Raw genomic sequence first — 72,089 nt, 5'->3', positions numbered from 1 at the left:
CGGTTACAGTTATAAAAGTTACAGTTACAAAAAAAAGTGTAAAAAAAAAAAAAAAAAAAAAAAAAAACACAAACAAAAATATGAAATAAAAAAAAAATAGTTGTCGTTTTTATTGTTCTCTCTGGCTCTATTCTCTCTCTCTATTGTTCTGCTCTTTTACTGTATTCTATTCTGCAATGTTTTATTGTTATTATGTTTTATCATGTTTGCATTTCAGGTATGCAATTTTTTATACTTTACCGTTTACTGTGCTTTATTGTTAACCATTTTTTTGTCTTCAGGTACGCCATTCACGACTTTGAGTGGTTATACCAGAATGATGCCTGCAGGTTTAGGTATCATCTTGGTATCATTCTTTTCAGCCAGCGGTCGGCTTTCATGTAAAAGCAATCCTAGCAGCTAATTAGCCTCTAGACTGCTTTTACAAGCAGTGGGAGGGAATGCCCCCCCCCACCGTCTTCCGTGTTTTTCTCTGGCTCTCCTGTCTCAACAGGGAACCTGAGAATGCAGCCGGTGATTCAGCCAGCTGACCATAGAGCTGATCAGAGACCAGAGTGGCTCCAAATATCTCTATGGCCTAAGAAACCGGAAGCTACGAGCATTTTATGACTTAGATTTCGCCGGATGTAAACAGCGCCATTGGGAAATTGGGGAAGCATTTTATCACACTGATCTTGGTGTGGTCAGATGCTTTGAGGGCAGAGGAGAAATCTAGGGTCTAATAGACCCCAATTTTTTCAAAAAAGAGTACCTGTCACTACCTATTGCTATCATAGGGGATATTTACATTCCCTGAGATAACAATAAAAATGATTTAAAAAAAATGAAAGGAACAGTTTAAAAATAAGATAAAAAAGCAAAAAAATAATAAAGAAAAAAAAAAAAAAAAAAAAAAGCACCCCTGTCCCCCCTGCTCTTGCGCTAAGGCGAACGCAAGCGTCGGTCTGGCGTCAAATGTAAACAGCAATTGCACCATGCATGTGAGGCATCACCGCAAAGGTCAGATCAAGGGCAGTAATTTTAGCAATAGACCTCCTCTGTAAATCTAAAGTGGTAACCTGTAAAGGCTTTTAAAGGCTTTTAAAAATGTATTAATTTCCCATGTACCCGGCCTAAGATCATCTTTTTTATTTCATCAAACATTTGGGCAATATAGTGTGCTTTAGTGCATTAAAATTTAAAAAAGTGTGTTTTTTCCCCAAAAAATGCGTTTGAAAAATCGCTGCGCAAATACTGTGTGAAAAAAAAAAATGAAACACCCACCATTTTAATCTGTAGGGCATTTGCTTTAAAAAAATATATAATGTTTGGGGGTTCAAAGTAATTTTCTTGCAAAAAAAAATAATTTTTTCATGTAATCAAAAAGTGTCAGAAAGGGCTTTGTCTTCAAGTGGTTAGAAGAGTGGGTGATGTGTGACATAAGCTTCTAAATGTTGTGCATAAAATGCCAGGACAGTTCAAAAACCCCCCAAATGACCCCATTTTGGAAAGTAGACACCAAAAGCTATTTGCTGAGAGGCATGTCGAGTCCATGGAATATTTTATATTGTGACACAAGTTGCGGGAAAGAGACAAATTTTTTTTTTTTTTTTGCACAAAGTTGTCACTAAATGATATATTGCTCAAACATGCCATGGGAATATGTGAAATTACACCCCAAAATACATTCTGTTGCTTCTCCTGAGTATGGGGATACCACATGTGTGGGACTTTTTGGGAGCCTAGCCGCGCACGGGACCCCGAAATCCAAGCACTGCCTTCAGGCTTTCTAAGGGCGTAAATTTTTGATTTCACTCTTCACTGCCTATCACAGTTTCGGAGGCCATGGAATGCCCAGGTGGCAAAAAACCCCCCTAAATGACCCCATTTTGGAAAGTAGACACCCCAAGCTATTTGCTGAGAGGTATAGTGAGTATTTTGCAGACCTCACTTTTTATCACAAAGTTTTGAAAATTGAAAAAAGAAAAAAAAAACATTTTTTTTCTTGTCTTTCTTCATTTTCAAAAACAAATGAGAGCTGCAAAATACTCACCATGCCTCTCAGCAAATAGCTTGGGGTGTCTACTTTCCAAAATGGGGTCATTTGGGGGGGGGGGTTTGTGCCACCTGGGCATTCCATGGCCTCCGAAACTGTGATAGGCAGTGAAGAGTGAAATCAAAAATTTACATCCTTAGAAATCCTGAAGGCGGTGATTGGTTTTCGGGGCCCCGTACGTGGCTAGGCTCCTAAAAAGTCCCACATGTGTGGTATCCCCATACTCAGGAGAAGCAGCTAAATGTATTTTGGGGTGCAATTCCACATATGCCCATGGCCTGTGTGAGAAATATATCATTTAGTGACAACTTTTTGTATTTTTTTTTTTTTTTTTCAATATTCAATCACTTGGGACAAAAAAATGAATATTCAATGGGCTCAACATGCCTCTCAGCAATTTCCTTGGGGTGTCTACTTTCCAAAATGGGGTCATTTGGGGGGGTTTTGTACTGCCCTGCCATTTTAGCACCTCAAGAAACGACATAGGCAATCATAAATTAAAGGCTGTGTAAATTCCAGAAAATGTACCCTAGTTTGTAGGCACTATAACTTTTGCGCAAACCAATAAATATACACTTATTGACTTTTTTTTTACCAAAGACATGTGGCCGAATACATTTTGGCCTAAATGTATGACTAAAATTGAGTTTATTAGATTTTTTTTAGAACAAAAAGAAAATATCATTTTTTTTCAAAATTTTCGGTCTTTTTCCATGTATAGCGCAAAAAATAAAAACAGCAGAGGTGATCAAATACCATCAAAAGAAAGCTCTATTTGTGGGAAGAAAAGGACGCAAATTTCGTTTGGGTACAGCATTGCATGACCGCGCAATTAGCAGTTAAAGCGACGCAGTGCCAAATTGTAAAAAGTGCTCTGGTCAGAAAGGGGGTAAATCCTTCCGGGGGTGAAGTGGTTATTTTCCATGTACATGGAGAGAGCAGGAGTTCTGACTGCGAAAAACTCCAGATGTCAAAAAAATTCAGTCCCTTACATTCAGGCATGCCAGAGGCATTCCCTAGGCTTGAACCCAGTAGGGTTATAGGACACTGGGAGAAGATCATAAAATCCCTATAATTTTTTAGTAAGAACTTGTGTTCATAGGAGTATTATGGCTTGAAGATGCAGCATCAGAACCTATCTGACCTGTTTACTCGACCCGATAGGTTTAGGCTCGGTATGTATCCTTTATGTCATCCCCTTGGACGAACTGGATGTAGCTAGCCAAAATGAGTCTTTTACTCCTACTATAGACTTAATCCCATGTAGTAGGGATTTACTTAATTTAACACTCATTGGCACCCACTGGCGTTTGGAGTGGATTATGGTCTCAGACACCTAATAGTTATTGAATAGCTACTATCAGTTCTTACCGGGCTCCTTTCTGCTTAATTTTAATGCATCTACCTGCAGGAGTATAAGGAGCCTGGGGATATAGAACACTTCATATCTGACATGTCAGTATTCAGATGGAAGGAAAACCAGAATTTTGGTATGCTTTGGGTACATACCTGTCCAGTCCTCTGAGCCCAAGGATTAAGCTTCCATTAATCTATTATCCTTAAAAGGGTTTTTCCTTTTGATCATGGCTATGGCAAATAAATAAAAGGGGACCTGCAAGGCTTGTCTGTCAGGGAGCCTTTTCTAAATCATTCTCCTGAACAGACTAGTGGTTTAAAAGCAGATTCTCTTTGCCCAAAGTAGTTCCTTGTTTCACAGAAAAAGTCTCTGATTAGTCTTTTTAGTGGTCCTAGGAATCAGTTACAGGCATGATAGACCACGATTGCTAGAAGGTTGAGACAGTCAATCCTTCTAACTTACTAACTTACAAAATACACAGGCTCTCAGATTCCATCTTTAAGAGCCTATTCCAGATTCTAGATCCTGCGTCCAAAGAGAAGGCAGGGACATTGGTGGAGCAGACCTGCAGATCAGCTACATGATCCAGCTAGGATACCTTCATCATTCATAATGGAGTGGAGGTAAAACTTCAAAACCTGGCATTTGGCAGAAAGGCCTTGCAGGCAGGGGTCCCACCCTAAGGTAGGCCTGTGGTTACTTTATTATCCTTTCAGGTGTGCCGTCCTGGAAGGTGATAGGAGAAAATCTATGTTAGACTTACCGTTAACAGTATTTCTACAAACCTTCCAGGATGACAAATTTGTTGAAAATTGCCCTTGTGAACCGGTTCCAGGAGTACTTTATTACAAACTGAGGAGCAAGGGCAAGGGTGGGGACTTATGACAAGCTGTCAAATGATTGGTTTTGTTCTATGTTTGTTTTTTGTTTTTTTATTTAGGTGACTATAAAGTGGTAATTATTTATATTCATTCTTTAATCATACTATACTATTATGCAGGTCTCAGCATATTTAGCATGATGGCTTGGTGGTCTGCTCAGATGTATCCACAGCACTCAAGGTATGAGTTCAAATCTCCGTGAACCTACCGTCCACCAGCTGTATTTATTTTTTCAGTGCACAAGCAAATTAAAATAAACAAAGATGTAAACTGCCCATTAACTAGTGGTGATGTTTGAAATTCCACACCATAATATTAATAATTACTTGCATACCATTCCATGCATTTGAAGAGTTAATATAATAGAATAAGCCAAACTAAAGTGCATTGGCTATATGACATTCGCCTATTTTCAGCATATGCTGCTTTGGTTAATTGGCTAATAGTAATTCGCCTTTTTTTTTTTCACCAATGCAATCTTTTAGTATCCCTCTGGGGGATTTGAACCCATGGAGTTATCCAAGGCCTGAGTTTTTCAAGGTAGAAGTGCTGACCACTAGCCTATTGGGCTTAGCACAATCATTCATAGAAAATACATTTACTACTGTTTGATGTTTCTTCTCCCGTGAAGAGAGAGAAATGCCCCAAAAGGGATACTATGGGCAGAAAACCAACACAGGATCAAAGTATGGTAAAAAGAAAAACAGATAAAAAAATATATAAATTGTATTCAATATACAAAAATAGTACAAAAATGACAAATACCATTACTAAAAGCATTGAATAGCACATGAAGAACAGGAGTATTGCACAGTATTACACGCTGCAGCAAAAAACACTTCTGAAAACTGGGAAACAGAGACCAGAAATGGCTGCATAAGGACCCAACATGTTTCGGAGAGCATAAAAAGATAAATTTCCTTTCATGACACTATACTTCCTTCTTCAGGGATTCAAATAAAGCGGGCTGTTGTGTTTCTAACAGAAAAAGAAAAAATATATATGCATATGATAGGTATTGATACCATACTTGTAATTAGGGATGAGCTTCGAGTTCGAGTCGAACTCATGTTCGACTCAAACATCGGCTGTTCGCCAGTTCGCCGAATAGCGAACAATTTGGGGTGTTCGCGGCAAATTCGAAAGCTGCAGAACACCCTTTAAAAGTCTATGGGGGAAATCAAAAGTGCTAATTTTAAAGGCTTATATGCATTGTATTTTCATAAAAAGTGTTTGGGGACCTGGGTCCTGCCCCAGGGGACATGGATCAATGCAAAAAAAAGTTTTAAAAACGGCCGTTTTTTCGGGAGCAGTGATTTTATAATGCTTAAAATAAAACAATAAAAGTGTAATATTCCTTTAAATTTCGTACCTGGGGGGTGTCTATAGTATGCCTGTAAAGGGGCGCATGTTTCCCGAGTTTAGAACAGTCTGACAGCAAAATGACATTTCAAAGGAAAAAAAGTCATTTAAAACTACTCGCGGCTATTAATGAATTGCCGGTCCGACAATACACAACCCCGAACCAAAATTAAAAAAAAATTAAATAAAAAAATATATGATGTGGGGGTCCTCCTAAATTCCATACCAGGCCCTTCAGGTCTGGTATGGATATTAAGGTGAACCATGGCCAAAATGTCAAAAAAAAAATTGGCGTGGGGTCCCCCCAAAAATCCATACCAGACCCTTATCTGAGCACGCAACCTGGCAGGCCGCAGGAAAAGAGGGGGGACGAGAGAGCGCCCCCCCCCTGAACCGTACCAGGCCACATGCCCTCAACATTGGGAGGGTGCTTTGGGGTAGCCCCCCAAAACCCCTTGTCCCCATGTTGATGGGGACAAGGGCCTCACCCCCACAACCCTTGCCTGGTGGTTGTGGGGGTCTGCGGGCGGGGGGCTTATCGGAATCTGGAAGCCCCCTTTAACAAGGGGACCCCCAGATCCCAGCCCTCCCCCTGTGTGAAATGGTAAGGGGGTACAAAAGTACCCCTACCATTTCACAAAAAACTGTCAAAAATGTTAAAAATGACAAGAGACAGTTTTTGACAATTCCTTTATTTAAATGCTTCTTCTTTCTTCTATCTTCTTTCTTCTATCTTCCTTCAGTTTCTTCCTCCATCTTCTTCTTCTGGTTCTTCTTCCAGTGTTCACGTCCCGCATCTCCTCCGCGGCGTCTTCTTCTCTTCATCTTCTTCTCCGGGCCGCTCCACAAAGCTACCTGAAGACAATTGCTGTTCTTCTGATCCTATTAATACCACAGGCAGGCAGCTGCAGTATTTACAGTTAGTGTAGTGCGTCCTCTGCACAGTGTGCACCTAAAGCTACCTGAAGAAAATTGGTGGTGTTCTTCTGATCCTATTAGTACCACAGGCAGGCAGCTGCAGTATTTACAGTTAGTGTACTGCGTCCTCTGCACAGTGTGCACCTAAAGCTAACTGAAGACCATTGCTGTTGTTCTGATCCTATTAATACCACAGGCAGGCAGCTACAGTATTTACAGTTAGTGTACTGTGTCCTCTGCACAGTGTGCACCTAAAGCTACCTGAAGAAAATTGGTGGTGTTCTCCTGATCCTATTAGTACCACAGGCAGACAGCTGCAGTATTTACAGTTAATGTAGTGCGTCCTCTGCACAGTGTGTATCTAAAGCTACCTGAAGACAATTGCTGTTGTTCTGATCCTATTAATACCACAGGCAGGCAGCTGCAGTATTTACAGTTAGTGTAGTTCGTCCTCTGCACAGTGTGCACCTAAAGCTACCTGAAGACAATTGCTGTTGTTCTGATCCTATTAGTACCACAAGCAGGCAGCTACAGTATTTACAGTTAGTGTACTGTGTCCTCTGCACAGTGTGCACCTAAAGCTACCTGAAGAAAATTGGTGGTGTTCTTCTGATCCTTGTAGTACCACAGGCAGGCAGCTGCAGTATTTACAGTTAGTGTACTGCGTCCTCTGCACAGTGTGCACCTAAAGCTACCTGAAGACAATTTCTGTTGTTGATCCTATTAATACTAGAGGCAGGCAGCTACAGTATTTACAGTTAGTGTACTGTGTCCTCTGCACAGTGTGCACCTAAAGCTACCTGAAGAAAATTGGTGGTGTTCTTCTGATCCTATTAGTATCACAGGCAGGCAGCTGCAGTATATACAGTTAGTGTACTGCATCCTCTGCACAGTGTGCACCTAAAGCTACCTAAAGACAATTGCTGTTGTTCTGATCCTATTATTACCACAGGCAGGCAGATACAGTATTTACAGTTAGTGTACTGTGTCCTCTGCACAGTGTGCACCTAAAGCTACCTGAAAAAAATTGCTGTTGTTCTGATCCTATTAGTACCACAGGCAGGCAGCTGTAGTATTTACAGTTAGTGTAGTGCATCCTCTGCACAGTGTGAACCTAAAGCTACCCAAAGACAATTGCTGTTGTTCTGATCCTATTAATACCACAGGCAGCTGCGGTATTTACAGTTAGTGTAGTGCGTCCTCTGCACAGTGTGCACCTAAAGCAACCTGAAGAAAATTGGTGGTATTCTTCTGATCCTATTAGTACCACAGGCAGGCAGCTGCAGTATTTACAGTTAGTGTAGTGCGTCCTCTGCACAGTGTGCACCTAAAGCTACCTGAAGACAATTGCTGTTGTTCTGATCCTATTAATACCACAGGCAGGCAGCTGCAGTATTTACAGTTATGCCCTGTACACAGGATCAGACATTGATCGGACATTCCGACAACAAAATCCATGCATTTTTTCCGACAGATGTTGGCTCAAACTTGTTTTGCATACACACGGTTGCACAAAGTTGTCGGAATTTCCGAACGCCAAGAACGCAGTCACGTACACCACGTACAACGAGACTATAAAAGGGAAGTTCAGTACTAAGCGCTGCACCCTTTGGGCTCCTTTTGCTAATCTTGTGTTCACCACGTACAACGAGACTATAAAAGGGAAGTTCAGTACTAAGCGCGGCACCCTTTGGGCTCCTTTTGCTAATCTTGTGTTAGTAAAAGTTTGGTGAGAGACGATTCACGCTCTTTCAGACTTGTGGTTTTCAGATCGTATTTCCGCTGTTCAGTTTGTGCTTGTGGGTTTGTATCTGGTCTTCAGTGCGTGCAGCGAGTTCCCATTGACTTGTCATTGTGTTCTTGTTCGTTCGTTACTGATTTTCAGGTCACTCTTCACAGGCCTTGCTGTTCTTCAGTGCGTTCTGTTACTTCTTTCTGAGCAGCCGACCGTTTTCTAGCCATGTTGCGTGTACATACTCATTGTAGAGTTCATGCTGTGCGGGGGCTTGGTGTTGGGGTCCTTACTTTGACACAAGCCCAGTCCATGAACAGGGTGGGGAGGAGTTCATGGACCAAGAATTGGTTGCTCCAGCGTGACTAGTTCTGTCACATGCCTTTGCTCCGTGAGATCCGTGAGAATAATCCTGACGATTTCAGGAACTTCCTCAGGATGACAGACCCCGTATTTCACTGTTTGTTGGCTTTGCTGACCCCATATATCAGCAGGCAAGATACCTGCATGAGGCAAGCCATCACTCCGGAGCAGGGGCTAGTCGCCACCCTGCGTTACTTGGCGACGGGGAGAAGCCTGCAGGACCTCAATTTCTCAACAGGCATCTCCCCCCAGGCTCTGGGGCTCATTATCCCAGAGACCTGTTCTGCCATCATCCAGGTCCTGCAGAAGGATTATATTAAGGTAAGATTTTTATCCTTTAACATCACATTTTATTGTATAGAATGTTTGCTAATTTATTGTATTTCTTTCCTCATTCCCTAATTACCATGATTGTAATATGCTGTGAATGTCCCCTTTGTCCTCATGCATGCTGGATTTTTATGTAATTTTTTTTGTCCTACATACATTTGCCTTCACTTTCCTCCCCAGCATGCTCTCCTGGGCCTATATCCACCTCATCTACTCAATTAACAATGTATTTTGTCAGCTCCATAGTAGTGCTTTACCCTAAATACTCCCTAAAATGTTGAAAATTGTGATGTGTGTTTGAAATTCAGGCAGAGTGCCAGAGTTTTTTTTTTTTTTCGGTCCCAAAATCATTTGGAACCCTCCCTCCCCCGAACAGCTAACTCAGCTGATACCAATCCTCTATCTGCTGACTTTGCCAAACCCATACACACTATACCCACCTCTTTTGTGGTCAGATGTATGGATGAATTCCCCAAAGCATGTAGTGCAAGGGCCTGCCTGAATACTTTCAAATGGTACTGGTTAAAGTTTTTGTATCCTATTATTCAATCCAGAAAGATACTAAGAAATGACACATAGACCAATTTTTCCCGATTACCACTAAACAGGTAAGCGCTAACTCTGACAATAGACCACTTTCTTATCCTATAACGAATACACCTTTAGTAGTTGAACAGAATTTTCCAACCAAGAAAGATAAATTGGAAGTAATTAATTTATCATCATATCCCCTGAATACTGTTGAACGGGAGCTCCTGCAGCTCGGCCTCAGTTTCTGTCCCAACTCACTACCAAATAAGTTTAACATCATTAAAGACCTGTATTTGTTTGCAAGAAAGCTGACTCTAAAATTCATGTATGATAGTGACAGACGGGGTAAACAAGCACAAATCGCCCACCAGGAAATCTGGAAAGATTTCTCAGTGGCCGAATTTAGAGCCCTAAAAAATTTGGTGCTACTCCTGGAGGAAAATTAATCTGTCTCAACTACCCAAGATAATCTTGAATCGGATGTAATTCGTGGCCAACGAATACAAACGACTCTATTTCTAGAAGACATCAAGTCACTAGGAGAGGCAATAAAGAAAAAATCTACCAACTTTCCGTCTTGACATATTAATTCTAAAATATGGACTTTCTTGGTCCAAACCATTAAAGACATTGTATCTATGCCACTAAGGAAGATAGCAAACCCCAATCTAAATGAGGCTCATCAAGCAGCCCTAATTAATTTAAGCAATAATACTGATGTGGTGATCAAGCCATAAGATAAGGGCAGCAATGTGGTTTTGATGGATACATTATCATACAGGAACAGGTGTTGGGACATCTTAAAAAAAACGACTCTGGTACGAACCGATTACTGCTAATATCCTAACCAAATTTGATCAACAGTATGATGATCTATTACAATCCGCCCTTGCCAACGGCCTGATCACGCAAGGGATTTTTAAAGGTATTCAAGTGGCTCACCCGAAAGTACCCACTTTTTACTCTCTGCCCAAAATCCATAAACAACCTACAAAAACACCCGGACGTCCAATCGTCTCAAGTATAGGCTCAAAAACGGAAAGAGCGAGCATTTTTGTAGATCAATATCTATGACCCCATGTCACCACTTTACCCTCCTATATAAAAGATACCCCAGATCTGTTAAAAAATCTGGAGGGCCTAACTGTCACCTATGGATGCCTTTTGGTAACTATTGATGTGGAAACCTTGTACTCATCTATTCCACATGAATTAGGTCTAAACACAGTTGCCAGATTTTTGAATGAAAGAGGACCCACGTTTTCGGACCTCAATGGCTTTGTTTTGCGACTTTTGTCACATATTCTTTCTAAAAACGTCTTTTCTTTCGATGGCTCCCACTTCCTCCAGGTACAGGGGGTCGCTATGGGCACATGTTGTGCACCCTCCTATGCGAACCTGTACCTGGGGGGGTGGGAGCAGGACCTTTTTGCCAATGATAGACACTCAAATCTTTTTGCCTATGTGCTGCGGTGGTTCCGCTACATAGATGACATCTTGTTACTGTGGGCGGGACCACCAGCAGCACTAGAGGAATTTATGGTCGTTCTAAGTCAGAATGACTACAACCTGAAATTCACCATGCACTTCAGCCCTTCTATAATTACATATCTAGACATTACTATCAAAATTAATCAGGAGGGCCAAATCAATACATCACTGTTTCGAAAACCCACAGCGGGGAACACAATACTACATGCGCGGAGTGTGCACCCATGCCCTCTAGTCCAGAGTATTCCGTTTAGTCAGTACATATGTTTAAAACGCAACTGCTCAACAGATGCTGACTTTAAATATGAAGCAGACCTGCTTTATCAGCGTCTCTTAGCGAGAGGATACACCAAAACCACTCTCAAAAAAGCTTTTAAAAAAGCTATAACCAAATCAAGAAACGCCCTGCTGTTTCCGGAACCAAAACAAACTAATTTAGAGGTAGTTAGGTTCATCACAACCTATTCTGACCAACACCAAACCATACGTTCAACTATCCAAAAACATTGGCACATTCTAACTACTGATCCCACCATCAGTAAATATATAGGATCCCGCCCCGAGATTACTTTTCGGCGAGCAAGATCCATAAAAGACCGTCTAGTACGAAGTCACTATTGCAAAGCCACTGATGCAACAGAATCCCCTGTGGGCTTTAAATGTGGCAAATGCGACTTTTGCGATTTGCTACTGACAGGTCCTTCGGTTCCTCTCCCAAATGGTCACACACACGTCCTACGGCACCACATCACATGTCAAACTCAAGGAGTTATTTACATCATCTTTTGTCCATGTGGAGCCTTCTATGTGGGCAAAACCATTAGGCCCTTCTGGAGAAGAATTAAAGACCACGTATACTATGCTACAGATGGTCTTTTAAACACTACATTGGGTTATCACGTAGCCTTCAAGCATATGTATGACCCCGTGATGTTTAAATTTGCAGCTCTTGACTTTGTGTACGCAGACCCCCGTGGGGGCGATTTTGATAAAAGAGTACTCCAGCATGAAATGCAATGGATACATAAGTTACGAGCCACGGTCTATCCAGGCATGAATGACATGATCAATTTCAAACCCTTTCTTTAATACGGTCATCCTATGTTGTACCATGCGATTTGCTTCATTTGCAGCTCTTGTGTATCCCTCCTCAATTGCTTCCCTATTTCCCCCCCATCCCCCCCTTTTCCCCTTTCTGTTCCTTTAGATAAGGTAACATATGTTAAACAGACTTGGTCCGTATTTGCATCATTTGTAAGATGATTTGAATGGAGATATCGATATATATACCTATATAATGTCATGTATGCATAATGAGCATTAATCATAAACTGAATGTGATTTGGAGAATTCACGCATGGTCTACACATTGTTCTAATATATATGTGTATCATTTTGTTCATATACTGTGTTATATGCATCTTTGTTCTGTTTTTATGATGTATCATGCGCTATCCACCTGTGAGCGATATTGATGGAATATCTGAAGCTGAGTACCTGCTGTTCATCTACTTTGAAGTATGCAGCTCCTCAGATATGTATGTCTGGGGTAGCATACTGATCACAGTATTTTTAAAGAGATTTTTTACTGTCTAGCACCTGCTGACCTTTGCTAATTAAAGCTGAGACAACAATGATTGCGCGGAGATTCATGCGTTTTCTAGATAGCAATGGGGTAGCATACTGATCACGGTATTTTTAAAGAGATTTTTTACTGTCTGCACCTACTGACCTTTGCTAATCATAGCTGAGACAACAGTGATTGCGCAGAGTTCTGGAGATTCATGCGTTTTCTAGATAGCAATGTCACTGCAACACTGGCAATCCGCCTATTTCCATACAGATCGAAAGTCTAGTAATGGACAGAGGCACTATTTCCTACAATGCTCACAATGTACTAAGAGCCGGCGTATGTGCGAGGTCTTCTCGCTCGGACGCTGTACTCGTTCGGCTCTCTTCACAGATAGGATGTTTTTTTTTTTTTTTTTTTTTTGGCATATCTTCCTGCATATGTGCAGAAAGCTCTGTTGCTGTTGGCCTACAATCCCCATAATTCAATCTGCTATCCTGGAATCACATGATGCTAGTTCTCAGGATCAGCTGTGACTGATCAAGGATATAAATATCTGTCAGCTGCTGCAGGTCCTGTGTGCAGTGTATTGCTGTCTCCCAGGGGCATGCTGGATTATTTGTATCCTGAATGTAAGTACTTAGCTATATACTATCACTTGGCCCTTGCTGCACCAAATGCCCTATATGCTATTATCATTGCTGCAGTAAAAAAATTTCTACATGATATTACCGTTTTTATATTTAGCTTAATCTGTCATTATATACTTATAGATTCAGCGATGGGATTGTATTGAGCCTTCAGCATTGTTGATACTAAATCCAGGATCTAAGTGGTGCATCCGGTGCTGGCCCTCCTCCCTCTAATGGCTGCTCCCTTAATTAGGAATATTGTTTACATGCCCCTGCTGAGACATTTAGCTATATCTAATATAGTAATATAGTATAGTCTCATTCTTTAATAAACCTATAAAGTTTTCTCTGCCCAAATGCATATTCTCGCTGATTGACGCTGGTTGCATTTGCTTTCATTTCAGCTTTCTTACTGCTGATTGAACTTTCTCATGCTACCGTGACTTGCATGATTTTGCATTCCAATTAAAGGTACCGGCTTGGTGTTCTTTCCTATGCTCGCAGTTGCTTAGCGCATGATTTTTATTGTTAACAGTTTGTTTATGTGTTAGTTGTGTGTGTCTAATGACATTATATCTCATTTTAGATAGATAGACATATTCCCTTCTCTGTCTCATCTGTGAACCTTGGCCGTGTCCTGAGGAAGTCTAACGGTGAAACGCGTAGACATACAAGGGCTCACTGCACAATAATCATAGGTGCTATATATTACAATTGTCATTGTTTTTCAGATATTTGTATTTTTCAATAAATTTATATTTTTTATACTGCTATATCTTCTCCACTGTTTCTTAGCCTAAAAAGTCCGCCTCCCTGGTAATACTCAGTACTACCTTATTTTGTATCATGTATCCTATTATTATCTTGATCGGCAATAGCAGAATGTAAAAATGTCCTAAAATGTCTACAGTGTGTATTTATATTTTTGTATTATGACACTTCTTACCTGTCCAGTGGGCTGCCAATAGTGTAAGTAAGGAGGGGCTGGCCAAAATAATACACATTATTTAGGCATTCATCCCCAATGAAGTGGAGAGGGTTACCTGTCCAAAACATCTCTCCCCATAAATTTATTTAAATGGCCCACGGGGGGGGAGGAGGAATCTGATAGGTTATATTGTACCTTTGTCTTTAAATACTCCCTAAAATAAATGTTATACTGATGTTGGCCAAGAATGTTTGTGTCTAATCTGCTTTCCATGTTTATGTGCAAAATGATTAATATTTTCCAGAAGACAATGGGAAAGGACTCCCATTCGTCTTCATTGCGGATGAAGCATTTGCGATGGGGGACGATCTTACGCGGCCATTCCCTATGAGGACCCTCACCCCGGACCAGAGGGTTTTTAATTACCGGCTGGCCAGAGCCAGAAGAGTGGTGGAGAACACGTTTGAAATAATGGCCAGCTGGTTCTGCCTATTTCTTACGCCCATACACATGGCAAAGTATAAACTCAATCACATCATCCTGGCTTGCTGTGTTCTCCACAACTTTTTAAGGAGAAATTCTGTGAACTATGCTGGCTCAGTTGGGCCTGAAGCCGGAATTAATCTCAAAGAACCAACCCTGATGGCGCTTGAAGCTGGCTGTCCTGGCTTGCCCCCCCTGAGTGCCCGGGAGGTCCGTCTAAGATACATGGAATACTTTGCGGGAAGGGGGGCCATCAATATGCCAGACAATGTCGGAGACATTTTTTAAATAAAAACATATTTTAAACTGAACAAAGATTTGCTTACATTTATTGCTTTATTGTTTCTTTTAGCTGACCATGACTGAAATTTGGGGAGTCGTGGAAATGGTGTGATTGTGTAAAATTATAAAGCACTGTTGGGTGTTATTTACTAAAGGCAAAGACACTTTGCACTACAAGTGCACTTAAAACTGCACTGAAACTGCACTTGTAGTGCAAAGTGGATTTGCCCTTAGGAAATAACCCCCATAGTCACAGAAAACACCAATTTTACCACAAAAAAAGTTTAGGAGCATTGAAAGAAGAAGCCACACATTGTTGATCCTCAATCTTTTTAATACAAGCACAAACACATGTGCGTTTATAAAAGGTTTTTCAAACAAACCAACATATTTGTTGTATAAAATATTTTTAGGTGACATTAATAAAAGTAGAAATGTCCTTTTAAGGTAAAACAGGCATGTTTAAAACCAACAATAAATACACAAATCTGGAACTTACAAAGTTCAACTTTTCTCAAAATTGAAGGCAATATCAGACATGAGTATTTATAAACTGTGTTTGATATTGTGTTCAGATGGGGTGAAGTCACCCCTGGAAAAGCCACATTTTGAAAATGCACACAAATTGCCGAATGTCAACATGTGCCAGCTGCCATCATGGGGGATCAAGGGACGTGTTTTGTGATTGCAACCCCTTCCTGTCAGCTACTTTATTATTGGGGAAGGGGTTGCACCCACAAAACGCATACATTGATCTCCCGTGATGGCAGATAGCACATGTTGACACACTGTGTGCATCTTCAAAATTTGGCTTTTCGAGAATTTATTTAAAAAAGTGAAAAAAAGTTTCTGGAAAAAAAAGACAACAAAATTAGGGATTTCGAGGGGTAAAAATATAGAAACGAAAACACACCATGTATTATAAATATACCGGCATCCATCTCTTACCTGAGCCTGTGGTCACAGACACTCACCTGTTGTGACAATTTCCACCACGTCTCCCTCCTCCTCCTCCTGTTGGCTTTGTGGCATTTCCACTTCTTCATGAGGTGGGGGGGGGGTCCGTGGTCTCCTCTGATGAGTGATGTCCTCCGAGTCTTTTCTCCCCTATGTAAAAAAATAGGTATACTTAGCACACAGATATTTGATGGCAGAAATAGGAATCTGAAACATTGCTTGGAAGTGGGGTACAATTGTCTCTTTTGGCAGAGTTGCAAGATGAAGAAATATTTTTTTCCTTTGTCAAGCTTGAATACTTACCTGTTTTGTACAAGTTTCACAGATGGAGTAACCCCTAAAGTATACACTGGAGCACCTGTGTGGGGCCCCCTAAAAAAAGGGTGTTCTTGTGTCCCACACTAGTGCTCCAGGGTCCAGATGTGTAAACAGCTGCTGAGTGTCCTGTCCTTACACAGAATCTAGTTTGCATTTCATTCTCGTTAAGAACCTAGACAACAAAATATTTTAAGAGAAGTAGGCCAGAAAAAATGTATTGAAATGCATCTGGCCAAAACATGGTCTTTTATTGGCCGAACGAACAATGTTTCCTACGAACCAATAATGTGCCCATGAACATGAAAGTTGCCATTTTAAACTGTACAACAGTAAAGAAAAGCACATGGAGCAGCACAAACGTTATATAACTAAAGAATAGGAACACAGGACAACTACTTACTTTGTGGAAGCACTCTCCTGATACTTCTATATTGATCGTGCTCCCTTAATTTGAGGTCCAACCACCACTTCCTCAGTTGATCCTTGGATCGTTGTACCCCAAAATTTCTGTGCAGACTCTTTACAACTTTGGCCATGATCTTGGCCTTTCTGACATTGGGGTTGGGGTAAGGTCCATACTTCCCGTCTTAGTCGGCCCTCTTCAGTATGTCGACCATCTCCACCATCTCCACAAAGGCCATATTTGATGCCTTAAATCATCCCCTTCGGGATCGGGACGTTTCTGTCTCCAGGCTTTCCTCCTCCTCCTCATTGCTGTAATTAGCATGCACCTGTTGTGTCTCCGCCATGTGCTCTTCCCCCACTGCGCCGAACGAGAAGCGGCGGGGAATAGACTAGAAAAACGTCAGGGGCGGGTGGAGTTTCACACATGCGCAGTGTATATAAAGCGTAACACGCGTGCGTAGTACGTACGATCTGTGAACGGAGGAAGGAGTATCGGAGGCGCCGATCGTGATAACAAAGGTAACATTTAAACTGGGCCCTATACTGCTTCTAGATTGAGGCCTATATTGGGACAAGATTAGGAAACTTTAGCCTGACATTAGGGTTTGTCTTGTGTATTGCAGATAAAATGGATGGCTTCAATGACCACAATTAAAAGCCAAAATTGGTGGCCTGAGGAGCACATATCTTAGGGAGCGCAAGAAGGTCCAGGATTCCCAGAGATCAGGAGCTGCAGCATATGACATTTATGTCCCCAGGCTGTGGTACTATGAGAGGCTGTGATTTCTGTCAGACCAGACTGAAGTCAGGGAATCCCTCTCAACCCTTTCTTCCACTCTTCCTTTCACCCTATCTTCCACCCCAGCTGAGGCTTCCGATGTTCAACCTGGGACTTCCAGCCAGGAAGAAGTGGAGGAGCCCAGCTGGAGTCAGGTATAGCATTCTTCTACAGATTTCTGGTCAATAAATACATTATGTTTACTAGATGTTATTATTGATCACTAATTGGTGATTTAATAAAGTGTTTTACATATCAATAGACAGTAGTGGGCAAAAATAATTGGGACAAGAATGAAAAATGCTGGGCTTAGAATGATAGTCTGTTATATCTGTCAATTTGCAACAGTCATGAGATGAAAATTGTGTGTGATTGATGAAGAAAAAACTAAAATGATGTCCCTTTTTCATACACAGGAAGACCTCAGCCAGGGGGAGGCTGTGGAATGTGGCACACAGGAGGAGGCTGGGGAATGTGGCAGCCAGGAGGAGGCGGGGGTTAGTGGCAGCCAGGAGGCGGCGGGGCTAAGTGGCAGCCAGGAGAAGGCTGGGCCCAGTAGGAGCCTGACAGAATCGCATGTCCCTCCCCTCCGCCTTCCAAACAAAAGGCCCAGGAAGGGGAGTAACGTGCAGGATTCAGCGCTCAGGCTGATTCAGGAGGCTTCTGCGTCCCTCAGAGCCTTCCCCACTCATGAAGAGGCCTTTGCCTGCATGGCTGCCACCAAACTGCAGGGCATGCAGGAGGGCCAACACCTCAAGTGTTAGGAACTCATTTATCAAACAATAAAGGGGTTGAGGGGGGAAATCACACCCAATACCCACCTGAATGAGTTGGACCATCCTCCTCCTCCTGCCACAACTCCACCACCACAGACACAGTGTGGAAGGAAGCGTGGAAGGAAGACCAGAGAGTGATGACCTGGGTTCAGTCTGGTCTGACAAAAGATGCAGGCTCTTGTTTGACCACAGCATGGGCACATACATGTCATCTGCTGCTGTTCATGATCTCTTGGACTTCTGGACAAGATTGAACTCCCTTATATATGAACTCCTCAGGCCACCATTTTTTCCTGGAAATAATTGATGTGTGCCCTGGGGGCCAAAGGCTTCTCCAATTTCTGCTGTTTCTCCAGCGTTGCCTCCCTCTTTCTTTGGTTATGAGCCCTTAATACATTTTTGCTTTGTTTTATTATACCCACCTATGTGTGTTTTCCTTCTAAAAGGACAGTTTGTTTGTGAGGAGGCAGGTACATTTCAAAAATACAATGTCAAATTAACAAGAGACACCAACACCAAGCAACCTCCTTGAGATTAAATAATACAAGATACTAATGGTGTTGTGGTAACTTGACACACAAAACACACCCAAAACTATTCTGGAATAAACAAAACTAAAAAAATAAGAATAAAACACAAGATCAGGATTTAAAAAAATACCTAAAAAAAAAATAAAGCTAAAAACATCCCAAAAATATAATTTTTTTCGGCAGATGTGACAAATAAAAAATATTATATTGAGGAAATCACGATGAGAACTCTGTGTGAATATGAGCAGCAACACTACTTCATTCTTCTAGCATTATAAAGAAGAAGTGAGTGCGCTGCATTAAACAATTTAAAACATTGCAGCGTGACGAAAGTGCTATATCCATTCCGAACGCTAATTTTACCAGACCGAGCAGTTCTGTCTCGCAATTTATTCTGAGCATGCGTGGCACTTTGTGCGTCGGAATTGTCCACACACGGTCGGAATTGACGCGATGGGATTTTGTTGCCGGAAAATTTTATAGCCTGCTCTCAAACTTTGTGTGTCGGAAATTCCGATGGAAAAAGTCAGATGGAGCCCACATACGGTCGGAATTTCCGACAACAAGCTCCGATCACACATTTTCAATCGGAAAATCCGACGATGTGCACAGGGCATTAGTGTAGTGCATCCTCTGCACAGTGTGCACCTAAGCTACCTGAAAACAATTGCTGTTGTTCTGATCCTGTTAGTACCACAGGCAGGCAGCTGCAGTATTTACAGTTAGTGTACTGTGTCCTCTGCACAGTGTGCACCTAAAGCTACCTGAAGACAATTGCTGTTGTTCTGATCCTATTAATACCACAGCCAGGCAGCTACAGTATTTACAGTTAGTGTACTGTGTCCTCTGCATAGTGTGCACCTAAACCTACCTGAAGAAAATTGGTAGTGTTCTTCTGATCCTATTAGTACCACAGGCACGCAGCTGCAGTATTTACAGTTAGTGTACTGTGTCCTCTGCACAGTGTGCACCTAAAGCTACCTGAAGACAATTGCTGTTGTTCTGATCCTATTAATACCACAGCCAGGCAGCTACAGTATTTACAGTTAGTGTACTGTGTCCTCTGCATAGTGTGCACCTAAACCTACCTGAAGAAAATTGGTAGTGTTCTTCTGATCCTATTAGTACCACAGGCACGCAGCTGCAGTATTTACAGTTAGTGTAGTGTGTCCTCTGCACAGTGTGCACCTAAAGCTACCTGAAGACAATTGCTCTTGTTCTGATCCTATTAGTACCACAGGCAAGCAGCTGCAGTATTTACAGTTAGTGTGGTGCGTCCTCTGCACAGTGTGCACCTAAAGACAATTGATGTTGTTCTGATCCTACTAATACCACAGGCAGGCAGCTGCAGTATTTACAGTTAGTGTACTGTGTCCTCTGCACAGTTTGCACCTAAAGCTACCTGAAGAAAATTGGTGGTGTTCTTCTGATCATATTAGTACCACAGGCAGCAGATACAGTATTTACAGTTAGTGTACTGTGTCCTCTGCACACTGTGCACCTAAAGCTACCTGAAGAAAAATTGGTGGTGTTCTTCTAATCCTATTAGTACCACAGGCAGGCAGCTGTAGTATTTACAATTAGTGTACTGCGTCCTCTGCAGTGTGCACCTAAAGCTACCTGAAGACAATTGCTGTTGTTCTGATCCTATTAATACTACAGGCAGGCAGCTGCAGTATTTACAGTTAGTGTACTGTGTCCTCTGCACAGTGTACACCTAAAGCTACCTGAAGAAAATTGGTGGTGTTCTTCTGATCCTATTAGTACCACAGGCAGGCAGGTGCAGTATTTACAGTTAGTGTACTGCGTCCTCTGCACAATGTGCACCTAAAGCTACTTGAAGACAATTGCTGTTGTTCCGATCCTATTAATTCCACAGGCAGGCAGCTACAGTATTTTCAGTTAGTGTAGTGCGTCCTCTGCACAGTTAGTACCTAAAGCTACCTGAAGACAATTGCTGTTGCTCTGATCCTATTAGTACCAAAGGCAGGCAGCTGCAGTATTTTACAGTTAGTGTACTGCGTCCTCTGCACAGTGTGCACCTAAAGCTACCTGAAGACAATTGCTGTTGTTCTGATCCTATTAATACCACAGGCAGGCAGCTACAGTATTTACAGTTAGTGAAATGTGTCCTCTACACAGTGTGCACCTAAAGCTACCTGAAGAAAATTGGTGGTGTTCTTCTGATCCTATTAGTACCACAGGCAGGCAGCTGTAGTATTTACAGTTAGTCTACTACATCCTCTGCACAGTATGCATCTAAAGCTACCTGAAGACAATTTCTGTTGTTCTGATCCTATTAGTACCACAGGCAAGCAGCTTCAGTATTTACAGTTAGTGTAGTGCGTCCTCTGCACAGTGTGCACCTAAAGACAATTGCTGTTGTTCTGATCCTATTAATACCACAGGCAGGCAGCTGCAGTATTTACAGTTAGTGTACTGTGCCCTCTGCACAGTGTGCACCTAAAGCTACCTGAAGAAAATCGGTGGTGTTCTTCTGATCATATTAGTACCACAGGCAGGCAGATACAGTATTTACAGTTAGTGTACTGTGTCCTCTGCACACTGTGCACCTAAAGCTACCTGAAGAAAATTGGTGGTGTTCTTCTGATCCTATTAGTACCACAGGCAGGCAGCTGCAGTATTTACAGTTAGTGTACTGCGTCCTCTGCACAGTGTGCACCTAAAGCTACCTGAAGACAATTGCTGATGTTCTGATCTTATTAATACCACAGGCAGGCAGCTGCAGTATTTACAGTTAGTGTGGTGCGTCCTCTGCACAGTGTGCACCTAAACCTACCTGAAGACAATTGCTGTTGTTCTGATCCTATTAGTACCACAGGCAAGCAACTGCAGTATTTACAGTTAGTGTAGTGCATCCTCTGCACAGTGTGCACCTAAAGCTACCTAAAGAAAATTGGTGGTGTTATTTTGATCCTATTAGTACCACAGGCAGGCAGCTGCAGTATTTACAGTTAGTGTACTGCGTCCTCTGCACAGTGTGCACCTAAAGTTACCTGAAGACAATTGCTGTTGTTTTGATCCTATTAATACCACAGGCAGGCAGCTACAGTATTTACAGTTAGTGTACTGTGTCCTCTGCACAGTGTGCACCTAAAGCTACCTGAAGACAATTGCTGGTGTTCTCATACTAATAATACTACAGGCAGGCAGTTGATTCTGCCCGCTGCAGTATCAGTATATATATGCATCCCAGCTTTGTGCAGCTACATCTCACTGCAGGCCATTAGTATGTCTGGAAGGCCAACAAGGAGAGGCAGACAGTCACAAGCCAATAAAAGAGGGCAAGCAGGCTCTGTGTCTAGAGGCAACAGTGCTGGTCGTGGAGACGGTGCATCCTCATCAGCACGTGGCCGTGGGACACGCTTGTCCTTTTTGTCAGCAGCTGGCCGTGTTGAGCCGCAAAATGCGGAAGACTTGGTAGAGTGGATGACCAAGCTGTCCTCATCCTTCTCATCCTCTCTCACCCAGGCTCAGGGTACTTTGTCTGGCAAAGCAGCTGCCAACGCGGCCTCTTCCCTTGGCTCAATGGCATCAGTCACTCCTTCCCTAGCCCCACCATGTCCTCCTGAGGAGTCCCCCGCCCAGCGTTTTGAAGGCTCCGATGATGGTACCCAGTTAGAGGAAGGCAGTAACATGAGCCCAGAGAGAGGGGGTGCCCAAGAAAGACAGCAATCTGGCAGTCATGTTCCCCCAGCTGCAGCATACTGCCAGCTTTGCTCCAGTGATGAGGAGGGAGGGGATGATGAGGTAACTGACCCCACGTGGGTGCCTGATAGGAGAGAGGAGGAGGAGGAGGCACATCTCCAACGAGGCAGAATGCCCTCCAGGGGCCAGCTTAAGGGCAGCACACCGACTGCATCACATAGCAGAGCTCTGCATGTGCAGGGCGCTACTGTCTCTGCGCATTATTCCAAAAGTTCTTTGGTGTGGGCCCTTTTTGAGACGAGTGCATCAGATCCCACCGCTGCTATTTGCAACATATGTCTCAAGCGTATCTCACGTGGCCAAAACATCACCCACTTGGGCATCACATGCTTGACCAGACATATGTCGACCTGCCATGCAGTTCGTTGGCAAGCGTACCTAAAAGACCCACACCAAAGAACAAAGCAGACCTCTCCTTGTTTCTCATGAGCTAGGATCTCCAACCCCACTATACCTTCAGTCCTCTCTGAAACCTGCACTGAGAGGAATGAAGGTGTAGAATTAGGTGTGTCACAGCCAAGTACTTGCGGGCAATCTGCTATCGGTACACCAACGTCAGATTGTACCAGGCAAATTTTCCTGCCCCAGCTGCTGCACCGCCGAAAGAGGTTCACTCCCAGCCATCCACATGCACAGCGGTTGAATGCTAGCTTGGCTAAAATGCTAGCACTTCAACTGCTGCCTTTTCAGTTGGTAGACTCTGCCCCCTTCCGTGAGTTTGTGGAATGGCAGGTTCCCAAATGCCAGGTTTTCTCACGGAAGGTAATTCCGGCTCTCTACTGGCATGTGGAAGGCAATGTCTTGGCCTTGCTGGACAGGGCAGTCAGCGGTAAGGTGCATATTACCGCTTACTCATGGTCCAGCAGGCATGGACAGGGACGTTACCTATATTTCACCATGCACTGGGTGACTCTTCTGGCAGCTGGGGAGGATGCAGGACAGGGTGCAGTAGTGTTGGGGGTTGTTCTGCCACCAAGCCTCCAAAATTCTTCTAGTGGTGTTTCTACCACACCTCTCTCCTCCACCCCCTCCTCTTCTTCTTCCTCCATGGCCTCTTCCTGTGCTGATTTGTCCTCGGAACCAGCTGTGCTCTGTAGGCGTTCAAGGGGCTACGCAAGCACGCAGGCAAAAAGATACCATGCAGTGCTTGAGCTGGTGTGCTTGGGGGACAGGAGCCACACTGGGGCAGTGATTCTGTCAGCTATGGTGGGGCGCCACGCCAGCTTAAGCCAGGTATGGTGGTTTGCGACAATGGCACCAACCTCCTCTCCGCCCTCCGACAGGGACAACTGACCCATGTGCCCTGTTTGGCTCACGTCCTTAACTTGGTGGTGCAGCGGTTCTTGGGCAGGTACTCGGACTTACAGGATGTCCTGAGGCAGGCCAGGAAAGTCTGTGTGCATTTCTGCAGGTCATATAATGCCAGTGCTCGGCTGGCTGACCTCCAAAAGGAATTTAACCTGCCCCAGAACCGCCTAATCTGTGACATGCCCACTAGGTGGAACTCAACGTTGGCCATGCTGCAGCAGCTGCACATGCAGCAGAGGGCCATCAATGAGTACCAATGCGACTATGGCACCAGGACAGGGTCAGGGGACCTTGTTTTTTTTTCCCCACGCCAGTGGGCTATAATCAGGGATGTATGCACTGTCCTGTCACCATTTGAGGAGGCCACGAGGATGGTGAGCAGTGACAGTGCATGCATCAGTGACACTGTCCCTCTTGTCCACCTGTTGGAGCACACGCTGCGTGGAATAATGGACAGGGCACTTGAGGCAGAACAGAGGGAGGAAGAGGAGGACTTCCTTACCTCTCAAGGCCCCTTTATCCAGACAGTGTTCCTGCGTGCCCGCCGATCACACAGAAAGAGGAGGAGGAGGAGGAATGTGTCAGCATGGAGGTGGAGCCTGGCACTCAGCATCAGCAGCAGTCTTCAAGGGATCATTTACAGTTCGAAAAAACCCATGGACTTGTACGTGGCTGGGAGGAGGTGGCTATAGATCATGTCGTCCTTAGTGATCCAGAGGACTCTGGATGCCGAATGCCTCAGCAAACCTACGATGCATGGCTTCACTGATCCTGCAAAGCCTGTGGAAGGATCCTCGTATTCGTGGTATCAAGGGGAGGGATGATTACTGGCTGGCAACCCTCCTTGATCCACATTACAAGGGTAAGGTTGCGGACTTTATCTTGCCGTCACAGAGGGAGCAGAGGATGAAACATCTTCGGGAGGCCTTGCAGAAAGGTTTGTGCAATGCGTTTCCAGAGCCTGGGAGGTTACAATTTTCTGGTCCTCCTGGACAACGTGTTACTCAGGCTTCAGTCACAGAAGGAGCGGTGGAGAAGGTGGCTGTCTGACCAATGCGTTCAGACAATTTTTTAGTACGCAGCCCCAAGGTCTGATCGGTTCCAGCAACCATCGCCAGCGTCTAATTCACATGGTGCAGGATTACCTAGGTGCAAGATCAGACTTGGACACCTTTCCCATCGAAAATCCTCTGGGTTACTGGGTCTTGAGGATGGATCACTGGTCAGAGCTTGCACAGTATGCAATTGAGCTACTGGCCTGTCCTGCATCCAGCATTCTTTCAGAATGCATATTCAGTGCTGCTGGAGGCTTTGTAACCGATCACAGGGTGCGCCTGTCCACCGAATCGGTCGATCAGCTGACCTTCATAAAAATGAATCAGTCTTGGATCACCAGCTACCAAGCACCTGATGCTGATGTAACCGATTGATTTTTTTTTTTAATGGGAGATCCCTTCAAGACTACCTATGCTGATGCTGAGTGGCTTTCCTGTTATGCTGAGTGACAATCCTCTTCCTTCTCAATTTTCATGCTGATAGCTTGTAAGAACATTTTTGGTTCTGGGCACCGCCACCAGTGGCCAAAGCCCAATTTTTCTGCACCTGTTTAACAGGGGCATATAATTACAATTTTTGATGCAATACTTTGCAGCAGGGCTCATTCCTGCGCTCCAACTATAGCATCTGTGAGGGGTTGCAGTGTTGTGGCACCAATGCCTAAAGCTCAATATTTCTGCCCTTGTTCAACAGGGACATGTAATTACAATTCTTGATCTAATATTTCACAGCAGGGCCCATTCCTGTGCCCACCAAGAGTAACTGTGAGGACTTACAGTGTTGTGGCACCAGCACCACCACCACCAAAGGCCCAATTTTTCTACCACTGTTCAACAATGGCATGTAATTACAATTCTTGATCTAATATTTCACAGCAGGGCCCGTTCCTGCGCCCACCAAAAGTAACTGTGAGGGCTTATAGTGTTGTGGCAACACCAACACCTAAGGCCCCAATTTCTGCAGAGTATATAGGGCAGGCCTCTACTTTCAAACATCCAACTTACAAACGACTACTACTTGCAAACAGAAGTAGACAACAGGAAGTGAGATGAAATCTACCCCTAGGAAGGGAAATTCTCTCCTGTAAGAGTTAATATGGGAAAAACATGTCTCCTCTTCACTGATGCTTTATCACCAATCCTTGTTTCACTAAAAAACCCAAATTATCAAAAAACATTTGTCATTGGGACAGAAAGTGAGGTGAAATCTTCTGAAGAGGTGCACAGACAGCAAAACAAATGTTACAGGAGTGATAACCCTTCCCTATGTTTTCCAAAAAGCTTAAAAATAGATTTTTTGGCTGGAGCTACACTTTAAGAATGTACCAGTTCAAAATTACAAACAGATTCTACTTAACAACAAACCTACAGTCCCTGTCTTGTTTGCACCTCCTGTATACTGCTGTTCAGAGTATATAGGGCCTGGGGGCCCCACAGCTTTCCTTTTTTTAATTTGGGTGCAGGGTTCCCCTTAATATCCATACAAGACCCAAAGGGGTACCCATGCCGTTTGTCTCACTGATTTTCATCCATATTGCCGGGACCCGACATTACATTGTAAAGCCGCAAGCAGTTTTAAGTGAGTTTTATTCCTTTAAAAATGTCATTTTGTTTAGGGACTGTTCTAAGCACGGGAAACACGCGCCACTTTACAGGCATACTATAGACACCCCCCAGGTACGATATTTAAAGGAATATTTCACTTTTATTTTTTCACTTTAAGCATCATTAAAATCACTGCTCCCGAAAAAACAGCCATTTTAAAAACTTTTTTTTGCATTGATACATGTCCCCTGGGGCAGGACCCAGGTCCCCAAACTCTTTTTAGGACAATAACTTGCATATTAGCCTTTACAATTAGCACTTTTGATTTCGAACGTTCGAGTCCCATAGACTTTAATGGGGTTCTAAAGTTTGCACAAACTTTCGGTCCGTTCGCAGGTTCTGGTGTGAACCGAAACGGGGGGTGTTCAAGTATTCAGACCCTTTGCTCAGTATTTAGTATTAGCACCCTTTTAATCTAATACAGCCATGAGTCTTTTGGGGAAAGATGCAACAAGTTTTTCACACCTGGATTTGGGGATCCTCTGCCATTATTCCTCCTTGCAGATCCTCTCCAGTTCTGTCAGGTTGGATGGTAAACATTGGTGGACAGCCATTTTTAGGTCTCTCCAGAGATGCTCAATTGGGTTTAAGTCAGGGCTCTGGCTGGGCCATTCAAGAACAGTCACAGAGTTGTTATGCAGCCACTCCTTCGTTATTTTAGCTGTGTGCTTAGGGTCATTGTCTTGTTGGAAGGTAAACCTTCGGCCCAGTCTGAGGTCCTGAGCACTCTGGAGAAGGTTTTCGTCCAGGATATTGCAACCAGTCATCCTGTCCCTGCAGCTGAAAAACACCCCCACAGCATGATGCTGCCACCACCATGCTTCACTGTTGTCACAGGTGATGAGCAGTGCCTGGTTTTCTCCACACATACCGCTTAGAATTAAGGCCAAAAAGTTCTATCTTGGTCTCATCAGACCAGAGAATCTTATTTCTCACCATCTTGGAGTCCTTCAGGTGTTTTTTTAGCAAACTCCATGCAGGCTTTCATGTGTCTTGCACTGAGGAGAGGCTTCTGTCGGGTCACTCTGCCATAAAGCCCCGACTGGTGGAGGGCTGCAGTGATGGTTGACTTTTTACAACTTTCTCCCATCTCCCGACTGCATCTCTGGAGCTCAGCCAGAGTGATCTTTGTGTTCTTCTTTACTTCTCTCACCAAGGCTCTTCCCCCCCCCCAATAGCTCAGTTTGGCCGGACGGCTAGCTCTAGGAAGGGTTCTGGTCGTCCCAAACATCTTCCATTTAAGGATTATGGAGGCCACTGTGCTCTTAGGAACCTTAAGTGCAGCAGAATTTTTTTTGTAACCTTGGCCAGATCTGTGCCTTGCCACAATTCTGTCTCTTAGCTCTTCAGGCAATTCCTTTGACCTCATGATTCTCATTTGCTCTGACATGCACTGTGAGCTGTAAGGTCTTATATAGACAGGTGTGTGGCTTTCCTAATCAAGTCCAATCAGTATAATCAAACACAGCTGGACTCAAATGAAGGTGTAGAACCATCTCAAAGATGATCAGAAGAAATCGACAGCACCTGAGTTAAATATATGAGTGTTACTGCAAAGGGTCTGAATACTTAGGACCATGTGATATTTCAGTTTTTATTTTTTAATAAATCTGCAAAAATGTCAACAATTCTGTGTTTTTCTGTCAATATGGGGTGCTGTGTGTACATTTAATGAGGAAAAAAATGAACTTAAATGATTTTAGCAAATGGCTGCAATATAACAAAGAGTGAAAAATTTAAGGGGGTCTGAATGCTTTCCGTCCCCACTGTATATGTGTAATTTATGCTCCAAGAACGCATGACGGTGCTCCATGCATGTTGGGCCTCTGTATGTGGCCACACTGTGTAAAAGTCTCAAACATGTGGTATCGCCATACTCAGGAGTAGTAGTAGAATGTGTTTTGGGGTGTAATTTCTGCTATGCATATGCTGTGTGTGTGAGAAATAACCTGCTAATATAACCATTTTGTGAAAAAAAAGAAAAAAAAAACTTGATTTTGCAAAGAATTGTGGGAAAAAATTACAACTTCAAAAAACTCACCATGCCTCTTACTAAATATCTTGGAATGTCTACTTTCCAAAAAGGGGTCATTTGGGGGGTATTTGTACTTTCCTGGCTTGTTAGGGTCTCAAGAAATGAGATAGGCCGTCAGTACATCAGGTGTGATCAGTTTGGCACCTTAGCTTGTGTACTTTATAACTTTCAGAAAGACCAAATAATATACACCGATTTGGGTTATTTTTACCAAAGATATGTAGCAGTATAAATTTTGACCAAAATTTATGAAGAAAAATGACTAATTTGCAAAATTTTTTAACGGAAACTTAATAAAATGCATTTTTTTACAGAATTTTCGGTCTTCTTTCTTTTACAGCGCAAAAAATAAAAAACCCAGAGGTGATTAAATACCACCAAAAGAAAGCTGTATTTGTGTGAAAAAAGGGCAAAAATTTCATATAGGTACAGTGTTGCATGATTGAGTATTTGTCATTCAAATTGTGAGAGCACCGAAAGCTGAAAATTGGTCTGGTTATGAAGGGGGTTTAAGTGCCCAGTGGTCCAGTGGTTAAAGGAGGCGTGTTAGGGGGTGTGTCCTATGCCTACATAGTTTTACTAATAGGTGTCCCTCATTCTTACCTCAAAAAGTTGGGAGGTAAGAAATCGCCCCCTGAAGTCGCGCAAAGTAGTGCAGGAACTACTTTTGGGAATCTGTGTGGCGTCAGGGGCGGATCCAGGGGGGGGGCAACGGGGCAATTGCCCCCTCCGAGAATGCGGGTGAGTGAGCCGGCGGGCGGCTCCGTAATTGAGAGAGCCGCCGGGCGGCTCGGCGGCTCCATAGGTGAAAGAGCCGCCGGGCGGCTCTGTAGAGACAGACAGCGGCAATGGCGTTGTTAGGTGGGTGCGGGGGTGTGCGGTCCGCACCCGGGTGACACCCGCCAGAGGGGTGACACCCGTAGGTAGCGGCACGCACCGCTAACACCGCCCGCTGACCTGATCTGCTTCTCAGGTCTTGCGCTGTGTGTGTGCCTCAGCGCAGCGGACTGAAGCCGCCTCCCCCTCCTCTCTGTTTACATTCACACAGGAGGAGGAGGAGCCCGAGGGACACACACGGCTGTGTGTATCTTCCGGTCCGCGCTGTTCTGAGGTCTGTATTAATGGGGGCTCTGTACTGAGGGGGATTCTGTACCAATGGGGGGCTCTGCACTGAGGGGGATTCAGTACCAATTAGGGGCTCTGCACTGAGGGGGATTCTGTACCAATGGGGGGCTCTGCACTGAGGGGGATTCTGTACCAATTAGGGGCTCTGCACTGAGGGGGATTCTGTACCAATGGGGGGCTCTGCACTGAGGGGGATTCTGTACCAATGGGGGGCTCTGCACTGAGAGGGATTCTGTACCAATGGGGGGCTCTGCACTGAGGGGGATTCTGTACCAATGGGGGGCTCTGCACTGAGGGGGATTCTGTACCAATGGGGGGCTCTGCACTGAGGGGGATTCTGTACCAATGGGGGGCTCTGCACTGAGGGGGATTCTGTACCAATGGGGGGCTCTGCACTGAGGGGGATTCTGTACCAATTAGGGGCTCTGCAATGAGGGGGATTCTGTACCAATGGGGGGCTCTGCACTGAGGGGGATTCTATACTAATTAAGGGGGGCTCTGCACTGAGGGGGATTCTGTACCAATGGGGGGCTCTGCACTGAGGGGGATTCTGTACCAATGGGGGGCTCTGCACTGAGGGGGATTCTGTACCAATGGGGGGCTCTGCACTGAGGGGGATTCTGTACCAATGGGGGGCTCTGCACTGAGGGGGATTCTATACTAATGGGGGGCTCTGCACTGAGGGGGATTCTGTACCAATGGGGGCTCTGCACTGAGGGGGATTCTGTACCAATGGGGGGATTCTGTACCAATGGGGGGCTCTGCACTGAGGGGGATTCTGTACCAATGGGGGGCTCTGCACTGAGGGGGATTCTGTACCAATGGGGGGCTCTGCACTGAGGGGGATTCTGTACCAATGGGGGGCTCTGCACTGACGGGGATTCTGTACCAATGGGGGGCTCTGCACTGAGGGGGATTCTGTACCAATGGGGGGCTCTGCACTGAGGGGGATTCTGTACCAATGGGGGGCTCTGCACTGAGGGGGATTCTATATTAATGGGGGTTCTGCACTGAGGGGGATCTATACTAATGGGGGCTCTGCACTGAGGGGGATTTTATACAAATGGGGGGCTCTGCACTGAGGGGGAGCTATACTAATGGGGGCTCTGCACTGAGGGGGATTCTATACAAATGGGGGGCTCTGCACTGAGGGGGATTCTATATTAATGGGGATTCTGCACTGAGGGGGATCTATACTAATGGGGGCTCTGCACTGAGGGGGGATTCTATACTAATGGGGGGCTCTGCACTGAGGGGGGATTCTATACTAATGGGGATTACAACATCTCTCTGCTGCCTGTCTCTGGGACACACGAGACCACCTTAGCAGGTGGCAAGTGACAATCTTCATCTGGCGACAGGCGACGTGGCAAGAGACAATCCGCAACATGTGGCAGGCGACGTGGCAAGTGTCAATCTGCATCTGGTGACAGGCGACGTGGCAAGTGACACACTCGGGGCTCCCACTGATTCTGCATTATGGTGAGTTAAACAATTTAATTTTTTATAACAATGTAATAATAGTAATAATGCGCTTCAATCATCCTGACACCATAACAACTATGGTGCCGTGATGATTGAAGCGCCAACACCAGCCATTTCCCCGATAGATGTACCCCAAAAAAATATATTTTCTGGCAGTGCCCCTCCCGAGACTAGACTCTGGATCCGCCCCTGTGTGGCGTCACACCAATTCGGACAGTTCCTTTGCCGTCAATATGCGACCATTTAGCCTGCAATTTGGCATGTCATTTAAGAGCTATGTGAACATGGGTGACGTTGCATAGATATGAATGGAAATCATGGGGGGGGGCAACTTTTCATGCGACTCTGAGGTCCAAAGCTGCATGAAAAGTCACCCAAGTGTGAAAGTAACCTAATAAGATTAATTGATAAAACCTTTGAATTAGGCTCTGTAAGAGATAAATCTGCTTAGATCTGGACAATTACTAGAATTCCGGAAGCATTCAATGCAAACAAGATAGTCATTCACTGAATGCTTGGGTTTAATGATAAGAGTCACATCTTTATACAAATTATGGACAAAGAATATTGCACAACCTAAAGACACAGGAGGGAGGGAGGACAGAGTTCATCACATGACACATAATTCCTATACAAACATCTAGCATCTCAGACATAGTCTAAACTAGTATTATAGCTGACAGGGGATATTATCTAAAAACATAATTTAATTATGTAATGCTGACGTTCTGATGACATCATTTCAAAACCAGTTCTTACCATTCGTTATTTATCCTGTGGTCATCGAGACAAACAAGACCCTAAAATAAGAGATATTCTTCTGTCAGCTATATTCAATTTTCAGTCATGTTAACTCTTTCTCCTCCTTCAATCATCAAACGTGAATTCACCATTATTACTATTATACAGGATTTATATAGCGCCGACAGTTTACGCAGCACTTTACAACATTAGGGCAGACACTACAATTACAATACAATTCAATACAGGAGGAATCAGAGGGTCCTGCTCGTTAGAGCTTACAATCTAGGAGGGAGGGTCAAGTTATACAAAAGGGTAATAGCTGTGGGGGATGAGCTAATGGAGAAAAAAGTGCAGTTGTTAGATGGAGGCAGGATAGGCTTCTCTGAAGAGGAAAGTTTTCAGGGATCGCCTAAAAGTGGATAAATTTGGAGACAGTCTGACAGATTGGGGTAGAGAATTCCAGAGGATGGGTGAGGCTCGGCAGAAGTCCTGGAGGCGGATATGGGAGGAGGTGATGAGGGAGCTAGAGAGCAGGAGGTCTTGGGAGGAATGGAGAGGGCGATTAGATTGGTATTTTGAGACTAGGCTAGTGATGTAGATGGGGGCAGAGTTGTGGATGGCTTTGTAGCTTATTGTTAGTATTTTGAATTTAATTCAGTGGGCGAGTGGCAGCCAATGGAGGGATTGGCAGAGAGGGGTAGCAGACAATGAGCGGTTTGTAAGGTGGATGAGTCTGACAGCAGCATTCATAATGGACTGAAGGGGGGATAGTCTATTTAAAGGTAAGCCAATGAGGAGGGAGTTGCAGTAGTCGAGGTGAGAGATAACCAGGGAGTGAATCAGGAGCTTTGTGGTTTCATTGGTTAGAAAGGGACGTAGTTTAGAGATGTTGCGGAGGGTGAGGCGGCAAGCTTTGGAAAGTGATTGGATGTGGGGCCGAAAGGAGAGTTCAGAATCCAAGATAACACCTAGCACCCTGACATGTGGGGACGGGTGGATGGTTGTGCCATTGTTCTTGACAGACAAGCCAGGGGAAGAGGCACGTGGGGGAGGAAATATTATAAGCTCGGTTTTGGACAAGGTGAGTTTGAGGAAGTGGTGTGACATCCATACAGATATGTCTGTTAGTAAGTTAGTGATGCGTGAGGAGACTGATGGAGTGAGTTGAGGGGTGGAGAGATAGATTTGTGTGTCGTCAGTGTAGAAATGATATTGAAAGCCATGAGAGGCTATCAGCTGACCCAGGGAAAACGTGTAGATTGAAAATAAAGGAGGTCCAAGAACAGAACCTTGGGGGACCCCGACAGAGAAGGGAAGAGGAGTGGAGGAAGTAGAATTGTCAGTGACATTGAAGGTCCATTTGGATAGGTAGGATGAGAGCCACTGAAGAGCACAGTCACGGAGACCGGGGGAGTAAAGTTTTTTGAGGAGGAGGGGGTGGTCAACCGTGTCAAAGGCAGCTGAAAGATCCATAAGTAGGAGTACAGAATGTCCGTTGCTTTTTGCAGTTAGTAGTTCATTTGTGAGTTTTAAAAGAGCAGTTTCTGTGGAGTGTTGAGGGCGAAATCCAGATTGAAGGGGATCAAGAAGGTTGTTTTTAATGAGGTGGTCACTCAGTTGGTTGTAAACCAGGCGTTCAAGGAGTTTAGAGGAAAAGGGGAGCAAGGAGATAGGGCATAGGTTGTTAAGACTGGTAGGGTCCAAGGACGGCTTTTTAAGTATGGGGGTGACCAGTGCATGTTTTAGAGCATTGGGGAAGATGCCAGAGGTGAGGAAGAGATTGAAGATGTGGATTAGAGAGTGTAGGATGGAGTCAGAGGGCGACCATAGCATTTGAGAGGGAATAGGGTCCAGGGGACAGGTGGTTAGGTGGGCGATAGAAAGGAGTTTAGCAACTTCGTCTGTAGTAGCAGATTTGAATACGGGGAGTGTCAGTTGTACCTATTGACATGGGGTCTTAGCTGGGGGAGATACTTGTAGAGTGGAGCTTTCATCACGGATTGTATCAATCTTGTTTTTGAAGTGATTAGCGATCTCCTGGGCAGTGAGTGAGTCAGTGGGTGGAGGCGGTGGAGGACAAAGTAGAGAGTTGAAGGTAGAGAAGAGTTTACGGGGATTGGATGAGAAGGTGTTAATAAGAGTTGTAAAATAGGTTTGCTTGGCAGTGTGGAGGAAAGAATAGTATTTTTGGAGGGCAGATTTGTATTGGTTGAAGTCTTTGAGAGACTTAGTCTTGTGCCACAGACGCTCAAGAGCGCGACTACGTTTCTTGAGAATTTTAGTGTCATCTGTTTGCCAGGGTTGTAGGGGTCGAGGCCTGATTCTGCGTGTAGTGAGGGGAGCGAACTTGTCCAGGGTGGAGGACAGGGATTTATTGTAGATGGATGTGGCTTGGTTGGGGCAGGACAGGAGAGAGATTTTGTCATAGAGGTGGTCAGTAGCAGAATAGAGGAGAGAGGAGTTGAAGTTGCGAAAGTTTCTACGGGTGATGGTTAGGCAATTGGAGGGAAAGGTGGTGGAAGACAGGGGGAGAGAGAAACAAATAAGGTGATGGTCGGAGAGAGGAAAAGGATTGTTTGAGAAGTTGCATGGAGTGCGTAGGTAGGAGAATACAAGGTCAAGGGTGTTGCCATCAGAGTGAGTAGAAGCCTGTACCCATTGCTTCAGGTCAAATTAAGAGGTTAGACTAAGAAGTTTAGAAGTAGCAGGAGTGTTTGTATTAGCAGGGATGTTGAAATCACCGAGATGGATTGTGGGAATTTCCGAAGAACGAAAGTAGGGTAGCCAGGCAGAAAACTCATCAAGGAAAGTCGATAATGGTCCAGGGGGGCGGTAGATCACAGCAATTCTTAGGGAAGTAGGAGAGAATAGACGTATGCAGTGGGCTTCGAATGATGAAAGGGAAAAAGAGGGAGGAGAGTGAATAACCTGGAAGGTGCTCTGGGGGGATAGGAGGACTCCCACTCCACCTCCCTTGCGTCCATTAGGCCTAGGGGAGTGAGTCCAATGAAGGCCACCATGGGATAGGGAAGCAGGAGAAGGCGTGTCATATTCGTGGAGCCAGGTTTCAGTGAGAACAAGTAGATTAAAGGAATTAGTGACAAAGAGGTCATGAACAGCAGTGAGTTTGTTGCAGATAGAGCGGGCGTTAAAGAGGGCACAGGAGAGAGGGAGGCTGGCATTGGAAAGAAAAGGAATGGAGACTAAATTGCGTAGATTGCGACTACTGCCAGTGGGTGTAGGATGACGGTGATGGGTGTGTTGGGCACAGTTAAATAAGGGAGGCCAAGGGTCTGGGGAAATATCTCCAGCGATTGGGAGAAGCAGAAGAGTAAGGGAGGTAATATGAGAATACGATTTGTGTGAGGAGACATGTTTCAGTATCCTGGGGGGTTTGTTATCAAGTGGGCTTAGAGTTAGAAAGAGGTGATGGGTGCAGTATTAGGGGGAGGGGAGAAGTGAGGGTGATATGTGCAGATTGTGGGGTGGAGCAGAGGGGTGAAGAAAAGAGAGTTTGAGGAGAGAGGCAGCAATTGTGAAAAGGAGGAGAGGTAAAGAGTGCATGTTTCAGAGAGGAAGGTGAGATGATTTGGAATTGAGGTCACCTGCAATCTGTTGTGGTTTGTTTTGTGCAAAACGCTGAAGTGCAAGAACAGAAGTGCCACTTATTTAAAGAACCCCACTTCTTTGGAAGAACCCCCTGTATGTGTTCACCCGTAATGAAGGCCTTGTATTTATACTGGGTTGGGTGTGGATAGAATCTGGCAATTAATCAATTAGGAGGGATATTAGGCACACAGCCAGCAAAGCAAAACTTTCACACCACAATCAAACTGCAAGGGGACTAAAAGGCTAAAATTGTAAAGATAAGGGAAGCCATAATTTAGGTAAGACTTAATAGCTAAATAAACATTGAAATAATGTGAGCATAGCTACAGGTGGAGTTGAAACAGTGATGACAAAAAGATTTACCAAATATGCATGTGAGCAGTCAGTCAATATTCAGTTTAAGGTATATGGAGGTATAAACGCAGATTTACCAAATATGCATGTGAGCAGTCAGTCAATATTCAGTTTAAGGTATATGGATGTATAAACGCAGATTTACCAAATATGCATGTGAGCAGTCAGTCAATATTCAGTTTAAGATATACGGAGGTGTAAACGCAGATTTACCAAATATGCATGTGAGTAGTCAGTCAATATTCAGTTTAAGGTATATGGAGGTATAAACGCAGATTTACCTATGAAGATAGAAGAAAATGTTCAGATGGATGGTGCAAGAGCAGAAGTGCCACTTATTTAAAGAACCCCACTTCTTTGGAAGAACCCCCTGTATGTGTTCCCCCGTAAAGAAGGCCTTGTATTTATACTGGGTTGCGTGTGGATAGAATCTGGCAATTAATCAATCAGGAGGGGATATTAGGCACGCAGCTAGCAAAGCAAAACTTTCACACCACAATCAAACTGCAAGGGGACTAAAAGGCCAAAATTGTAAAGATAAGGGAACCCATAATTTAGGTAAGACTTAATAGCTAAATAAACATTGAAGTAATGTGAGCATGGCTACAGATGGAGTTGAAACAGTGGTGACAAACAGATCTACCAAATATGCATGTGAGCAGTCAGTCAATTCTCAGTTTAAAGTATATGGAGGTATAAACGCAGATTTACCAAATATGCATGTGAGCAGTCAGTCAATATTCAGTTTAAGGTATATGGAGGTATAAACACAGATTTACCTATGAAGAAAGAAGATTTACCAATTATGCATGTCAGCAGTCAGTCAATATTCAGTCTAAGGTATATGGAGGTATAAACACAGATTATTCCAAATCTGCATGTGAGCAGTCAGTCAATATTCAGTTTAAGGTATATGGGGGTTTACACAGATTTACCAAATATGCATGTGAGCAGTCAGTCAATATTCAGTTTAAGGTATATAGAGGTATAAATGCAGATTTACCAAATATGCATGTGAGCAGTCAGTCAATATTCAGTTTAAGGTATATGGGGGTATAAACACAGATTTACCAAATATGCATGTGAGCAGTCAGTCAATATTCAGTTTAAGGTATATGGAGGTATAAACGCAGATTTACCAAATATGCATGTGAGCAGTCAGTCAATATTCAGTTTAAGGTATATGGGGGATTACACAGATTTACCAAATATGCATGTGAGCAGTCAGTCAATATTCAGTTTAAGGTATATAGAGGTATAAATGCAGATTTACCAAATATGCATGTGAGCAGTCAGTCAATATTCAGTTTAAGGTATATGGGGGTATAAACACAGATTTACCAAATATGCATGTGAGCAGTCAGTCAATATTCAGTTTAAGGTATATGGAGGTATAAACGCAGATTTACCAAATATGCATGTGAGCAGTCAGTCAATATTCAGTTTAAGATATACGGAGGTGTAAACGCAGATTTACCAAATATGCATGTGAGTAGTCAGTCAATATTCAGTTTAAGGTATATGGAGGTATAAACGCAGATTTACCTATGAAGATAGAAGAAAATGTTCAGATGGATGGTGCAAGAGCAGAAGTGCCACTTATTTAAAGAACCCCACTTCTTTGGAAGAACCCCCGGTATGTGCAGCCCCCTGTATGTGTTCCCCCGTAAAGAAGGCCTTGTATTTATACTGGGTTGCGTGTGGATAGAATCTGGCAATTAATCAATCAGGAGGGGATATTAGGCACGCAGCTAGCAAAGCAAAACTTTCACACCACAATCAAACTGCAAGGGGACTAAAAGGCCAAAATTGTAAAGATAAGGGAACCCATAATTTAGGTAAGACTTAATAGCTAAATAAACATTGAAGTAATGTGAGCATGGCTACAGATGGAGTTGAAACAGTGGTGACAAACAGATCTACCAAATATGCATGTGAGCAGTCAGTCAATTCTCAGTTTAAAGTATATGGAGGTATAAACGCAGATTTACCAAATATGCATGTGAGCAGTCAGTCAATATTCAGTTTAAGGTATATGGAGGTATAAACGCAGATTTACCTATGAAGAAAGAAGATTTACCAAATATGCATGTCAGCAGTCAGTCAATATTCAGTCTAAGGTATATGGAGGTATAAACACAGATTATTCCAAATCTGCATGTGAGCAGTCAGTCAATATTCAGTTTAAGGTATATAGAGGTATAAACACAGATTTACTAAATATGCATGTGATCAGTCAGTCAATATTCAGTTTAAGGTATATGGAGGTATAAACGCAGATTTACCAAATATGCATGTGAGCAGTCAGTCAATATTCAGTTTAAGGTATATGGAGGTATAAAAGCAGATTTACCTGTGAAGAGAGAAGAAAATGTTCAGATGGATGGTGCAAGAGCAGAAGTGCCACTTATTTAAAGAACCCCACTTCTTTCGAAGAACCCCCCTGTATGTGCAGCCCCCTGTATGTGCTCCCCGTAAAGAAGGCCTTGTATTTATACTTGGTTGCGTGTGGATAGAATCTGACAATTAATCAATCAGGAGGGGATATTAGGCACACAGCTAGCAAAGCAAAACTTTCACACCACAATCAAACTGCAAGGGGACTAAAAGGCCAAAATTGTAAAGATAAGGGAACCCATAAATTAGGTAAGACTTAATAGCCAAATAAACATTGAAATAAAGTGAGCATGGCTACAGATGAAGTTGAAACAGTGGTGACAAACAGATTTACCAAATATGCATGTGAGCAGTCAGTCAATATTCAGTTTAAGGTATATGGAGGTATAAACACAGATTTACCAAATGTGCATGTGAGCAGTCAGTCAATATTCAGTTTAAGGTATATGGAGGTATAAACGCAGATTTACCTGTGAAGAGAGAAGATTTACCAAATATGCATGTCAGCAGTCAGTCAATATTCAGTCTAAGGTATATAGAGGTATAAACACAAATTTTTCCAAATATGCATGTGAGCAGTCAGTCAATATTCAGTTTAAGGTATATGGAGGTATAAACGCAGATTTACCAAATATGCATGTGAGCAGTCAGTCAATATCCAGTTTAAGGTATATGGAGGTATAAACGCAGATTTACCTGTGAAGAGAGAAGAAAATGTTCAGATGGATGGTGCAAGAGCAGAAGTGCCACTTATTTAAAGAACCCCACTTCTTTGGAAGAACCCCCTGTATGTTCAGCCCCCTGTATGTGTTCCCCTGTAAACAAGGCCTTGTATTTATACTGGGTTGGGTGTGGATAGAATCTGGCAATTAATCAATTAGGAGGGGATATTAGGCAAACAGCTAGCAAAGCAAAACTTTCACACCACAATCAAACTGCAAGGGGACTAAAAGGCCAAAATTGTAAAGATAAGGGAAGCCATAATTTAGGTAAGACTTAATAGCTAAATAAACATTGAAATAATGTGAGCATGGCTACAGATGGAGTTGAAACAGTGATGACAAACAGATTTACCAAATATGCATGTGAGCGGTCAGTCAATATTCAGTTTAAGGTATATGGAGGTATAAACGCAGATTTACCAAATATACATGTGAGCAGTCAGTCAATATTCAGTCTAAGGTATATGCAGGTATAAACGCAGATTTACCAAATATGCATGTGAGCAGTCAGTCAATATTCATTTTCAGGTATATAGAGGTATAAACGCAGATTTACCTGTGAAGAGAGAAGAAAATGTTCAGATGGATGGTGCAAGAGCAGAAGTTCCACCTTTTTGAAGAACCCACCTCTTTGGAAGAACCCCATATATGTGCAGCCCCCTATATGTGTTCCCTCGTAAAGAAGGCCTTGTATTTATACTGGGTTGGGTGTGGATAGAATCTGGCAATTAATCAATCAGGAGGGGATATTAGGCACACAGCTAGCAAAGCAAAACTTTCACACCACAATCAAACTGCAAGGGGATTAAAAGACCAAAATTGCAAAGATAAGGGAACCCATAATTTAGGTAAGACTTAATAACTAAATAAACATTGAAATAATGTGAGCATGTTTACAGATGGAGTTGAAACAGTGGTGACAAACAGATTTACCAAATATGCATGTGAGCAGTCAGTCAATATTCAGTTTAAGATATATGGAGGTATAAATGCAGATTTACCAAATATACATGTGAGCAGTCAGTCACTATTCAGTTTAAGGTATACGGAGGTGTAAACGCAGATTTACCAAATATGCATGTGTGCAGTCAGTCAATATTCAGTTTAAGGTATATGGAGGTATAATCACAGATTTACCTGTGAAGAGAGAAGAAAATGTTCAGATGGATAGTGCAAGAGCAGACGTGCCACTTATTTAATCAACCCCACTTGAAATAATGTCAGCATGGCTACAGATGGAATTGAAACAGTGGTGACAAACAGATTTACCAAAAATGCATGTGAGCAGTCAGTCAAAATTCAGTTTAAGGTATATGGAGGTATAAACACAGATTTTCCAAATATGCATGTGAGCAGTCAGTCAATATTCAGTTTAAGGTATATGGAGGTATAAACGCAGATTTACCAAATATGCATGTGAGCAGTCAGTCAATATTCAGTTAAAGGTATATGGAGGTATAAATGCAGATTTACCTGTGAAGAGAGAAGAAAATGTTCAGATGGATGGTGCAAGAGCAGGAGTGCCACTTATTTAAAAAACCCACTTCTTTGGAAGAACCCCCTGTATGTGCAGCCCCCTGTATGTGTTCCCTCATAAAGAAGGCCTTGTATTTATAATGGGTTGGGTGTGGATAGAATCTAGCAATTAATCAATCAGGAGGGGATATTAGGCACACAGCTAGCAAAGCAAAACTTTCACACCACAATCAAACTGCAAGGGCACTAAAAGGCCAAAATTGTAAAGATAATTGAACCCATAATTTAGGTAAGACTTAATAGCTAAATAAACATTGAAATATAGACATGTGCACACTGAAATAATTCATTTTGGAATTTCGTTTTCGTCCGAAAAATAAATTTATTTAGTCACTCCCGAAATTAATTTTTTATTTATTTCGTTTTTCGTTAAAAATTGCATTCGTCCGAAAATCCAAATTAAGGTCGAATCTGTCATTGAAGGCTTATGGTGTCTTTCGAATGTACAAAGAAGATTCGACGAAGCAGCTAAACTGTACAACGCCGTATAGTTTACCTGCTCTGTCGACTCTTCTTAGAACTTTCAAAAGACACCATAAGCCAAAGTACGTGTGTACTTAGTTCTAGCTATTTTACTGCTCCTCCTCTTTGGTTACAATCAGCCAATAACATTCATGATCATCATTATTTTTATTTATCTTTTCTCCCCTAAGTCGAATCTTTTCTCCCCTAAGTCGAATCTTTTCTCTCTATGTTGAATCTTTTCTCTCTATATAGAATAATCTTGGACTAATAGGGTTAAGGTTAGGCACATTCGACCACAGGTTTGATGGACACAGATTGTTATTGTCATCATCATGTCGAATCTCCTATCTATATCAAACTGTTGTAGCAACGAAAACGAAAATAAAGCATATGTTTATGTCGGATCCTTCGTTTTTCGGACTCTGCACTTTCGTTATCGTTTGTTAAAACGATAACGAAAATACCTGAAATTCGGACGAAAATGCATTCGGACGTAAACGAATGCACATGTCTATTGAAATAATGTGAGCATGGCTACAGATGGAGTTGAAACAGTGGTGACAAACAGATTTACCAAATATGCATGTGAGCAGTCAGTCAATATTCAGTTTAAGGTATATGGAGGTATAAACGCAGATTTACCAAATATGCATGTGAGCAGTCAGTCAATATTCAGTTTAAGGTATATGGAGGTATAAACGAAGATTTAACTGTGAAGAGAGAAGAAAATGTTCAGATGGATGGTGCAAGAGCAGGAGTGCCACTTATTTAAAAAAAAAACATTTCTTTGGAAGAACCCCCTGTATGTGCAGCCCCCTGTATGTGTTCCCTTGTAAAGAAGGCCTTGTATTTATAATGGGTTGGGTGTGGATAGAATCTGGCAATTAATCAATCAGGAGGGGATATTAGGCACACAGCTAGCAAAGCAAAACTTTCACACCACAATCAAACTGCAAGGGGACTAAAAGGCCAAAATTGTAAACATAAGGGAACCCATAATTTAGGTAAGACTTAATAGCTAAATAAACTTTGAATTAATGTGAGCATGGCTACAGATGGAGTTGAAACAGTGGTGACAAACAGATTTACCAAATATGCATGTGAGCAGTCAGTCAATATTTAGTTTAAGTTATATGGAGATATAAACGCAGATTTACCAAATATGCATGTGAGCAGTCAGTCAATATTTAGTTTAAGGTATATGGAGGTTATAAACGCAGATTTACCAAATATGCATGTGAGCAGTCATTCAATATTCAGTTTAAGGTATATGGAGTTATAAATGCAGATTTACCAAATATGCATGTGAGCAGTCAGACAATATTCAGTTTAAGGTATATGGAGGTATAAACGCAGATTTACCTGTGAAGTGAGAAGAAAATGTTCAGATGGATGGTGCAAGAACAGAAGTGCCACTTATTTAAAGAACCCCACTTCTTTTTAGGAACCTCCTGTATGTGCAGCCCCCTGTACCATGATCACTTAATGTTCTCTGTGTGGGGTCGTTTTGTTGCATTGTATAATTATAGATACATTGAATAAGCTTGAACAATATATAATGAGGATAAAAACCCGGCACATTAAAATTAGCATTCCTGCCTGTCGGAAACCAAGAGAAGATGTAACCAAAAAAATCTTCCTAGTCCCTTAAAGGGGTTCTACCCATCTTTGGCAATCTCTGGCTTCAGCTTGGAGGTTTGACACCTCCTTTCGGTGTTTATCAATTATATCATAATAATCAGGAACTTCAATACTGGTAATATGAATCCATGTGCAGCACTCATAGTCCTCCGTTACTTTAGAGTCCAAGCAGAGCTGCACTGGATTCGATAACTACTTTGTGCATATCTAGTTGTTTACAAATAGCCCTTTGTTCAATACCTAACAGTTTGATGTCTACAGAATTCTTTTCCATAATTTCATCTAATTCAACTAATTTTGGAGTAGTTATTTAATCTTTTCATTATTTCTATTCCCCATCCTGTCCATAAGGGAAACTATGCCCAGGCTTGGTCTTCATCAGAAAACAACTCTTTTCTCTACGTGTTTATTGGGGTACCTGGGGTATGCGCTAGCTTTCAAAAGAGGTTGGTCTTTCCTTTTTCATCCTCTGTGATTCCCATAACTGGAATCAATTAGGTCAAATATCACCACCCATGGGTACCAACCAGTATCCATGTATAGCATTCTTCAACATACATATACACTATCCCCTAGGGAAAATGATCATGGCTTATAGTATCCTGAATACTTTCATAAACGGCGGCCATGGTCAACTGGTTCAAAACAAAACTCACAGGATTGTTGATACCAGCTCCACTATTCAAAATGGTTCTTAAATTTGTATTAAGTTCTGGGTTATAATTACAGGGCTGAAAAAAACGTGATGTTTGTTATTGGGCAAGACCAACCAGAATATTCATCTGGAGGTCAAAAAATGCACAATAAAGTTTTTGATGAAACAAAACTCTACTGTAAATGTGTGAATCAAACACAATAAAAACGTAACAAAAAAACACCTGTGTATCTGTGAATTAATCTAATACACCTAATTTAAATTGTGCGTAATAAGAACCTAACAGTACACCAAAAAATAATAAAGATGCGTCCATATGGTATACACTCATGTGGATGGTATTAGAGTCATAACTGAAACGAATCTAAAAATAAACATATGCGGAGTGTTCAAAGAAAATAAAAATAAAAGTTCAGTAAGAGTTCTTTAGAACATATATCAAATGTGGGTGAGAAAATGGCTTTTGAAGCCTACAGTAGAATGTATTCTATTGATCCCCCGTGGCTGGGACAAACTTCAATACAGTATGGCACCCGGATTCATAGTGTGGATATAGACAGGTTAAAATACCCTTACCGGAATAGGTGGACTCATTAGCCGGTGGCTGAGAGTCAGACAGGCTTTAGGGAGTAAATGGAGCTGGTTATCCTGGAGAGGTGGATGTGACACTGTGTCCAGGCTTGATGGAGAGATGGTAGACAAACTCACCGGTCACTCCAACCAGATCTCACTGCTTTGCAGTCTCCATAATACAGGACTGTGTGGCAATCCAATTGCGAGTCATCACGGAAATGGTATATCCCTCAAATGGAGAAATGGAGAAAATACTTCCACATAGTGTGAATCAGCTTCCAGAAAAAACTTTTATTAAAAGTTTTGTAATAAAAACACTCTGGCTTCTAAAACAAACAGGGACCAGGTGCAAACTGGTAATAAAAAAGCGCTTACATAGATTGTGGCTAGACAGGACTTCAACTGGGGTATATGTCTGTCTGCCACTGACATGCTTATATATATATATATAAAATATAATAATAAAAAACCATAAACACCTGTTTGCGCCATGTGAAGCGCTACTTCCGGGTATTGTAAAGATGGCATCAATGGTATTATCAACAAATATTAGTGGACAAGTGAGGACCAGACAACCAAGCCTCAGTCTGATTAGCCAATAAGGCGCCGTCACAACGCTTCTTATCACGCCCCCCTCACGTTGACGTCAAACAGCGGCCTCTCCATCAACCAGAACTGCCGGCTATGAGTCGTCACACCCTCATGTGACCGCCTCAATATCGAGGCCAATCACCATCAACTGGAACCGTCAGGGTACCTGACCCCACACACATTGTGCGTACGTCGGTCCTAGTCTATCACACCAGCTGCCAGAAATAGGAAGTAGACACAGAGCATTCGGAACGCAAATGCGGTTCAAGCCTCGAAAAGGGGCTTCAATGTTAGGTGGAATTATATTAAGGAGAATTAAGAAATTCATTGGGCAATCAGAATATTCTCCCTAAAGATAATAACCTTATCTATTTGCAAATTTCCAATGTTAAACTTCACATAACACCAACAATGTTGTAGGTCACCTGATACAGTATAGCATCCAGAACAAAATATAGTACAAGTATTCACATTAATTATCGATTGTAGTGCAAATCAGGTATTCACATTAATTCAAAAATTTGTAATACAGAAATTCCCATTCTTACATATAAGCACCCTTATATAGAAAAAAACATTGCTTAATACAAGATAAGATGGTAGCCTCACTTATCTATATTATGTAAATGTACAATAGTGATATGTAACTATAATTGATCGACTATAAGTCTCAAAAGTTGGTGTAGAACGAACAAGTGAGGTGTTCTCTAATAAAACTGCTAAGTCATATAGAGAATATACAAAAATAAATACAAATAAATAGAAGGTACCTAAGTGTTCAATGAGGGGCTAAAAAATATATATTCCCCCAGGGATTGAGAGAGAGAGGGGTAAAAAAAATATAATTTAAGATTAGTTAATAAATGCATTTATGTCCCAATCGATGTTAAGGCCATGTGGTAAATAGTAAATGTATCCAGAAGGTCTCTAACTTTGACACGCTCCTCTTGAGGGATTCTCCCCTCCAGTGTGGGACAAATTTGCCTATAGTTTGAAACTTTGTCCCTGCTGGATTTTGGTTATGACACTGGAGATAATGTTTAGGGACGCTATGGTTGGTAAGTCCCTTTTTTATGTTGGCTATATGCTCATTTACCCTCACAGAAAATGTACGTACAGTGCGGCCCACGTACTGCTTCCCGCATGGGCACGTGATCAAATAAACCACATACCTAGTTTGACATGTCAAGAAATGTTTCACTTGGTATTCCTTCCCTGTAGACATGGAGACAAACGTTTCAGTTCTCCTCCGCCCACAGACATTATGTAAGCAAACATTACATCTGCGACAGGGAAAAAATCCTTTCATATTATGAAAAAAGGACAGAGTGATTGGAGGGTCAATGGTGTTAGGAGCAATCTGACTTTTTATAGAGGGAGTCCCTCTATATATGACCCCTCCTCGTTCCGGGAGCAAGGGACCCGATATGTGGTCGTTTTTTAGAACCTTCCAGTGTCTATATATGATGTCTTTGATCTGCTTATGTTGCACTGAGAAGTTAGTTAAAAAAGACCATTTATGTTTGTTATCTTCTATGCGCTTAGGCTGTTCGGATAATAGCGAATTCCTATCTATCAAAGAAATTTTCTTAATCTCCTCCTCAATATCTGTTGAATCATAGCCTTTATCAACAAATCTGGACCTCAGAATCTGAGCTTGGTGGAAGTAATCGGAGAGGTTGCTACAATTATGCCTAATGCGGGTAAGTTGGCTGCAAGGTACAGATTTTAGCCAGGTAGCATGGTGACAACTGTCGACTGGAATGTAACCATTCCGGTCGGTCGGTTTAAAGAACGTTTTAGTTTCTAAATGATCATCAACGACAGTTATCTCCAAATCCAGAAAATGGATAGTAGAAGGGCTGACCTCATATGTTAAATCGATACCAATATTATTGTCATTCAACACAGTGAGAAAAGAGTGTAAAGATTCCACACTTCCCCTCCATAGGAGGAGGATGTCCTCTATATACCTAGCCCAAAGGACCAATTCCGGAGGGTCTAGGGCATAGACGTCATCCTCCTCCCAGTGCGCCATAAAAATGTTCGCCAAACTCGGAGCGAATTTGGCGCCCATGACCAAATTCTACTGCTGCTAGCCCTAGATTGTGGGGTATACAAGTATATAAAGCCACGAAGTCGGCAGTAACCAGCAGTAAATAATTACTATAAATTATTTTATTTAATCTAGTGATGGTACCTTTGGTGTCCCTCAGATATGACGGCATAGATTGTACGATGGGTTGAAGGTAAAAATCAATGTATTTCCCTATGCGGGAAGTGATGGAATCGATGCTGCTGTTTAATTTATAGTAAGGATTTACTGCTGGTTACTGCCGACGTCGCGGCTTTATATACTTGTATACCCCACAATCTAGGGCTAACAGCAGTAGAATTTTTTCTGTCTAGAGAAGAGACCATCCCAAGAACCCAACAAAGATTTATTATGGATCTGTTGAGGTTCGCTACCAAACATAACTATTTTTGGTACAATGGTGATTTTTATCTCCAACAAAAGGGAGTGGCCATGGGCGCCAAATTCGCTCCGAGTTTGGCGAACATTTTCATGGCGCGCTATGCCCTAGACCCTCTGGAATTGGTCCTTTGGGCTAGGTATATAGACTACATCCTCCTCCTATGGAGGGGAAGTGTGGAATCCTTACACTCTTTTCTCACTGTGTTGAATGCCAATAATATTGGTATCGATTTAACATATGAGGTCAGCCCTTCTACTATCCATTTTCTGGATTTGGAGATAACTGTCGTTGATGATCATTTAGAAACTAAAACGTTCTTTAAACCGACCGACCGGAATGGTTACATTCCAGTCGACAGTTGTCACCATGCTACCTGGCTAAAATCTGTACCTCGCAGCCAACTTACCCGCATTAGGCGTAATTGTAGCAACCTCTCCGATTACTTCCACCAAGCTCAGATTCTGAGGTCCAGATTTGTTGATAAAGGCTATGATTCAACAGATATTGAGGAGGAGATTAAGAAAATTTCTTTGATAGATAGGAATTCGCTATTATCCGAACAGCCTAAGCGCATACAAGATAACAGACATAAATGGTCTTTTTTAACTAACTTCTCAGTGCAACATAAGCAGATCAAAGACATCATATATAGACACTGGAAGGTTCTAAAAAACGACCACATATTAGGTCCCTTGCTCCCGGAACGGGGAGGGGTCATATATAGAGGGGCTCCCTCTATAAAAAGTCAGATTGCTCCTAACACCATTGACCCTCCAATCACTCGGTCTTTTTTCATAATATGAAAGGATTTTTTCCCTGTCGCAGATGTAATGTTTGCTTACATAATGTCTGTGGGCGGAGGAGAACTGAAACGTTTGTCTCCATGTTTACAGGGAAGGAATACCAAGTGAAACATTTCTTGACATGTCAAACTAGGTATGTGGTTTATTTGATCACGTGCCCATGCGGGAAGCAGTACGTGGGCCGCACTGTACGTACATTTTCTGTGAGGGTAAATGAGCATATAGCCAACATAAAAAAGGGACTTACAAACCATAGCGTCCCTAAACATTATCTCCAGTGTCATAACCAAAATCCACCAGGGACAAAGTTTCAAGCTATAGACAAATTTGTCCCACACTAGAGGGGAGAGTCCCTCAAGAGGGGCGTGTCAAAGTTAGAGACCTTCTGGATACATCAATTAAAATGTTATTTAGCACATGGCCTTAACATCGATTGGGACATAAATGCATTTATTAACCAATCTTAAATTATATTTTTTGTCCCCTCTCTCTCTTGATCCCTGGGGGTATATATATTTTTTAGCCCCTCATTGAACACTTAGGTACCTTCTATTTATTTTTATTTATTTTTGTATATTCTCTATATGACTTAGCAGTTTTATTAGAGAACACCTCACTTGTTCGTTCTACACCAACTTTTGAGACTTATAGTCGATCAATTATAGTTACATATCACTATTGTACATTTACATAATATAGATAAGTGAGGCTACCATCTTATCTTGTATTAAGCAATGTTTTTTTCTATATAAGAGTGCTCATATGTAGGAATGGGAATTTCTGTATTACAAATTTTTGAATTAATGTGAATACCTGATTTGCACTACAATCGATAATTAATGTGAATACTTGTACTATATTTTGTTCTGGATGCTATACTGTATCAGGTGACCTACAACATTGTTGGTGTTATGTGAAGTTTAACATTGGAAATTTGCAAATAGATAAGGTTATTATCTTTAAGGAGAATATCCTGATTGCCCAATGAATTTCTTAATTCTCCTTAATAAAATTCCACCTAACATTGAAGCCCCTTTTCGAGGCTTGAACCGCATTTGCGTCCTGAACGCTCTGTGTCTACTTCCTATTTCCGGCAGCTGGTGTGATAGACTACGACCGACGTCACGCACAATGTGCGTGGGGTCAGGTACGCTGACGGTTCCAGTCGACAGCTTGGTGGTGATTGGCCTTGATATTGAGGCGGTCACATGAGGGTGTGACGACTCATAGCCGGCAGTTCTGGTTGGTGGAGAGGCCGCTGTTTGACGTCAACGTGAGGGGGCGTGATAAGAAGCGTTGTGACGGCGCCTCATTGGCTAATCAGACTGAGGCTTGGTTGTCTGGTCCTCACTTGTCCACTAAGATTTGTTGATAATACCATTGACGCCATCTTTACAATACCCGGAAGTAGCGCTTCACATGGCGCAAACAGGTGTTTATGGTTTTTTATTATATTTTATATATATATATATAGGCATGTCAGTGGCAGACAGACATATACCCCAGTTGAAGTCCATGCTGACGAAACGTGTCGGGTTCGATATGCCTGTCTAGCCACGATCTATGTAAGCGCTTTTTTATTACCAGTTTGCACCTGGTCCCTGTTTGTTTTAGGAGCCAGAGTGTTTTTATTACAAAACTTTTAATAAAAGTTTTTTCTGGAAGCTGATTCACACTATGTGGAAGTATTTTCTCCATTTCTCCATTTTGAGGGATATACCCTTTCCGTGATGACTCGCAATTGGATTGCCACACAGTTCTGTATTATGGAGACTGCAAAGCAGTGAGATCTGGTTAGAGTGACCGGTGAGTTTTTCTACCATCTCTCCATCAAGCCTGGACAGAGTGTCACATCCACCTCTCCAGGATAACCAGCTCCATTTACTCGCTAAAGCCTGTCTGACTGAGTCCACCTATTCCGGTAAGGGTATTTTAACCTGTCTATATCCACACTATGAATCTGGGTGCCATACTGTATTGAAGTTTGTCCCAGCCACGGGGGATCGATAGAATACATTCTACTGTAGGCTTCAAAAGCCATTTTCTCACCCACATTTGATATATGTTCTAAAGAACTCTTACTGAACTTTTTATTTTTATTTTCTTTGAACACTCCGCATATGTTTATTTTTAGATTTGTTTCAGTCATGACTCTAATACCATCCACATGAGTGTATACCATATGGACACATCTTTATTATTTTTTGGTGATAACATTGATTTTTTTTAGTTGTACAATAATTGGGTCATACACACTGACCTACAGTCTATGTACTGTTAGGTTCTTATTACGCACAATTTAAATTAGGTGTATTAGATTAATTCACAGATACACAGGTGTTCTTTTGTTAAGTTTTTATTGTGTTTGATTCACACGTTTACAGTAGAGTTTTGTTTCATCAAAAACATTATTGTGCATTTTTTGACCTCCAAATGAATATTCTGGTTGGTCTTGCCCAATAATGAACATCATGTTTTTTTCAGCGCCTACACTTTTTTATATTTTATTTTTTATGGGTTCACAATTGGTCTGATTGTTGTGTTGGCTGCTCTGTATCTCTTAGTTGGCGCAGTATTATTTTTGACATTTTATAATTACAGGGCAGCTAAGAGAGGAATTTGGAGTGTGCTTGGATGCAATTTACTACATACCCAACATTTGTCATAACCTGACCTCTGAGAAAATGAATACTTATACTGAAGTAACAACATTTTATCATTTTATCCTTTGGGCCCTCCATGTTGGATTCCCTCCTTTGTCCAATTACTGTTCCATTAGAAGGGGGCTGCATATGGCCTTTAGGGTGCCTAAGTCCTCAGGATGATAGATACAGTCAGTGATGATCCATGTGGGCAGAAACATCATCAGTGTCAGCATAAAGAGTAGGCACTAGGCTTTCCCAAAGTCTGTTGTGAGAGAAGTAAGGTCATCTTTTTCAGAGTCTTATCACCTGTTTCACTCGCTCTTCGAGGATTTGCATCACCTATTTGACCTCCTTTATCTGTGTCTTGCTTCGGGGTCCTTTGTGGTACTTTCTTTATCCTCTCATCATGGATCCAGGCTTGTTTCGTGAGGACAGCGGTTCTGGTCATTGCGACTACGCAAGTGGGCGGGCCAAAAGGGTAATCTTGCTTTATGGTTTGGTTCAGTTGGTGAATTACGACAACATCTCTGGGTTGGAACTCCTGTGTTGGTTCTTGTGAGGGTAATGGAAAAGAATACTTTACCGTAGATGCTATTTAACTTCATAATCAAGTTCCTACAATATTCTTCCTGTATCAAACTCAGATCTCTCTGCTCTATTACCAAGGGTTTCTTAATCCAGGGCGTAGGAAAAGGTCGACCCATCAGAATCTCAAAAGGGTACAAGTGATTGGTCCTGGAAGGGGACAATCTTATTTCTGCTAAAACCGCAGGCAGCACAGTTTTCCATTTGGCAAATGTGCCACCTGTAGCCTTTCTTATTTTATCTTTAATTGTTCGGTTTATTCTTTCCACTATACCTGAACTCTGTGGGTGATATGGAATTTCCACTCTATTTGCAAAATCTTGTGTTAACATTTCAGCTGTAGCTTTCCATCCTTTATGTCCTATATCATGGTACTGTGAGATGAATAAAGGTGCACTTGCTTTTGGTATGCCTGGTTTCCCCTCTTTGGCAATGAGTCCTGTCTCAGGACTCATTGTCAGACCCTGTTTATGCCAATAGGTCAGATCTTCTGGTGAAGCCATAGCCTATAAGTCCTGCAAAAACTGTACCCAGGGCAAAGTTGGGGGTGTAAGGGGGCATTTGGAGAAAAGCTGGAACCATCAAAGCAGCCGTTTAGCAGCAGCATCGGCCAGTGCATTTCTCTTTGAAATGTCATTATTACTGTGTGTGTGTACTTTCATAGGGTGACCTAATGTAAATGATGTAGCCATTTCTACAGCCATGGTACAAGAGGCCAAAGCCCTCAGACACGCCGGCTGGGACTACTCTAGAAAATAAGTCTACAAGTCTCAGCTTTCCTCCATGCTCTTGTGCAAGGACCCCAGCCATGGTTTTACAGTTGTCCTTTGCTAACAAATGAAACATTTTACAATATTCAAGTAATCCCAGACAATGAGCCATTATCATAGCAGTTTTAAGATACACAAAAGCATTAACCATTTTATTTCAGAAGATCAGGACTGTTAGGTAGAGCAGCTTGTCTCAGCAAGTTATCATAGTAGGAGCAATCAGATATCCATTGGCAGCAGTAACCAATCGTACCTAAGAAGGTTAACACTTCCTTCTTGGTACGTGGGCGGGACAGACCCACAGAGCCACAGCTCACTTGTTACTGATTCTCCTTTCACCATGGTACAGAGTAAAATCAAGACATTCAACAGTTTCCTGACACCATTGCAACTTTTCTTTAGACACCTTGTGACCTGTTTGTGCTAAATGTTCTAACAGTAAAACAGAGTCTTTCTGACAGGCTTCCTGGGAGGGACTACACAACAGTAGGTCACTGAAGAGGGGCGGAACCATGGCTAGGTGCCTAAGACTGTAAGTTGGCCTGGAGAGCTACTGAGTAGACTGCCATTGAGTCTATATAGCCATGGCAAGCGATTCCAGGTTATCTGGCACCTTATATGGGAAAAACGCTAGAAGTAGTGGTGTCTCTTCATCAACAGGGATGGAGAAAAAAACATTATTTTAATAACTGAAAAACACACTGTCGAGGCAGGTATGGAGGTAATGAGAGATGGCACATCAGGTACAATAGGGCAATTGGAATCACAAGGTTATTTATGGCTCGGAGATCCTGCACAAACCTGTATGATCCATCACTCTTTTTGACTGGGTTTATGGGAGTGTTATAAGGTGATATGATGGGTCTTAAAATTCCTTGTTTCAGGAATTGCCCAATAATTGGTCTGATGCCTTCCTCCTTCTCTTTGGAGAGATGGTACTGCTTGTGGTAAACTGGGGATACTCCTTGTTTTAGTCTGGCTTTGTAAGGGGTACATGAAATGTATCCTACATCAAGACTATCTTTAGTCCAGAGGGGGTGGTCCTGTGGAAATGGGGGAGGTACTTCAGTTTGAAAGAACAGTGGTGCTATGGCTACTCCCTCTCTGAGTCAAGAAGATTTCAATTTCTAAGACTCCCATTAAATTTCTTCCCAAAAGATTTACCGGGCATGAAGGTATTATCCTGAATGAATGCTGTAAGAGTACAGTTCCAGTAACAAAATCACTCGCTATCAAGGATCGTATCAGCAGAAGAAGTAGCTTCCTCTTGGCCTATTTGAGTGGTGGGGGGGTCCATGTTTCCTTCATGTACTTTATGTCCCACTCAGGGTTCCCTGACCATATCCATATGGAATTGGTCATTTGCGCCTGTGCACATGAAGGGTGAGCTACTGCACATACTTTCAGTTTATCTGGCCAGATCGTATTTATCAAAAAATAATCCATTTCGCATACTCTGACCACGTCTTTACATGTCTCTACATATCTTTACATGTCTCTCCCTGGGATTAGGTGTGGGGTATTCTTTACTTTCTCCCTTACCCATTCCAAATTTGGTTACAAACTTATACAAACTTACCAAAGGGTCGTTGTCTTACCTTACAAGACCCTCTTGCAATGTACAACAATAATATAAGCTCTAAACAATATTCTTATACATTACAATAGTCAGCGATAGAAAGAAGAAGCGAAAGGTTGGTAGAATTCCACTGATTGTCCGGCTCCTTGCTTAAGAGCCTCTATTTTAGTCTCCCAAAGACTAATGCCCCGTACACACGGTCGGATTTTCCGATGGACAATGTCCGATCGGAGCGTGTTGTCGGAAATTCCGACCGTGTGTGGGCGCCATCGGACATTTTCCATCGGATTTTCCGACACACAAAGTTGGACAGCAGGAGATAAAATTTTCCGACAACAAAATCCGATCGCATCAATTCCGACCGTGTGTGGCCTGTTCCGACGCACAAAGTGCCACGCATGCTCAGAAGAAATTCCGACACGGGACAGCTCGTTCTGGTAAACTTAGCGTTCGCAATGGATACAGCACTTTCGTCACGCTGCAATGTTCAAAATGGTTTAATACAGCGCACTCTCTTCTTCTTTATAATGTGACAAGAATTAAGACGTTTTGCTGCTCATATTCACACTTCTTACAAACTTTTATTTGTGTTTTTTTAGTGGGATTCCCTGAATATATTGTTATTAGTTGTCACATCTGACAGTTTTATATTTTTTAATTTTTTTTTATTTTGGATTTTAAGCCTTTTTTTTTCTTTAATGTTTGGATTTTTTCTAAGGCTGATCTTTGTTCAATGTTATTTTTATTTTTACTCCAGAATATTTTTGGGTGTGTTTTGTGTGTCAAGTTACCCCAACACCATTGATATCTTTTATTATTTAATCTCAAGGAGATTGTTTGGTGTTGGTGTCCCTTGTTCATTTCACATTGTATATTTGAAATGTACCTGAATCCTCACAAACTGTCCTTTTTGAAGTAAAACACATAGGAGAGTATAATTTAAAACAAAAATCCTTTATTAAGGGATCAGAACCAAACAAAGAGGAAGGCAACACTGGATCAACAGGAGAAATTAGCGAAGCCTGGGTCCCCCACGGCAGACATCAATTCTTCAACATCAAAATTGGTGGCCTGAGGAGTCCATATGTAAGGGAGTGCAGTCTGGTCCGGGATTCGCAGAGATCTGGAAAGCAGCAGATAACATGTGTGTCCCCAGGCTGTGGTACCACAAGAGGCTGCATCTTTTGGCCGACCAGACTGAACCCAGGGCAATCACTGTCTTGTCTTCCTTCCACGCTTCCTTCCCGGCTGTGGCTGTGCAGTTGGAGATGTGGCAGGAGGAGGAGTAGGACCTGGAGGAGGAGGAGGACTGGGGGGACCTGGAGGAGGACTGGGGGGACCTGGAGGAGAGGGAGGAGGAGGAGGAGGACCTGCAGGAGGAGGAGGAGGGCCATCCCAAAGATGTGTGTGAGGTGTAATTTGGCCCCTCATACCTTTCTCCAAAGCCTCCGATATGAGGGCCTCACACATGGCTTTTTGGCCCTCCTCCATCCTCTGCATTTTATAGGCTATGAAGGCAGCAATGTTCTCCTGCATGGTGTGGGGTGCTCCCAGGACCTCTGTAGCCCTCCAAAAGAATGCTATAGCAGCCTCCTCTAGGGTACTCCTCCTACTGCCACTTTCTGTTTTCAGGGGGGGTGGAGGGACCTTGATATCAGCCAGCCGGCTCGGCCCGGCCACCTCCTGGCTGAGACTTCCCTGTGTATGAAAAAGGGACATGGTTTTAGTTTTTGCATCATCAATCACAATCCTAAATTAGTACTCCCAACTAACATCTAGTTAACATCATTGATTGGACAAGCAGAAATATTTAGAGGAATGCTATACCTGGCTCAATCTGGGCTCCTCCACATGTGGCCTGGAAGGCCCAGGTTGGGCGTCAGAAGCCTCAGCCGGGGGGGAAGGAAGCGTGGAAGGAAGACTGGAGAGGGATGGCCTGGGTTCAGTCTGGCCTGCCAGAAAGTGCAGCCTGTCGTAGTACAACATCCTGGGGACATAGATGTCATCTGCTGCTCCGGATCTCTGTGAATCCAGGACCTTCCTGCGCTCCCTTAGATATGTGCTCCTCAGGCCACCAATTAATATCTTTAAATAGGTGATGTCTGCCGTGGGGGTCACCTGCTTCACAATTTCACACAATTGCTCCAGTGCTGCCTTCCTCTTTGCTTGGTTCTTGAAATGGGGGTGTTTAATCTCCCACAGACAGGGCAGCTCACTTAGCATCTCTATAAATACTGACATGAAGTCATTGTCTTTCATTAAGATATCCATGTTCACTGCAAGACACAACACAAGACAAAGCCTAATGTCAGACAAAACTCTCCAAATCTTGTTACAATATAGGCCTCAATCTAGAAGCAGTATAGGCACAAGTTTGTCTCTTACCTTCGTTCTTACGATCGGCGCGTCCAATGCTCCTTCCTCCGCTCACAGATCGTACGTAATACGCACGCGTGTTACGCTTTATACACACTGCGCATGCGTGTAACTCCGCCCGCCCCTGACGTTCTTTCTAGTGTATTCCCCTCCCCTTTTCGTTCGGCGCAGTGGGTGAAGAGCACATGGCGGAGTTACAACAGGTGCGTGCTAATTCTAGCAACGAGGAGGAGGAGGAGGAAAGCCAGGATCCAGGCACGTCCCGATCCAGAAGGAGACGTTTTAAGGCCACAAATATGTCGTTTGGGGAGATGTTGGACATGGTCGACATCATGAGGAAGTCCGACTATGACGGAAAATATGGGCCTTACCCCAACCCCAACATCCGAAAGGCCAAAATCATGGCGAAAGTGGTCAGGAGTCTTGAGAGGAATTTCGGGGTACGAAGATCTAAAGATCAGCTCAGGAAGCAGTGGTCGGACCTGAAGTTGAGAGAGCCAGAGCAGTACCGAAAGATCCGGAGAGTGCTGCAAAAAAGTAAGTAGTTGTGCTGTGTTCCTATTCTTTCTGTCTTTATTACGTTCGTTCTGCTCCATATGCTTTTATTAATTGTAACGTTTAAAAAGGTCAACTTTAATGTTCATGGGCCCATTATTCATTCGTATCAAACATTTTTCTTTCGGCCTCTAGAACACCATTGTTTAGGCCATATGCATTTTCACACATTTTTGGGGGCCTACTTGGATGCCAAATATTTGTTTGTGTAGATGGGTTTGTTACTAGAATGAAATGCAAACTAGATTGTGTGTAAGGAGAGGACACTCAGCAGCTGTTTTCACATCTGGACACTGGAGCACTAGTGTGGGACACAAGAACACCATTTTTATTAGGGGGGGGCACACAGGTGCTCCAGTGTATACTATAGGGGGGGCTACATCTGTGAAGCTTGTACTAAACAGGTAAAGTATTGCAGCTTGACAAAGGGCAATAAAAAATATACATCTTGGAACTCTGCTAAAATAGACAATTGTACCCCACTTCCAAGCAATGTTTCCTATTTCTAGTTCTGCCATCAAATATCTGTGTGCTAATTATACCATTTTTGTTTTACATAGGGGAGAAAAGACTCGGACACCCCTCATCCCAGGAGACCAGAGACCCCCCCCCCTCTGGAAGAAGGGGAAATACCAACCCAAGAAGCTGAGCAGGAGGAAGAAGAAGACGTGGTGGAGATTGGCACCACAACAGGTGAGTGTCTGCGACCACAGGCTCAGGTAAAAGAGATGGATGGTGGCAGATTTTTGAGACCTTTTTTTTTGTTCTTTATCTCTTTTTAGGTGATCGTGATCCAGAACGCTTTACATCTGAAAGTGCCCAGATACTGATCGGGGAGATCATGGGGTGTAATCTCCAATTGCAAAACATCCAGCAACAAATCAGTGATGTTATTAAAAAAAATAATAACATCATTGATGTTTTGGGGCGAATTTAAACCCCACAAAATCACCTGTTTTATCGTACGAAATTTTTTTCAATGTTTAGAAAAGCCAAATTTGGAGGATGCACACAGTGTGCCAACATGTGCTATCTGCCATCACGGGAGATCAATGGACGCGTTTTGGGGGTGCAACCCCTTCCTCAATTATAAAGTAGCATTGAGGAAGGGCTTGCTCCCCCAAAACACGTCCCTTGATCCCCCCTGATGGCAGATAGCACATGTTGACATTCGTAAATTGGTGTGCATCTTCCAAATTTGGCTTTTCCAGGGGTGATTTTCCCCATTTGAACGCTATATCAAACCCAGTTCCTAAATACTGATGTCTGATATAGCCTTCAGGTTTTACCTAATGTGAACTTTGTAAGTTCAAGTTTTTTGGCTTTCTTGTTGGTTTTACACAGGCCTGTTTTATCTGAAATGGATATTTCGATTTTTGATAATGCTACTGCAAACATTGTTATACAACAAACATGTTGGTTTGTTTTAAAAACCTTTGGGAAATGCACATGTGATTGTGCAGGTATAAAAAAGTGCCTTACTCAAGAATGTGTGGATTATTGTCTCAACACTACAACACTTTTGGGGTGATGTAATTGCTGTTTTATGCAAAAATGGGGGTTATTTCCTAAGGGCAAATACACTTTGCACTACAAGTGCAGGTTCAGTGCAGTTGCAAGTGCACTTGTAGTGAAATGTGTTTTTGCATTTAGCAAGTACCAGCCAACACTGTTTTTTATAAGGTTACCCAATCACGACATTTTCTGCACTCAACACATTTCTGTCAGGGTCAGCTAAAACAAACACAAGCAGTAAATGTCCACAAAGAATTTCTTTTGGTTGTTTTTAATTTGAAAAAGGTGTCACAGATTGTCTGGCATATTGATAGCCCCCCTACCCGCAAAGAACTCCAGGTAGCGTAACCGGACATCACGGGCATTCAGGAGGGCAAGCCAGGACGGCCACTTTCAAGCGCCGTCAGTGTTGATGGATTAGGGATTCCGGCCTCAGGCCCAACTGAGCCAGCATAGTTGGTTGAATGTTTTCTTAAAAAATTATGGAGAACACAGCAGGCAAGTATTATATGGTTCAGTTTATACTCCGCCATATGGATGGGTGTCAGAAATAATCGGAACCGGCTGGCCAGGATTCCAAATGTGTTCTCCACCACTCTTCGGGCTCTGGCCAGCCGGTAATTAAAAACCCTCTGTTCCGGGGTGAGGGTCCTCATCGGGAATGGCCGCATCAGGTGGTCCCCCAGCGCAAATGCTTCATCAGCAACTAACACAAATGGGAGACCTTCAACATTGTCCTCTGGAGGTGGCAAGTCCAAGCTGCCATTCTGGAGACGCCTGTAGAACTCCGTCTGGGCGATCACTCCACCATCGGACATCCGGCCATTCTTCCCCACGTCCACATACAAGAACTCGTAATTAGCCGACACCACCGCCAACATCACTATACTATTAAACCCCTTGTAATTATAATAGTACGACCCCGAGTTGGGTGGTGGGACGATGTGGACGTGTTTCCCATCAATTGCCCCTCCGCAGTTAGGAAAGTCCCACCGCTGGGCAAAGTGGGAGGCCACAGTCTGCCATTCCTGTGGCGTTGAAGGAAACTGTTGAGGAAAAAACAATAAACATTACTATTTTTTCACAGAAACATGGCAAGCAGATTAGACACAAACATTATGGGGCAACCTCCAGATAGCATTTACTAAGGGGAATTTAACAACAACAAGGTATAAGGTACACCTATCATATTCCCCCTCCCCCCCTCTCATGGGCCATTTCTAAAATTATGGGGGGGGGGGACTCTTGGACAGGTAACCCTCTTCACTTCATTGAGAGATGAATGCCTAAATACAGGGTATTACTTGGAACAGCCCCTCCTTAGTTACACTATTGGCAGACCACTGGACAGGTAAGAAGTGTCATAATACAAAGATATAAATACACACTGTACACATTTGAGGACATTTGAACATTCTGCTATTACCTATCAAGATAATAATAGGATACAAAAACTTGAAACAGTACCATTGGAAAGTATACAGGCAGGCCCTTGCACTACATGCTTTGGGGAATTCATCCATAAATCTGACCAGTAAAGAGATGGGTATAGTGTGTATGGGTTTGGCAAAGTCAGCAGATAGATGATTGAGGATAGAGAATTGTGATCAGCTGACTTAGCAGTTGGGGGGAGGGAGGGTTACAAAAAATTTGGGGACACCACAAAAAAAAGCCTCTGGCACTCTGCCTGAATTTAAATCAAAAATAACATTTCCAAACATTTTAGGGGGTGTTTGGGGTAAAGCACTACTATGGAGCTGATAAAATACATTGTTAAGTGACTACATGAGGTGAATATAGGCCAGGAAAGACCATGCTGGGGAGGTTATTGAAGGGCAAATATGTATGAAGGACATAAAATAATAATTACCTAAAAATCCAGCATGCATGAGAACAAAGGGGACATTCACAGCATATTACAATCATGGTAATTAGGGAATGAGGGAAGAAATACAATATATTATCAAACATTCAATACAATAAAATGTGATATAAAAGGATAAAAATCTTACCTTCATATACTCCTTCTGCAGGACCTGGATGATGGCAGAACAGGTCTCTGGGATAATGATCCCCAGAGCCTGGGGGGAGATGCCTGTCGAGAATTTGAGGTCCTGCAGGCTTCTCCCTGTGGCCAAATACCGCAAGGTAGCGACCAACCTCTGCTCCGGAGTGATGGCTTGCCTCATGCAGGTATCCTGCCTGCTAATATAGGGGGTTAGCGAAGCCAACAAACGGTGAAATACGGGGTCCGTCATCCCGAGAAAGTTCCTGAAATCATCAGGATTATTCTCACGGATCTCACGGAGCAAAGGCATATGACAGAACTGGTCACGCTGAAGCAACCAATTCTTGGTCCATGAACTCCTCCCCACCCTGTTCATGGACTGGACTTGTGTCAAGGTCAGGACCCCAACACCAAGCCCCCGCACAGCACAAACTCTACGAGGAGTACGCATACGAAACATGGCTAGAAAACGGTCGGCTGCTCAGAACGAAGTAACAGAACGCACTGAAGAACAGCAAGGCCTGTGAATAGCGACCTGAAAAACAGCAACGAGCGGGCAAGATCGCATAGAAAACTCTGATACGAACTGACTGCACGCACTGAAGAGCAGATACAAACCCACAAGCACAAACTGAACGGCAGAAAACGATCTGAAAGCCACGAGTCTGAAAAAGCGCGAATCGTCTCTCACCAAACTTTTACTAACACGAGATTAGCAAAAGGAGCCCAAAGGGTGCCGCGCTTGGTTCTGAACCGGCCTTTTCTAGTTTCGTCGTACCTGGTGTACGTCACCGCGTTCTTGGTGATCGGAAATTCCGACAACTTTGTGCGACCGTGTGTAGGCAAAACAAGTTTGAGCCAACATCCGTCGGAAAAAATCCTAGGATTTTGTTGTCGGAATGTCCGAACAAAGTCCGACCGTGTGTACGGGGCATAACATTAATGTGCTTGCCAAAAGCACATGTGCTTCCCAAAAGCACAGCAGTTTACAATTAACCTCTCTATAATTTTGCACCATTATGCTCCGTACACACGATCGCACATTCCGACAACAAAATCCATGGATTTTTTCCGACAGATGTTGGCTCAAACTTGTCTTGCATACACACGGTCACACAAAGTTGGTCAGAATTTGCGAACGTCAAGAACGCAGTGACGTACAACACATACAACGGCACTAGAAAGAGGAAGTTCAATAGCCAGTGCGCCACCCTTTGGGCTCCTTCTGCAAATCTTGTTTTTATCTCATGTTAGTAGAAGTTTGGTGAGAGACGATTCACGCTTTTCAGACTCGTGCTTTTCCAATCGTTACTGCTCTTCAGTTTGTGCTTGTGGGTTTGTATCTGGTTTTCAGTGCATGTAGTCAGTTCGCATTTGTTTTTCAGTGTTTTTCATTTTATAGTACATATTTGAATTTGCAGTGTGTTCTTGTCTGCTCATTTCCAATTTTCAGCTCGCTCTTCTCAGGCCTTTCTGTTTTTCAGTTCGTTCTGATCAGCCGACCGTTTTGAAGCCATGTTGTGGTTAAATACTCATCGTAGAATTTGTGCTGTGCGGGGGCTTGGTGTTGGGGTTCTTGCTTTGACCCAAGCCCAGTCCATGAACAGGGTGGGGAAGAGTTCCAAATGAAGAATTGGTTGCTCCAGCATGACCAATTCTCTCATATGCCTTTGTTGCGGGAGATCTGTGAGAATAATCCTGATGATTTCAGGAATTATCCCCGGATGACGGACCCCATTTTTCACCATTTGTTGGCTTTGCTGTCCCCTTATATTAGCAGGCAGGACACCTGCTTGCGGAAAGCCATCACTCTCGAGCAGAGGCTAGTCGCCACGTTGCGGTACTTGGCAATGGGGAAAAGTCTGCAGGACATCAAGTTCTCGACAGGCATCTCCCCCCAGGCTCTGGGGATCATTATTCCAGAGACCTGTTCTGCCATCATTTAGGTCCTGCAGAAGGACTATATTAAGATAAGTTTTATCCTTTCCTCTTTATCCTCATGCATGCTTGAATTTTTTAAATTTCCTTTTTTGTCCTTCATGCGTATTTGCCTTCACTAACATCCCCAGCATGCTATCCTGGGCCCATACACACTTAGCCTAGTCACTTAATGTATTTTGTCAGCTCCATTGTAGTGCTTTACCCTAAATACCCCCTAAAATGTGTAAAATTTGTTATTTGTGTGCTTAAATTCATGCAGAGTGCCAGAGGCTTTTTTTTGGGTTTCCAAAATCATTTGGAACCCTCCCTCCCCAACCGCTAAGTCAACCGATACCAATCCTCTGCTGACTTTGCCCAACCCATTTACACTATATCGACCTCTTTTGTGGTCATATTTATGTATGAATTCACCAAAGCATGTAGTGAAGGGTCCTGCCTGAATACTTTCAAATGGTACTGTTTAAAGTTTTGTTCTCCTATTATCGTGATAGGTAATTGCAGAATGTAAAAATGTGCTTCAATTAGGACATTGTGTATTCATATTTTTGTATTATGACACTTCTTACCTGTCCAGTGGGCTGCCAATAGTGTAAAGTAAGGAGGGGCTGGCCAAAGAAACACACATTATTTATGCATTCAGCTCTCAATGAAGTGGAGAGGGTTACCTGTCCAAAACATCTCCCTCCTAAAGTTTTTACAATGAGCCTTCAGAGGGGGTGAGGAATTTGATAAGTGGACCTTATATTTTTGTCTTTAAGTACTCCTTAAAATAAATGTTATACTGATGTTGACCAAGAATGTTTGTGTCTAATCTGCTTGCAATGTTATGTGAAAAGGTCCTAATTTTTTTTCTTGTTTGACTCCACAGTTTCCTTCAAACGCCACAGGAATGGCAGACTGTGGCATCCCACTTTGCCCAGTGGTGGGACTTTCCCAACTGCTGAGGGGCAAAAGATGGGAAACACGTCCACATAGTCCCACCCCCCAACTCGGGTCATACTATTATAATTACAAGGGGTTTAATAGTATTGTGTTGTTGGCGGTGGTGTCGGCTACTTAAGAGTTCCTGTATGTGGACGTGGGGGAAAAATGGCCGGATGTTGGATGGTGGAGTCATCGCCCACACAGTGTTTTACCGACGGCCTCAGAATGGCAGCTTGGGCTTGCCACCCCCAGAAGACAATGTGGAAGGACTCCCATTCGTATTCGTCATGGATGAAGCATTTGCGCTGGGGGAACATCTTATGCGGCCATTCCCTATGAGGACCCTCACCCCGGACCAGAGGGTTTTTAATTACTGGCTGCCCAGAGCCAAAAGAGTGGTAGAGAATGCTTTCGGGATAATGGCCAGCCGGTTCCGCCTATTTCTGACACCAATCCACATGGCGGAACATAAACTCAACCATATTGTGCTTGCCTGCTGCATTATGCACAATTTTCTTCGAAAAAATGCTACAAACTATGTGGCCTCAGTTGGGACTGAGGCCGGCTTTCCTGATCCTTCAACCCTCAAGCCCCCCCAAAGCGCCCGCGAAGTGAGACAAAAATATCTGGAGTACTTTGGAGGTAGGAGGGCCATTGATATGCCACACAGTCAAGAAACATTTTAAAAATACATTTTTTTGGGATAAACAGAAATAATATTTCCTTGTATTTACTGCTTGTGTTTCTTTCTTTTGTGATTTTTTGGTAGTCACGAAAATGGCGTGATTGTGGAAAATTAAAAAGCACTGTGAGAGTTATTTACTAATGGAAAATCCACTTTGCACTGGAAGTGCACTGCAAAAGTGCACTTGAAACTGCAATGAAAGTGCACTTGTAGTGCAAAGTGGATTTGCCTTTAGTAAATAACCCCCATTGTCACTGTAAACACCACCTTACTTCAAAAACTGCTTTTGAGCATTGAAATAAGAAGCCACACATTGTTGAGTAGAAAACATTTTACTCAAAAGCACATTCACATGTGCATTAGAAAAGGGTTTTTGAACAAACCAACATCTTTGTTGTATAACTTTTTTTGGTCACATTAGAAATAGCCTTTTTTTGGTTCAACAAGCATGTTTCCAAACAGAACATACACAACTCAGGAACTTACAAAGTTCAACTTTGACAAAGTGAAGGCAAAATCAAACATTAGTATGTCCAAACTGTGTTGATATTGCCTTCATCAGATGGGGTGATGTCACCCCTGTAAAAGTCAAATTTTGAAGATGCACACAAATTGTGATTGAAACTCGGGATTTCCCTCCTGATCCCATGCCTAATGTCAACATGTGCTATCTCCCGTCATGGGGGATCAATGGATATGTTTTGGGGGTGCAACCCCTTCCTCTCACCTACTTGAGTTTCGAGGAAGGGGTTGCACCCACAAAACGTGTACATTGATATCCCGTGATGGCAGATAGCACATGTTGACACACCGTGTGCATCTTCAAAATTTGGCTTTTAAAATACTTTAAACCTTGTTTTTAATATAAAAAATGCACGATAAAACTGTACACTTTTGTGTGTTTTATATTCTGCCTAAAACATCAATGATGTTCTTCATTTTTTGTTGAACATCACTGATGTTTTCCTTTATATTTTCTGAATCACGATTGCACCCCATTATCTCCCCGATGATGATCTGGGCACTTTCACTTGTGAAATGAGATTCTTCTTCCACAACATCCACATCACCTAAAATAAAAAAAAATACCATGTATTATAAATATGCAGGCATACATCTATTACCTGAAGCTGTGGTCTCAGACACTCACTTGTTGTGGTGACTATTTCGGCCTCTTCAGAAACCTCTCCCTCCTCATCCTCTGCTTGTGGTTTTTGGACTTCCCCTTCTTTAGGAGGTTGTGGGTCCCTGGTGTCCTCAGATGTCCCGAGTCTTTTCTTCCCTATGTGAATAAAAAAAGGTATACTTAGCACACATACAGTGGGGACGGAAAGTATTCAGACCCCCTTAAATTTTTCACTCTTTGTTATGTTGCAGCCATTTGATAAAATCATTTAAGTTAATTTTTTTCCTCATTAATGTACACACAGCACCCGATATTGACAGAAAAACACAGAATTCTTGACATTTTTGCATATTTATTAAAAAAGAAAAACTGAAATATCACATGGTCCTAAGTATTCAGACCCTTTGCTCAGTATTTACTAGAAGCGCCCTTTTCATCTAATACAGCCATGAGTCTTTTTGGGAAAGATGCAACAAGTTTTTCACACCTTAATTTGAGGATCCTCTCCAGTTCTGTCAGGTTGGATGGTAAACGTTGGTGGACAGCCATTTTTAGGTCTCTCCAGAGATGCTCAATTGGGTTTAAGTCAGGGCTCTGGCTGGGCCATTCAAGAACAGTCACGGAGTTGTTGTGAAGCCACTCCTTCGTTATTTTAGCTGTGTGCTTAGGGTCATTGTTTTGTTGGAAGGTAAACGTTCGGCCCAGTCTGCGGTCCTGAGCACTCTGGAGAAGGTTTTCATCCAGGATATCCCTGTACTTGGCCGCATTCATTTTTCCCTCGATTGCATCCAGTCTTCCTGTCCCTGCAGCTAAAAAACACCCCCACAGCATGATGCTGTCATCACCATGCTTCACTATTGGGACTGTATTGGACAGGTGATGAGCAGTGCCTGGTTTTCTCCACACATACCGCTTAGAATTAAGGCCAAAAAGTTCTTTCTTGGTCTCATCAGACCAGAGAATCTTATTTCTCACCATCTTGGAGTTCTTCAGGTGTTTTTTAGCAAACTCAATACGTGCTTTCATGTGTCTTGCACTGAGGAGAGGCTTCCGTCGGGCTACAACTTTCTCCCATTTACTGACTGCATCTCTGGAGCTCAGCAACAGTGATCTTTGGGTTCTTCTTTACCTCTCTCACCAAGGCTCTTCTCCCCCGATAGCTCAGTTTGGCCGGACGGCCAGCTCTAGAAAGTGTTCTGGTTGTCCCAAACGTCTTCCATTTAAGGATTATGGAGGTCACTGTGCTCTTAGGAACCTTAAATGCAGCAGAAATTTTTTTGTAACCTTGGCCAGATCTATGCCTTGCCACAATTCTGTCTCTGAGATCTTCAGGCAGTTCCTTTGATCTCATGATTCTCATTTGCTCTGACATGCACTGTGAGCTGTAAGGTCTGTGTGGCTTTCCTAATCAAGTCCAATCAGTATAATCAAACACAGCTGCACTCAAATGAAGGTGTAGAACCATCTCAAGGATGATCAGAAGAAATGGACAGCACCTGAGTTAAATATATGAAGGTCACAGTAAAGGGTCTAAACACTTAGGACCATGTGATACTTCAGTTTTTCTTTTTTAATAAATCTGCAAAAATGTCAACAATTCTGTGTTTTTCTGTCAATATGGGGTGCTGTGTGTACATTAATGAGAAAAAAATGAACTTAAATGATTTTAGCAAATGGCTGCAATATAACAAAGAGTGAAAAATTGAAGGGGGCCTGAATACTTTCCGTCCCCACTGTATAAGATGTTTTTGCCAGATACAGGTTAACTACATTTGTTCAGGTCTATTTGAATTAAAAGAAGTTTGTTGTCTAGATGGGTTTGTAACTAGAATGCAAGGAGGAATGGCAGAGGATTCTCAAATTCAGGTGTGAAAAACTTGTTGCATCTTTCCCAAAAAGACTCATGGCTGTATTAGATTAAAAGGGTGCTTCTACTAAATACTGAGCAAAGGGTCTGAATACTTAGGTCCATGTGATATTTCAGTTTTTCTTTTTTAATAAATCTGCAAAAATGTCAACAATTCTGTGTTTTTCTGTCAATATTGGGTGCTGTGTGTACATTAATGAGGGAAAAAATTAACTTAAATGATTTTAGAAAATGGCTGCAATATAACAAAGAGTGAAAAATTTAAGGGGGTCTGAATACTTTCCGTCCCCACTGTAAGTGGGCAAAAGAACGATATTTCCTACGACCGATTACTGTGCCCATGAACATGAAAGTTGCCATTTTAAACTGTACAACAGTAAAGAAAAGCACATGGAGCAGCATGCAAGTAATAATAGGAACACACAACAACTACTACTTTTTTGAAGAACTCTCTTGATCTTTCTGTACTGATCCTGCTCCCTCAATTTCAGGTCTGACCAGCGTTTTCTCAATTGATCCTTGGATCGTCGTACCCCAAAATTGCTGTGCAGACTTTTCATAACTTTAGCCATGATCTTGGCTGTCTCCCATTTGAGTTTGAGTAAGGTCCATGCTTCCCATCATAGTCGGCCCTCTTCAAGATGTCCACCATCTCCACCATCTCTATAAAAGGACATATTTGAGGCCTTAAATCTCCTCCGGGATCGGGACGTTCGTGGCTCCGGGCTTTTGTTGTTGCTACTCTCCTCTGCATGCACTTGCTCTTTCTCCGCCATGTGCTCTCCCACTGCGCCAAAAGACAAGGGGCGCGGAACAGACTAGAAAGAACGTCAGGGGCGGGCGGAGTTTCACGCATGCGCAGTGTATATAAAGCGTAACATGCGTCGTATGTACGATCTGTGAGAGGAGGAAGGAGTATCGGAAGCGCCGATCGTTATAACGAAGGTACAATTTTAACTTGGTGCATCAGTGGCCTATACTGCTTATAGATTGAGGCCTATATTGGGACAAGATTAGGAGACTTTAGCCTGACATTAGGGTTTGTCTTGTGTTGTGTCTTGCAGAGAAAATGGATCCCTTCATTGATATGGAATTTCTATCAATATTTATTGATATGTTCAGGAAGCTGCCCTGTCTGTGGCAGGTGAACCCCCTGTTTTTTTCTAACAAAACAAAGAGGCAGGCAGCGCTGGAGAAACTGCTTGAATTTGTGAAGCCAATGATCCCCACAGCAGACATCGAGTATTTAAGTTCCAAAAGTGGTGGCATGAGGAGTACTTATCTTAGGGAGTGCAAGAAGGTCCAGGATTCCCTGAGATCAGGAGAAGCAGATGACGTTTATGAACCCAGGCTGTGGTACTATGACAGACTGCATTTTCTGTCAGACCAGGGTGAACCCAGGCCAGCACTCTCAAAACTTTCTTCAAGGCTTCATTCCCCCCACAGCTGAGGCTTCCGACGACCAACCTGGGCCTTCCAGGCAGCAACATGTGGAGGAGCCCAGCTTGAGTCAGGTATAGCATTCTTAAAAATATTTCTGGTTGTCAAATTAATGATGTTAAATAGATTTTTTCTTTTTTTTGATCACTAATTTATGATTTCACAAAGTGTTTCACATATCAATAGACAGTAGTAGACTAAAATGATTGTGACAAGAATGAAAAATGCTGGGGTCAGAATGATAGTCGTTTCTATTTATTAACATTCAATTTGCAATAATCATGAGCTGAAAATTGTGTGTAATTGCTGAACAAAAAACTAAAACTATGTCCCTTTTTCATACACAGGAAAGCCTCAGCCAGGCAGTGGAAAGTGGCAGCCAGGAGGTGGCCAGGCCCAATAGCCTACCCGAAACCCAGGTCCCTCCCCCCTGCATTCCAAAAAAAAGTCCCAGGAAGAGGAGTAACCTGAAGGAGTCTGCAATTGGCCTATTTATGAAGGCTACTGCAGCCCTCAGAACCCCCCCAATAATCAAGATGAATATGCCTACATGGTAGCCTGCAAAATTCAGGAAATGGAGGAGGGCCAACGCCTCTTATGTGAGTATCTCATCTTACAAGCCCTAAATAAGGGGTCAAGGTTGAACTCAAAAACCAAATCCACCTTTGTGAGTTCAACCATGGTCCTCCTCCTCCCCCTCCTCCATCTCCTGCCACAACTACAACACCAGAGCCACAGCCTAAAAGGAAGCCTGGAAGGAAGTGTGAAAAGAAGACAAGAAAGTGATGGCCTGGGTTCAGTCTGGTCTGACAAAAGATGCAGGCTGTTGTATGACCACAGCCTGGGGACATATATGTCATCTGCTGCTGTTCCTGATCTCTTGTAGTCCTGGACCGGATTGTGTTTACTATTATAAGGACTCCTCAGGCCACCAATTTTGACTGTAAAATTATTGATTTCTGCCCTGGGATACAAAGGCTTCGCAAATTTCAGCAGTTTCTCGAGCATTGCCTTCTTCTTTATTTTGTTATGACCCAGAATAAATGGATTTTGTTTTGCTGAAATACTTGCCTATGTGTTTTACTTTAAAAAGGACAGTTTTTTTGTGAGTAGGCAGGTACATTTCAAAAATACCAAGTACAGGGCATTCCACAAATATAATTCACCGTAAGTTGCGCAGTTGTGCTCGGCCTTTCCCTTGGGGTGCTTACAGGCCGGGGGGACTCGGGCCGGGGCCGGATGGTGGAGGTCTTTTGAAAGTTTCAGGTCCAGGAGAAATGGCTATACATATGTGATTGGTAACTATGCCTCAAATTGTTTTTGCATTTTTTTACCTATTATACATAATTTTGCATACTTGCATTGATTCCATTTTTTCTGCATGTAAACTTTTTCTACAAGCGCATACATATCCTCTGAAGAAGACCCGATGGGGTTGAAACGCTTCAGAACCATCCAAGCGCTTGACTATTTCTACAATTGTGTGTAGTTTTACATGCGCTTCTGCGCTTTTAAATATCTCCTGTACCACAGCTCATGTTTTTTACTCTATTGTCATATGTTTCAATAAAAAATATTCTTTTTAAATTGAGTGTCACCCCTATACATTACTTGCTGCCCAGAAAACCCCTTCTTCCTGGGGGAGAATTCCCTTTTTTCTGAATTATTTGGGGTGTGCAGCCACTTCCTTTTCTCAAGTGTTCCCTTCTCTTCATTTCAAAAATACAATGTCAAATTAACAAGGGACACCAACACAAACCAACCTCCTTGAAATTAAAAAATATGTTGTGTTAACTTGACACACAAAACGAGAAAAAATATTATGGAGATCACTATAAAAAAAAAAAAAATAGGAGATCTTGATAATAAAAAAATATATATAAACAAAAATTCTAAACATTATTATGGAGATCTGACGTAAAAAATAAATAATATTATTCGGGAGATGATGAGAAATAATAAAGAAATCAGTTTGTGAGAACTCTGTGTGAATACGAGCAGCAAAATAACTTCATTATTCTAGCATTATAAAGAAGAAGAGAATGCGCTGCATTAAACTATTTTAAAAATTGCAGCGTGACGAATGTGCTATCTCCATTACGAACGCTAGTTTTACCAGACCAAGCGCTTCCGTCTCGTAATTTATTCTGAGCCTGCGTGGCACTTTGTGTGTCGGAATTGTGTACACATGATCAGAATTTACGACAACTGATTTTTGTTGTCGGAAAATTTGAGATCCAGATCTCAGATTTTGTGCGACTGAAATACCGATGGAAAATGTCCAATGGAGCCTACACACAGATAAAATAGAAAAAAAGTTGCGCTAATAATGTGATAAGAGCAGCAAAATGAATGCCTCAAATAAATCTTATTGAAAATAAAACACAAGGCAAAAAAGTGATAATATATAACCATAAACCAAATTAGTGAGCGCAAAGGAATGTCCATACAATCAATGCGCAATATAAAAGGTGAAATATGAACGTAATATTCCCAAAAAAATAGTCCATATATTGAAAAGTGTATTATGCAAAACAAGAAAAAATTATCCCCAGGTGACAGGTGAAAAAATCTTGTTGAAGTAAATGGGGTGCGTAGATGAAGCCTCCACCTTCAAAAAATTTTGCCGCTTACCAGAGGATGTTGGTCCCTTGTTACAGGGGTCCTCACTGAGCAGACAGCTGTAACCCCAGCCCGGGATCTTAGAGACAGGCACTGGATGGCATCACGTCCAAAGGAACCCTCTCCAAAGGCCACAGCAGGATGGTGTATTGCCGTAAAAAACACAAGATGCTCCACATAGCATAAAACCTTTAACATTTATTGAATAAAAGAAAGCCAACTGTACACTTACAAATCTGCAGATATAAATCAGCAAAAGGAAAAGCCGGCCGGCTCCAGAATGGCCCGTAACTTCCGGGACTAGATGTGCAGCGGTGTCGTCAGGACGTAGCTCCTCCTCCCTATGTCATTTTCCAAGTAATTTTCAGTCCCCGATCAGTCGGCCCCATCCAGTGTATAGATGATCAGTGAACACCGGCTTCTGTCACCCTGGGCCCACCCCCTCCTGTCACTCATTAACCCTGCCACTGCCAGGCATTAGGCCAAAATGTATTCAGCCACATGTCTTTGGTAAAAAAAGTAATTAAGCGTATATTTATTGGTTTGCACAAAAATTATAGTGTCTACAAACTAGGGTACGTTTTCTGGAATTTACACAGCTTTTAGTTTATGACTGGCTATCTCATTTCTTGAGGTGCTAAAATGGCAGGGCAGTACAACTCCCCCCCAAATGACCCCATTTTGGAAATTAGACACCCCAAGAAAATTGCTGAGAGGCATGTTGAGCCCATTGAATATTATATTTTTCTGTCCCAAGTGATTGAATAAGGACAAAAAAATATATATTTTACAAAAAGTTGTCACTAAATGATACATTGCTCACACATGCCATGATTATATGCAGAATTGCACCCCAAAATACATTTTGCTGCTTCTCCTGAGTACAGGGATACCACATGTGTGGGACTTTTTGGGAGCCTAGCCGCGTACGGGGCCCCCGAAAACCAATCACCGCCTTCAGGATTTCTAAGGGCGTAAATTTTTGATTTCACTCCTCACTACCTATCACAGTTTTGAAGGCCATAAAATGCTAAGATGCCACAAAACCCACCCAAATGACCCCATTTTGGAAAGTAGACACCCCAAGCTATTTGCTGAGAGGCATGTTGAGTCCATGGAATATTTTATATTTTGCCACAAGTTGCGGGAAAATAACAAACTTTTTTTTTGCACAAAGTTGTCACTAAATGATAAATTGCTCAAACATGCCATGGGAATATGTGGAATTAGACCCCAAAATACATTCTGCTGCTTCTCCTGAGTACAGGGATACCACATGTGTGGGACTTCTTTGGAACCTAGCCGCGTACGGGGCCCCGAAATCCAAGCACCGCCTTCAGGATTTCTAAGGGCATACATTTTTGATTTCACTCTTCACTACCTATCACAGTTTTGGCACAAAACCCCCCCAAATGACCCCATTTTGGAAAGTAGACACCCCAAGCTATTTGCTGAGAGGCATGGTGAGTATTTTGCAGCTCTCATTTGTTTTTGAAAATGAAGAAAGAAAAGAAAAATGCATTTTTTTTCTTTTTTCAATTTTCAAAACTTTGTGACAAAAAGCGAGGTCTGCAAAATACTCACTATACCTCTCAGCAAATATGCTTGGGGTGTCTACTTTCCAAAATGGGGTCTTTTGGGGGGGTTGTGCCATCTGGGCATTCCATGGCCTCCGAAACGGTGATAGGCAGTGAGGAGTGAAATCAAATATTTACACCCTTAGAAACCCTGAAGGTTGTGCTTGGTTTTCGGGGTCCCGTACGCGGCTAGGCTCACAAAAAGTCTCACACAACATGGTATCAGTGTACTCGGGAGAAGCACCAGAATGTATTTTGGGGTATAATTCCACATATGCCCATGGCATGTTTGAGCAATATATCATT

This window comes from Aquarana catesbeiana, linkage group LG12, assembly GCF_042186555.1.
Source record: "Aquarana catesbeiana isolate 2022-GZ linkage group LG12, ASM4218655v1, whole genome shotgun sequence".
NCBI lineage: Eukaryota > Metazoa > Chordata > Amphibia > Anura > Ranidae > Aquarana > Aquarana catesbeiana.
Note: the sequence above shows the minus strand (reverse complement) of the source record.